Raw genomic sequence first — 72,089 nt, forward strand, 5'->3', positions numbered from 1 at the left:
GGTGTTTCGTAGGAAACGATACGGCGCAGCAGTGGACTGGTGGAGCCTGGGGATCGTGGTGTCTAGGATGGCAGCAGGACGATCCCCATTTTACAACGGCCCCGTCAAGCAAATGGCTTTCAAAGCTATCATCAACGACAAGCCAAAATTTCCATCTTGGCTTGATGCTGACGTGAAACATCTCATCAAGAAGCTGCTGCGCAAAGACCCTCAGACACGCCTGGGTGTGAGCGGGAACATCCGACAGCATCCATTCTTTACCACCATCGGCTGGGAGGAACTGGAGGAAAGGAGAGCAGTGCCACCATTTACACCATTCAGGCCTGTTCTGGAGAACCATCATCTGCAGTGGCCGGAGCATACAGTCCTTCACCCCGTGGCCGGATTTACGTACGTGTCACCAAGTTGGGCCCGGTAAGTATCTCCTCCTCTGGGGATAACTCCCATCAGGTGTTCTCACATTGTGGTAATTGTCATCATCCATCTTGTAATTTTTCACTTTCCGGTAATGACTTTATGTCTCTCTTTTTCTTAGGTGGATGAAAAGATCTGGACTGTGAAAGAATCCATGACCATCTGGTGAGTGACCGCTGTCCACACAAGACACCTATTATATCAGTACATTGTATCTGATGTTACATAGCGGAATGGTTCATTATAAAGACCATTCCCATAATAACAGAAGATGCAGTAGACAGAAGATTTCATGTCTTCCCCTTATGTCTTGCAGGATGAGCCCGTGCCAACTGCCCAGAACTCCATGCCTCCTGACCCGTACCTCGTCTCTGCTGCTGTAGGTCACCTCGGCTGCCCGTCAACATCAACTCTCTCTATACCATCTTCATGCCGGACCACTGCCATTGTTTTGCTGCTCCAGACTCTTGATTTGGCCTCCTCCAATCCTGGGCTGGCATCTGACATCCCTCCAGCCCGAAGATCTTCTACCCCAGGAGCGGCCTGTGCTAAGTTTCCATCTGGTGAGTTCAGGAACAATAGTCCTGGGGAAGGAGAATGTACGGAGCGACCATTATCCCTGAACTCACCTTAGCACAGGCCTGGTAAGTACCGCACCCATCACACATCACATCACCCACACTACATGGTCAGTATAGAACCTACACTACATGATAGGCACATACACAAAGTAATTTATTTTCAGGACATAGTTCGGCTTTTGATCCTGGGATTTAATCTGATCGCCATATTTGGGGTCAGGAAGGAATTTTCCCCCCTAATATGAGGACAATTGGCCCATTCCTCATAGGGGTTTTTCGCCTTCCTCTGGATCTACACGGCCTTAAATAGGTTTAGTATCATAAATTAATAAGTAGATTCACACACTGGTAGCGTAACAAAAAAAGTTATAAAAAAGAAAATTTTCTTTGTTCAAAAGAAAAATTAATTCCTACAAATATAAATGATAGTTAGTCCAAGTAACTAAAAATTATTTGTATTTTTTTTGTATATTAAACTTACATTACGCAGGTTAGGTACATTACACAGGTCACGTACATTACATAGGTTAGGTACATTACACAGGTCAGGTACATTACACAGGTGGGTTTCATCCTTTGATCCTGGGATTCGTTCTGATCGCCATATTTGGGGTCAGGAAGGAATTTTCCCCCCTGATATGAGGACAATTGGCTTATTCCTCACAGGTGGTTTTCGCCTTCCTCTGGATCAACACGGCCCATACATACATTTAGGGTGATAGGTTAATAAGTAGGTACACACCTTGAGAGCATAAGAAATAAGGTATAAAAATACAATAATTTTAATTGAAATTTTTTTTGTATTTGAGACATAATCAAATCCAAACCTACAAAAATAATTGATATAGCTTGTTTTTTATTTGCACTTACATTACATTACGTGTCAGCCCCTGATCCTGGATTTTATTCTGACCGCTATACTTTATTTGGGGTCAGGAAGGAATTTTTTGCCTTTTCTCTGGGTCAACGTGGCCTTAGTCTGATTGTTATAGTCACAAATTAATAGTGTAATATAGAGATAAAAATAAATAGTAAGTTGTATTTTATATAATTTATAACTGACACACAGATATAGAAATAAAAACTCATTAGAAAAAATTAAATTAAATTCTATAAAACTTTTAACAAATTAACTTTAGTTGGTGAAGAATCAGCCCTTGATCCTGGGATTTATTCTGACCGCCATTCTTTATTTGGGGTCAGGAAGGAATTTTCCCCCCTGATATGAGGACAATTGGCTGATTCCTCACAGGGGGTTTTCGCCTTCCTCCGGATCAACAAGGCCCATAAATAGGATTATTCTGAGAGATGAATAATTTACACATATATATAATACTATAATATATAATAACCCATCTATAAATAAAATCTTCTCTTTACCCCCTATATCGTTGTGCTTGTCTTTATTCCATTGCTCGTCCATGTAGTCATTATTATACAGCCCCCTATGTCTGAAGGTCCCATACACATTAGAATGAATATGGTCGAACCCCCGATATCATGACTGTCCTGTGGTGATAAATCAGCTGATTGCTCTGATTCCTGGGAGTGTCGGGTCTGGAGCAGGAGATGCTGTTGCCTTTCTCCATTCGGCTAATAAATGAGAACACTGAGCCGGTTTCTTCTCTAATTCCCATAGGAAAGACTGGGTTTCGTAAACCAGACATTAATTGTACTGGTCATTTAATAGAGGAGAGGGTTTGTTGCAGTGTGTCAGAGCAGCTGGGAACTATTCAGCTTACAGAGCATAGCCTGTTCTGGATACATTGGATGCGGCACAGTGGGGTATAGAGGATCTGCTACAACGCTGCCCCCTGAAGTCAGGACCCCCCCCCACTCCAAGTAATCAGATCCTCCAGAGAACATTCACATAGCTCCCAACCATCCCATATTCAGCGGGACTGTCCCACTTCTATACTCCCCTCTCCGAGGTTTTCATCACTCTGTTGCTGCTCCTCCTCCTCGGGGCAGGGCCGCTTATCTCTGCTCAGTGCATAAATTTAATTATATATTCACTTCCGCTCCCTGCTGTGATCTGGTCTCGCCAGGACTTGAACTCGCATCTCAGTGCTTGCAGGCTGCTGCTCTACCAATGCGCCACAGCCCACAATGATGAGGATAGGAGAATTTGGTAATCTTGACCACTATTGCAGGCAGTGAACCAGAAGCAGAGTATACATGGCCATAGAGATACATTGTGTATAACTGTATTTTTATGGTTCCTGTATACTGAGGTGAAGAAAGCACTTGTGGTCCCGGGGCTCTGGTGCGGTTGTTGTGTCATGTGACACCAGCGCCCAAGTCTCCACCGACGTATGGATTGAACATGAAGAGGAATTGAGAGATCACCTGCCGCCTGGACTCTCTCTTCATGTTCAGTTCTTACATAGGTGGAGACAGTGACCCCAGCGATGATTGGGCGCCGGCGTCACAACAACTGCACCAGAGTCCCAGGACCAGGAGTGCTGACACGGAGCAGGCACAGGAGGGGAGTATAGGCTTTTTCATTTTATCAGCGCCAAACATTTAGTTCAAGAAGGGGTTTTTCTAGTAGTGCCCAACCCCTTTAAGCTGCTGAGCCACCAGCTCTAGTGATGTAAAAGGGAGACTTTTGTTATTGTGTAGTATGGTGAGGACATCTGCAGAAAACAAAAAACACAGTATGTATGCAGTGTGTGAACACGGCCTTACAGATACAAGAAAGCCGGATGTCGTATAGTGAAGCTACATAAAGATGAGAAAGTTCTGGCGGCTCCGACTGTGAATGAGGAACAAAAAATAATCCACAGGTCCCAACTAGAGATGAGCAGGACGCACAGATGACGGCGTGCTGCCCGGACTAATCAAAAGCCGCCGGGGACGCTGGAAGGTAAGAGCTTCACGGCCTCCTGTTCAGCCGCCAGGTAGCCCTGAACTGGACACTGGACCAGAGACCCAGGAATCCATCCAGTCATCTCTAGTCCCAACTGTCCCGGATATAGAGGACAGCCCCAGATTTGGGTCTACACCCTGCAGTTTTGAGCGTCTGCTGAATGTCATCCACTACCACCGCCCCTCTGACAACTCCTCTTGTCAGGGGAGAAAGAAATGGTAAATGAGCGTGGATTGGGGTGTGGCCAAAATTTGCTGCAACGCGCGCTGCATGATCTGTCCCTTTTTCTGTCCCTCAAAAGTTGGGAGGTATGTATTCATGAGGAAGGGGAATCACCTGCCTATTAGTTCTTCGACCCTTAGTAAAAAATTTAAATAATTCTGGACACCCCATTTAAGCCTACCCAGTCTTTTTTGTGTGCCCCCCAAAAAATAATGCCCCTAATGAAGCCCCTTAGTGTTCACACCAAATGTAATAGCTCTTTTATGGCTTCAATGAAGTATAACACCCCAAAGATACTAATGGCCCCCTACAGACTGTATGATGCCTCCACAGTGATCTCCACGCAATGATGCCCCCACATGAGGATTCCCCTAGCGCCCCGACAAAATTATACCTGCTCCACAGTGTAATGCCCCCATAGTCCACCACCGCACTTTATAATTCCCTCAGTGACCACACACATATAATGCCTCATGTGCCCCCACACAATGATACCCCCCACACAGTATAAGACCCCCACACAATGAGACCTACCACACAGTATAAGGCCGCCACAGTCCCCACACACATTATGATGTCACCTACACTTTATGTCCTCAAGGCCCCTCAAATAATGATGCCCCTACAGTCCTACCCCACACAATATAATGCCCCTCATTCCCCCACCAATCTATTACCAGCGCAGGAGTCTTGATGAAATGAGGCCATTAGGCCTCCTGCTCCAAACCTCAGGCGACAGAGGTAAAGATGCAGGTACAATTGAAATCCGGACATGCACCCTTCTTCAGGACTGCCCTACAATCATAGGACTGTCCAGAGAGAAACCGGATGATTGGAGGCATGCATTTTGGAGTCATGTAGCAGGAAAGACACTCAAAAAATACATCTGCAATGATCAGCTCTATAGACTGAACGGTTAAATATGGTTGTGACGCGCCCCCTGGGCCAGTGCTGTTTGGGGAATACCCGGAGCCGGATCAGATGGGGGTTGTAGTCTCCGAGTGGCGGCGACCCGGTCCGTGCCCAGGGTGTCAAACTCAGTGTGTGGCAGTCTTTACAGATGTTATTAGTTGTTCTTAGTGTCGACTACGCCACCCGTTGAATTGCGGTCAAAAGGCCGCCGCTGCAGCAGGGTCCGCTGAGGCTGGTGGTATGTGTGCAGCTGTGGTAGTATAACCCCCAACGGGAGGGGTATAGCCTAAGGGGGTCAGATGTGGAGGATGGTGGTTGTAGAGGTGCAGTGTGGATGGTAAGAAGACTCAGAGTCGGGCTGTGCAGTTCAGGGTTTTTACTTACTGCTGTTCTTTTGGTCACTCTGGCCTTGAGTGACCGCCCGAGCCGCGCTGCGTCCACCAGGTCCTGGACTCGGCCAACCCCCAAGCAATTCTGGAGCGTGGTCCTGAGCTCTCTTTCTGACTCTCCTTTCTACTGGCCGTTCCCACCAGGGGTCCACTTATGTCCGGCTCCCTCGGGTCTCCTGTTGGTTGAACCTTCTTTGGCTTCCCTGACCCTATGCTCGGTGTGCCTTCCTAGTGGACTTGGTGAGGGTCGTGGCAGATCCTGCCCACGACCTCCGGTTCCTGGCTAAGGTGTGTTTTGCCTCTGCCAGCTTGGGATCCGGTACCCCTGCGTGCCAACCCTTCACCCTGCTGTTCTGATTCTGGGTTCTTGGGGTTCCTTCTTCTTCCCCTCTGGGTCCTTCTCTTCTCCTCTCTCTCTTCTTTCTGCAGGCTCTCCTGGACTTCTCTACAAAAGACCAACTCTCTACAAAAGACTGACCCTGATCTAAGATGGTGCCCACCTTATATACTCCCTCTATGTGTGAGCTCAGGTGACCAGCACCCAATGAGCTCCTAGCCTTACCCAGACTGCTCCCCCTATCTGCCCCTACACTACTGGGATGTTCCACCCCCCTCCCACTCCAGCCAGGGACACACACTGTCGTACCTGCACATATACACTGGTGGGAGTACCGTCGATCTGTCCCCCGGAAATGGGATGTATGTAGTGTATGCAGCCTACTGAGCTCAGTTCCACACTCCATCCTTACCCGGGAGTGGAATACCACACCTCTGGCTTGAGGTGTAATACCCCTGTAGCAGCCGAATCCTCAGGGTGCTACATTCCCCCCTGGTAAATCACAGCACGTCCTCGGGCTGTAAGAGAATAAAACATCCAAAAACATACAATTTTTTTTTTTTTTTTTTTTCATGAAACATCAACATATAAAACATATCAAACATTATATATACATTAGCAGCAATTCACACTTTGTCCCAACGGGGAACATATTTTAAATCAGCAACAGTTCTGATACCCCGACGGGTAACTATATACAGTCTCTCTCTACCGTACTTTAATGACGGCGTCCTCCTGCTCCTTCTTTGTATTCTTCAGACCCGTCCGGGTCCTCTTGCTCCTCCTCACACCGCAGCTCCTCCTCCGTCAGCCGGTGTACATGGAGGGCGTAGGGTCCTTTGGCACACTTGTGCCGGGTGAACGTGACCTCGTCCCCTACATATAGGTCACGACCTCTGTGTCCCTCCGGCAGATGGCTTTCTACGTCTCTGCGGGTGACAAAGACGTCGCCGGGGGTGTGATGGTCTCTTATGAAGCCCCACCCATGCTGCAGGTTGAACTTAATCACAGTCCCGGTGGTACGGGGACCATGAGCTGCACGGGGGTTCCTCCTGGTCCTGCTCTTCTGCCCTGCGCTCTGTTCCTGCAGCCGCTGCTCACGGACCCGCCTCTCTCTCCGTTCTTGCTCGAAGACTGCCAATTGTTGGCGGCAGCACTCCACTCGCTCCGCTGCGGCTGCCCGTGTTTCTTGAGTGAACCCCATGAGGTCTCCTCCGGTGGGGTCCCACTCGAACTGCGCCTCTTCCAGCGGGAGCGGGGTTCTCCTGACGGGCTTCGGAGCCGGAATCAGGGGCTCGCACAGGGGCCTTGCTCTTTGGAGTTCCAGTTGGTAGTACTCCTGGGGCCATATAAAAGGCTCCCCATCCGGGCACGTATGCTGGGCAAATAGATCTTCACCCAGGTGCGGCACTCGAGATGTTGAGGGCGCGGTGATGGTAGCGGCGCCCGGGTTGACCAGGCCTTGCGACCAGGCTTGGGGTACCTTAAAGGAAAAGGGCACCGTAAGGACTGCGGCGCCCGGGGTTACTCGGCCCTGCAACCAGGCCGGTGGCTCCGCGGAGGTAGGGGGCGCTGTTGGAATTGCGGCGCCCGGGGGCACTGGGCCTTGCGACCAGGCCGGTGGTATTTCCTGCTTTGCCGCGCTCAGGGTTGAGGCGCGTGACGTCACAGGGGTCGCGGCCGCGGCTTCTACTTGAGGCCTAGTCTGGAGCGGTGACGATGCAGCGACGGGCACGGCAGGGGGAATTTCGGGCTCTGCGACGGGGAGCTGGGGCAGGCTCACGGTTTCTCGGGTCGGGGTAGTGACGTCCCCATTACCTGCCTCCGTCCGTTCCGCTCCCTTCTCGGCGCCGTCTCCGGCCTTCACTCCTCCTGCACCATCCTCAGAGGCGGTCTGTCTCCTCGTCTCGGGTGGCGTGCTCCGCTGATGGGTTCCGGTCTGCTGGGCCATCTCTCGACTCCACTCCGCCAGCGTGTCTCGCTGCACCTGGGCCATCCTCCGTGCGAGGCCCTCCAGCACGGTCCGTGCACACTCCCGGTCTCGGGGGAGCTGTGCCAGGATCTCCACCAGACCTAGTGGGGTGGTTGCTTGCAGCAGGCTCCTGACCACAGGGTCGGTGCTGCCTGACTCTCCTTCCATCTCCGGGTCTGCTTTCTCCATACTCCTCTCCAGACTTCTTGTCTCTGGGTGCGCTCTCTCCAATCTGCTCCAGGCTGCACCCATCTTCGCTCTTTTGTTCTGTCTCCTCCCTCTTTGGGGATGGTCCCGGGGCAACTTGGTGATTGTCAGCTCCAGGAGCAGTTCCTTCACGCTGATGGACACTTCCAGCATCACAGTCCCTGTTGGTGGGGGCGGTTTCCGCTTTTGGCGCCATTCCTCGACCTGGCCCACGATGGGAGGTGGCCTCTTGCCACCCTCTGGCACGCCCATAATGGCGTCCGCTCTTCCAAGGCGGGAAATCTTCTGGAAATGGCGGGAAAAAGCTGCAAATGGCGGACAACCGGCGGGAAACGACCTGTGATGGGGTCCGATGGCGGGGACCCTCCGGAACCGGCGGGAGACTTCTTTTTGAGGTAAAGGTGAACTTTTCTTCAGGCACGCAGTACCCGGTTGTTGCGGGCACGAAATCCTGCCGACTACGCCAAAGTTGACGCGCCCCCTGGGCCAGTGCTGTTTGGGGAATACCCGGAGCCGGATCAGATGGGGGTTGTAGTCTCCGAGTGGCGGCGACCCGGTCCGTGCCCAGGGTGTCAAACTCAGTGTGTGGCAGTCTTTACAGATGTTATTAGTTGTTCTTAGTGTCGACTACGCCACCCGTTGAATTGCGGTCAAAAGGCCGCCGCTGCAGCAGGGTCCGCTGAGGCTGGTGGTATGTGTGCAGCTGTGGTAGTATAACCCCCAACGGGAGGGGTATAGCCTCAGGGGGTCAGATGTGGAGGATGGTGGTTGTAGAGGTGCAGTGTGGATGGTAAGAAGACTCAGAGTCGGGCTGTGCAGTTCAGGGTTTTTACTTACTGCTGTTCTTTTGGTCACTCTGGCCTTGAGTGACCGCCCGAGCCGCGCTGCGTCCACTAGGTCCTGGACTCGGCCAACCCCCAAGCAATTCTGGAGCGTGGTCCTGAGCTCTCTTTCTGACTCTCCTTTCTACTGGCCGTTCCCACCAGGGGTCCACTTATGTCCGGCTCCCTCGGGTCTCCTGTTGGTTGAACCTTCTTTGGCTTCCCTGACCCTATGCTCGGTGTGCCTTCCTAGTGGACTTGGTGAGGGTCGTGGCAGATCCTGCCCACGACCTCCGGTTCCTGGCTAAGGTGTGTTTTGCCTCTGCCAGCTTGGGATCCGGTACCCCTGCGTGCCAACCCTTCACCCTGCTGTTCTGATTCTGGGTTCTTGGGGTTCCTTCTTCTTCCCCTCTGGGTCCTTCTCTTCTCCTCTCTCTCTTCTTTCTGCAGGCTCTCCTGGACTTCTCTACAAAAGACCAACTCTCTACAAAAGACTGACCCTGATCTAAGATGGTGCCCACCTTATATACTCCCTCTATGTGTGAGCTCAGGTGACCAGCACCCAATGAGCTCCTAGCCTTACCCAGACTGCTCCCCCTATCTGCCCCTACACTACTGGGATGTTCCACCCCCCTCCCACTCCAGCCAGGGACACACACTGTCGTACCTGCACATATACACTGGTGGGAGTACCGTCGATCTGTCCCCCGGAAATGGGATGTATGTAGTGTATGCAGCCTACTGAGCTCAGTTCCACACTCCATCCTTACCCGGGAGTGGAATACCACACCTCTGGCTTGAGGTGTAATACCCCTGTAGCAGCCGAATCCTCAGGGTGCTACAGTTGCACATTTTAGGTATTGGTGATTACACTGAAAGAGCAGGTTACTATGAGGCCTCCATCCTCCCGTCTTGTGAGGAACACATGGGTCAAGTGGCAGAAGTAGTTCTTCATAGCAGGCAAGTGAGGACCTACAGCAAGCGTGACCTATACTAGATAAGTCCGAGTGTGGCCAGACCTGAGGGTCAAAATGAAGACCGGCCGGGCTGGGACACATTATCGAAAAAAAACTATTATTCACATAGAGCAGGATCTCAGATACTTGAAAACCAAAAAACAAACTAAATCTCTAAAATGTAACTTTTATTAATATTTTAAAAGCATGCGGACTCACAACAAGACATGTAAAATATCCCCGTGTGGATTGGTCACATTGCATAAGGGTATCTACATATATATTTAGGTAGTTTAGATTAAAGATGTCCTTAATAATCCTTGTCAGTCACACTACCCTATTGCAAAATATGTATTATCTAATAATATAACGCCCTCGATAAATATATATACTCCCGAATACCCTAAAGAACAAACTACCAGTAGTACAAATATAAAGAGAATAAAGCCATAAAACAATAATATACAGTATATACCACCATAATAAGCGATTTAAATATAAAAAGAAACACGGTGTCTCAAAAAATCACACATGATTGGTTCCAAAGGACAAACGTGGGGTCAGATGAAGCTACAGAAGGTCAACTGTGCATTGAGTCCTTTAGAGACTCCAACCAATATATCCAACATGTTCCTCATTGCAGTATTTTCTTGTCCCAATCTCCCTTTCTATCTGGTGGTTTGATAACTTCTATGACACAAAATGAAATACATCCCACATCACCACCATGTTCAAGATTTACATGCCATGGCACTGCCGAAAAACCATACAGTCCAGCTAGTACTAGTACAGACGGGACTTGATATTATGGGCACTTATTTTAACCTTTTCTAGATGTCATGGTAGCCTCTTCTAAAAAGAACTAATTTGGGTTGAGATGCAAACGATCTCCAGATCTGCCATTATTGGTTCAAAATAAATAATACGATGCATCGGAGATAAGAAAATAACACACAGCCAGTGTCTGTCAGTGTACAATTCATGTCTGCCCTCAAATCTCAAGCAACAAGTATTTTATTACACCCCCAGGAGAAAGGGGAATGACTAATACATTACCTAAGAAAGTATTTTAATTGGGAATAACAAAGTCGTAAATTATGGATCCTGCAGAAGTCCTTGAACTGGCTCCTTCCAATTAACTATACTTTTTAAAACTAAGTGTCATACTAGGTATCGAAAGAACCCAGCACATGCCGATGGGAAAAGGGGGAAAGCCCAGTAACTAGGGAAAGGGAGAGTGGAGACCCCTAAGAAGATCTAACAACACTCTGACTCCCCTATCGTCTCTAAATAGGTTCCGCACCCATCGCCGAGCAGGATACCTTAGCCCTGGCTGACCCTAGAGCTACGTCCTAGCTAGGGAGGGGGAAGGGTGAGCACTAGTCAGCGCCAATGCAACTAAAGACAAACAAGGGAAACAGACAAGGGGATACACTTAGCTTTGAGAAGACACCAGAGAGATCACGACCACAATCCACAAAGAAACTCCAAGGAGAATCTAGCTGACCAGACCTGAACAGAGAAACTGAGTGCATTTAAAGATCCAGCATGGGTGCATCAATTAGCAGCAGAAGATGGAGATCACAACTGGGTCCTAGAGAGGGAAAAATGGTGAAAGGATCAAGAAGGTGTCTGCAAGGCCAAGTGTAGCGACCTTCTACGGCCGGATCCAGAATGACTGTCTGTGAGACCTGACACACTAGTGACACAAACAAGGAAAACTTTAACACAAAGACACCTCTATATCAGAGACAATGCCCTATGTTATTGCTTTTATCAACACTTATAAAGCTAATACTAAAATACAAAATGATCAAAGATATATAGGTAGATTTAATTGTCTAACTAATAATCAAAGCAAAGTATAAATATTTACCATAAGATAGTGATGGTCCAATTAGAGATGTAATATTATTCCGGTGGTTTCTGACTCTCAGAAAAATATTTGCCGGGCCCCAGTCCAGTGTCTATTTTGGTAGTCCATGGCCACCAAAGTACAGCCGTCCAAAACTCCACACACCTACCAAAATCCCTGGCTGTGATATTTGATTAGCCAGTCCTGTGAGCTTCAACGATGACGTATAATCGAATGAAGAGCCTGGGATTCTGCACCGCAGGTTTAGTAGTGTCTGGTCTTGGTATTGCAGCTCCATTCACCTGTATATGTCAAAGCCACAAGAACAGTCACTAATGATACAATGACGCTCAACAGGTGCACTGAGTTAGGCCTGCCCAAAATAGCATTGATAGCATAGATAGGTCATCAATTTTAAAGAATGGGATTATGAACAATCCAATATGGTTGCCTGTCCTGTACCTTGCAATATTCTTTCTACTTCCCAGGCAGGGGCTTATATAGAAACTATAGCAGAAGTCCTATTCGGGCTCTCCATAAACAAAAAAAATTATAATAACAATAATAATATTCGGTAGGGTCACAGAAGAGCAGATCTCACAACTTTGTAGGACTTACAAAGTCATTTTCCCCCTATTGAAACCCATAGATTCCCCATTCATTGCCCCCATAAAGTATGATGCCAACAAAAGTGTCCCCAGACACAGTATGATACCCCCATGGTGAATTCCTCCACATGTGCAGTATAATGACCCTACTACACCCCACCTCAACTCCACCGGCAAAGTATGGTGATCCCAACACAGTATAATGCCCCAACTGTGACCCCCACACAGCTCTCCGTGCACTATGATGGGCCTACAAACAGTATAATGGCCCGCAGTAGCGATCCAAACAGTATAATGGCCCCCTCACCTCTCTACACAGTATTATGATGGCCCCAACACAGCCCTTCACACTGTATAGTGGCTCCCACTAGCCCTGAAAACAGTATAATGGCCACAAAAACACAGCCAGGCAGAATAATGACGCCCATAAAGCCCTCCACAAAGTATGATGGACCCCACACAAACCTTCAAGCTGTACAATTGACTGCATATGATATAATGGCCCCACATAACCCTCCATATAGTATAATATCCTCCACATAGCCCTCCAAATAGTATAATAGCCCCCACATAGTAGAATGGCTCTCACATAGTCCTTCACTTATTATAATGTCCCCCACATAGTCCTTCATACAGAATAATGGTCCCCACATAGTCCTCCATACAGTATATTGGGCCCACATAGTCCTCCATACAGTATAATGGCCCCACATAGTCCTCCATACAGAATAATGGTCCCCACATAGTCCTCCATACAGTATAATGGTCCCACATAGTCCATCATACAGAATAATGGTCCCCACATAGTCCTCCATACAGTATAATGGGCCCTACATAGTCCTCCATACAGTATAATGGGCCCCACATAGTCCTTCATACAGTATAATGGCCCCACATAGTCCTCCATACATTATAATGGGCCCACATGGTCCTCCATACAGAATAATGGCCCCACATAGTCCTCCATACAGAATAATGGTCCCCACATAGTCCTCCATACAGCATGATGGGCCCCACATAGTCCTCCATACAGTATAATGGCCCCACATAGTCCTCCATACAGTATAATGGGCCCATATAGTCCTCCATACAGTATAATGGGCCCCACATAGTCCTCCATATAGTATAATGGCCCCACATAGTCCTCCATACAGTATAATAGGCCCACATAGTCCTCCATACAGTATAATGGCCCCACATAGTCCTCCATACAGAATAATAGTCCCCACATAGTCCTCCATACAGTATAATGGCCCCACATAGTCCTGCATACAGTATAGTGGGCCTACATAGTCCTCCATACAGTATAATGGCCCTACATAGTCCTCCATACAGAATAATAGTCCCCACATAGTCCTCCATACAGTATGATGGGCCCCACATAGTCCTCCATACAGTATAATGGGCCCACATAGTCCTCCATACAGTATAATGGCCCCACATAGTCCTCCATACAGAATAATAGTCCCCACATAGTCCTCCACACAGTATGATGGGCCCCACATAGTCCTCCATACAGTATAATGGGCCCACATAGTCCTCCATACAGTATAATGAGCCCCACATAGTCATCCATGCAGTATAATGGGCCCACATAGTACTCCATACAGTATGATGGGCCCCACATAGTCCTCCATACAGTATAATGGGCCCCACATAGTCCTCCATACAGTATGATGAGCCCCACATAGTCCTCCATACAGTATAATGGGCCCCACATAGTCCTCCACACAGTATAATGGGCCCACATAGTCCTCCATACAGTATAATGAGCCCCACATAGTCATCCATACAGTATAATGGGCCCATATAGTCCTCCATAGAGTATGATGGGCCCCACATAGTCCTCCATACAGTATAATGGGCCCCACATAGTTCTCCATACAGTATGATGAGCCCCACATAGTCCTCCATACAGTATAATGGGCCACACATAGTCCTCCATACAGTATAATGGGCCCACATAGTCCTCCATACAGTATAATGAGCCCCACATAGTCCTCCATACAGTATAATGAGCCCCACATAGTCCTCCATGCAGTATAATGGGTCCCACATAGTCCTCCATACAGTATAATGGGCCCCACATAGTCCTCCATAGAGTATAATGAGCCCACATAGTCCTCCATACAGTATAATGGGCCCACAGAGTCCTCCATACAGTATAATGGGCCCACATAGTCCTCCATACAGCATAATGGGCCTCACATAATCCTCTACAGTATAATGGCCCCACACAGTCCTCCATACAGTATAATGGACCCAAATAGTCCTCCATACAGAATAATGGGCCCCACAAAGTCCTCCATACAGTATAATGGGCCCACATAGTCCTCCATACAGTATAATGGGCCCCACATAGTCCTCCATACAGTATAATGGGCCCCACATAGTCCTCCATACAGTATGATGGGCCCCACATAGTCCTCCATACAGTATAATGGTCCCCACATAGTCCTCCATACAGTATGATGAGCCCCACATAGTCCTCCATATAGTATAATGGGCCCCACATAGTCCTCCATACAGTATGATGGGCCCCACATAGTCCTCCATACAGTATGATGGGCCCCACATAGTCCTCTATAGAGTATAATGGTCCCCACATAGTCCTCCATACAGTATAATGAGCCCCACATAGTCCTCCATACAGTTTAATGGGCCCCACATCGTCCTCCATACAGTATAATGGGCCCCACATAGCCCTCCATACAGTATAATTGGCCCACATAGTCCTCCATACAGTATAATGGGCCGACATAGTCCTCCATACAGTATAATGGGTCCACATTGTCCTCCATACAGTATAATGGGCCCCACATAGTCCTCCATATAGTATAATGGCCCCACATAGTCCTCCATACAGTATAATGGGCCCACATAGTCCTCCATACAGTATAATGGGCCCCACATAGTCCTCAATACAGTATAATGGGCCCCACATAGTCCTCCAAACAGTAAAACGGGCCTCATAGTCCTCTATACAGTATAATGGGCCCCACATAGTTCTCCATACAGTATAATGGGCCCACATAGTCCTACATACAGTATAATGAGCCCCACATAGTCTTCCATACAGTATAATGAGCCCCACATAGTCCTCCATACAGTATAATGGGCCCACATAGTCCTTCATACAGTATAATGAGCCCACATAGTCCTCCATACAGTATAATGGGCCCCACATAGTCCTCCATACAGTGTAATGGGCCCCACATAATCCTCCATACAGTATAATGGCCCCACAAAGTCCACCATACAGTATAATGGGCCCACATAGTTCTCCATACAGTACAATGGGCCCACATAGTCCTCCATACAGTTTAATGGGCCCACATAGTCCTCCATACAGTATAATGGGCCCCACATAGTCCTCCATACAGTATAATTAGCCCCACATAGTCCTCCATATAGTATGATGGGCCACACATAGTCCTCCATACAGTATAATGGTCCCCACATAGTCCTCCATACAGTATGATGGGCCCCACATAGTCCTCCATACAGTATAATGGTCCCCACATAGTCCTCCATACAGTATGATGAGCCCCACAATAGTCCTCCATATAGTATAATGGGCCCCACATAGTCCTCCATACAGTATAATGGGCCCCACATAGTCCTCCAAACAGTATGATGGGCCCCCACATAGTCCTCCATACAGTATAATGGTCCCCACATAGTCCTCAATACAGTATAATGAGCCCAACATAGTCCTCCATACAGTATAATGGGACCACTTAGTCCTCCATACAGTATAATGAGCCCCACATAGTCCTCCATAAAGAATAATGGGCCCACATAGTCCTTCATACAGTATAATGAGCCCCACATAATCCTCCATACAGTGTAATGGGCCCCACATAGTCCTCCATACAGTATAATGAGCCCCACATAGTCCTCCATACAGAATAATGGGCCCACATAGTCATCCATACAGTATAATGAGCCCACATAGTGCTCCATACAGTATAATGAGCCCCACATAGTCCTCCATACAGTATATTGGGCCCCACATAGTCCTCCATACAGTATAATGGGCCCACATAGTCCTCCATACAGTATAATGGGACCACTTAGTCCTCCATACAGTACAATGAGCCCCACATAGTCCTCCATAAAGAATAATGGGCCCACATAGTCCTTCATACAGTATAATGAGCCCCACATAATCCTCCATACAGTGTAATGGGCCCCACATAGTCCTCCATACAGTATAATGAGCCCCACATAGTCCTCCATACAGAATAATGGGCCCACATAGTCCTCCATACAGTATAATGAGCCCACATAGTGCTCCATACAGTATAATGAGCCCCACATAGTCCTCCATACAGTATATTGGGCCCCACATAGTCCTCCATACAGTATAATGGGCCCACATAGTCCTCCATACAGTATAATGGGCCCCACATAGTCCTCCATACAGTATAATGGGCCTACATAGTCCTCCATACAGTATAATGGGCCCCACATAGTCCTCCATACAGTATAATGGGCCCCACATAGTCCTCCATACAGTATAATGGGCCCCACATAGTCCTCCATACAGTATGATGGGCCCCACATAGTCCTCCATACAGTATAATGGTCCCCACATAGTCCTCCATACAGTATAGTGAGCCCCACATAGTCCTCCATACCTTATAATGGGCCCCACATAGTCCTCCATACAGTATCATGGGTCCCACATAGTCCTCCATACAGTATAATGAGCCCACATAGTCCTCCATACAGTGTAATGGGCACACATAGTCCTCCATACAGTATAATGGGCCTACATAGTTCTACATACAGTATAATGACCCCACATAGTCCTCCATACAGTATAATGGACCCACATAGTCCTCCATACAGTATAATGGGCCCACATAGTCCTCCATACAGTATAATGGGCCCCACATAGTCCTCCATATAGTATAATGGGCCCCACATAGTCCTCCATACAGTATAATGGGCCCCACATAGTCCTCCATACAGTATAATGGCCAACAGAGTCCTCCATACAGTATAATGAGCCCACATAGTCCTCCATACAATATAATGAGCCCCACATAGTCCTCCATACAGTATAATGGGCCCCACATAGTCCTCCATACAGTAAAATGGCCTCACATAGTCCTCCATACAGTATAATGGGCCCCACATAGTCCTCCATACAGTATAATGGGCCCCACATACTCCTCCATACAGTATAATGGGCCCACATAGTCCTCCATACAGCATAATGGGCCCACATAGTCCTCCATACAGTATAATGAGCCCACATAGTCCTCAATACAGTATACTGGGCCCCACATAGTCCTTCATACAGTATAATGGCCTCACATAGTCCTCCATACAGTATAATGGGCCCCACATAGTCCTCCATACAGTATAATGAGCCCCACATAGTCCTCCATACAGTATATTGGGCCTCACATAGTCCTCCATACAGTATAATGGGCCCACATAGTCCTCCATGCAGTATAATGGGCCTCATAGTCCTCTATACAGTATAATGTGCCCCACATAGTCCTCCATACAGTATAATGAGCCCCACATAGTCCTCCGTACAGTATAATGGGCCCCTCATAGTCCTCCATACAGTATAATGGGCCCCACATAGTCCTCCATACAGTATAATGGGCCTCATAGTCCTCTATACAATATAATGGGCCCCACATAGTTCTCCACACAGTATAATGGGCCCACATAGTCCTCCATACAGTATAATGAGCCCCACATAGTCCTCCATACAGTATAATGGGCCCACATAGTCCTCCATACAGTATAATGAGCCCACAATTTTCCTCCATACAGTATAATGAGCCCCACATAGTCCTCCATACAGTATAATGGGCCCACATAGTCCTCCATACAGTATAATGAGCCCACATAGTCCTCCATACAGTATAATGGGCCCAACATAGTCCTCCATACAGTATAATGGGCCCCAAATAATCCTCCATACAGTATAATGGCCCCACATAGTCCTCCATACAGTATAATGGGCCCACATAGTCCTCCATACAGTATAATGGGCTCACATAGTCCTCCATACAGTATAATGGGCCCACATAGTCCTCCATACAGTATAATGGGCCCCACATAGTCCTCCATACAGAATAATGGGCCCACATAGTCCTCCATACAGTATAATGGGCCCCACATAGTCCTCCATACAGTATAATGGTCCCCACATAGTCCTCCATACAGTATAATGAGCCCACATAGTCCTCCATACAGAATAATGGGCCCACATAGTCCTCCATACAGTATAATGGGCCCCACATAGTCCTCCATACAGTATAATGGTCCCCACATAGTCCTCCATACAGTATAATGAGCCCCACATAGTCCTCCATAGAGTATAATGGGCCCACATAGTCCTCCATACAGTATAATGGGCCCACATAGTCCTCCATACAGTATAATGAGCCCCACATAGTCCTCCATAAAGAATAATGGGCCCACATAGTCCTCCATACAGTATAATGGGCCCCACATAGTCCTCCATACAGTATAATGGGCCCACATAGTCCTCCATACAGTATAATGGGCCCCACATAGTCCTCTACACAGTTTAATGAGCCCCACATAGTTCTCCATACAGTATAATGAGCCCACATAGTCCTCCATACAGAATAATGGGCCCACATAGTCCTCCATACAGTATAATGAGCCCACATAGTGCTCCGTACAGTATAATGGGCCCCACATAGTCGTCCATACAGTATAATGAGCCCCAAGTAGTCCTCCATACAGTATATTGGGCCCCACATAGTCCTCCTTACAGTATAGTGGGCCCACATAGTCCTCCATACAGTAAAATGGGCCCCACATAGTCCTCCATACAGTATAATGGGCCCACAAAGTCCTCCATACAGTATAATGGGCCCCACATAGTCCTCCATACAGTATAATGGCCCCACATACTCCTCCATACAGTATAATGAGCCCACATAGTCCTCCGTACAGTATAATGGCCCTATATAGTCATCCATACAGTATAATGGGCCCCACATAGTCCTCCATACAGTATAATCAGCCCACATAGTCCTCGATACAGTATAATGGGCCCCACATAGTCCTCCATACAGTATAATGGCCCCACATAGTCCTCCATATAGTATAATGGGCCCACATAGTCCTCCAAATATATTTATTGCATTTGTTTCTTGCACTCAATGCACACAAGGGCCGGGCCTTCCTTCCTGTGAGCTGGGTATTAGGTTTATGTAGCTTCCTATCCCTGTGTCCATAGTCGGCCCCGCTCCTGCTCGGCCCTCATTCACATTGAGGTCTTTTTTTTAATACCAGAGATTAGAACTGTTCTGATTGGGTACTTTTATGTGTGCCCACCTTGTCGTGGTGGGATGGCTTTTATGCTTCTTTTTTTATCAAAAATGGTGTGAACTATTGCTTTTACTTACAGCATGGTATAGGCTCATTTCGTTTATGTTAGGTTTTGCCTTATGACCAGTGTGAACGTGCGCCTACACGCTGCATGTATACCAACTCCAGCTCATTGCTTTAGGTTGGCTGCAGCGCCACAGACTAGACGGTCCCTCTCTCTTGGCGGCAGAGGAGCGAGTTACCACTGCGCCGCTATTAGGCCTTAGGTCTGGGTTCACACTACGCTTATTGCGCATGTCAGGGGCTCCATTAGAATCCACTTCAGTAAGAGGGATGTTACCAGACTCATCGTCAGAAAGCATCTGCTCTAGCAGGTCTGCGGGCTGAGCCCGGAAAATAAGCCCCGCCCTCTGACATGTAGAAGACTACAATTCCCGGCAGTCATAGCGTGCCGCACTTCCGCTTCCGCTCGCAGGTCAGAGGGAAAGGTGGCGGTGTTCTCCAGTCAGTGTCAGTCAAGGAGACTCCTGGGATTCGCAGGTGCTGGGCATTATGGTGCTGACAGGTGTGGGCTCGTGCAGGGCCGGGCAATGACGGTCGGGTGAGAGGGCTCCGTGACGTCATGTCATTGCCCCGTCCACACTGGCAGCAGCCGGGACTCGCTCATCCCAATAGCATTTTTTTTTGTACTATGTTTATTGGCTGTGAATTATAACACTACTATGATATATATACATATATATATATATATATATATATATATATATATATATATATATATATATATATAGTTAAAAAGAATATATCTGTATATGCAAAATTTCTACTATATAATCGGCTTATCCCGTCTGTCCGTCCAGGAAATCCCGCATCGCAGATTGGTCCGGCCGCGGCCAATCAGCGACACGGGATTTCAGAACAAGATGGCGGCCGTTAGCGGCTCATCTGCCGCATGGAGGTCAGCGGCGATCTCCTGGCTTAGCGCCGGTCATCTCCCGGCTACTCGCAGCAGAAGTACCCCGACCGGCAGCCTCGCTCCCCGGTCCTCCCTTCACACTTGCCGTCGGGAGATTAGCGGGCCCTAGCCGCTGATCTCCCGACGGTAGCCGCATGGAGGTCAGCGGCAATCTCCTGGCTTAGCGCCGGTCATCTCCCGGCGGCTCGCAGCGGAAGTACCCGCACAGGCAGCGCCGCTCCCCGGTCCTCACTAACACGGTTCGCTATTTGCGGCTGCAGCCAAGGGGTCTCCTGTTTCGCGTTCCACGGTGAGTGATGGGCTGTGGGCGGGGTTATCCCCCATCCTGTCACACCCGACATCCACCGCACGCGCATTCATTGACAGAGCGAGCGGTGGATGCTGGGTGTGACACGATGGGGGATAACCCCGCCCACAGACCATCATTCACCGTGGTACGCGGAACAGTAGACCCCTGGCTGCAACCGCAAATAGTCGTGATGTAAGCGGAAGCAGGAGCCAGCTGCAGGCGGGGGAATTACGTGCTGGCTGTGCGTGGTCAGCGATGTTGTCACAAGCAGTATTGACAACATGACATAATTGCAAAATTCATTAGGGGCCCCGGGGGGATACTTTGGGGGGTTAATTTAAAGTAGTGCACAACCCATTTAAACACTGCTTCGCTGATTAGTCGCGCTCGGTCGGCCGCATACATATTCTAGAATACCCGATGCTTTAGAATCGGGCCACCATCTAGTATATATATATTATACAAAAAGAACAAGGAAAAGTGATTTTATGTGTGTACAAAGTTATTTTTTAATCCTATATATTTACATTTATTTTTCTTATGTGTGTAATATATATACACATATATACATAATAATACACGCATATATATAATATATATATTATACATATATCTAGAAAAATAATACACACACTTGTATATATAGATAATATACCCACATATAAATAATACACACATATATATATATAGATATATGTGTATTATTTATATGTATGTGTGTGTATGTATTTATATATATATATATATATATATATATATATATATATTACACACGCACACATTATATAAGATTATTATTTCTCAACCATATATTTTCTGATATCTATCTATCTGTATATATATATATATATATATATATATATATACATACAGTTATGTGAAAAAGTTTGGGCACCCCTATTAATCTTAAGCTTAATGTTTTCTAAAAATTGGTGTTTTTGCAACAGCTATTTCAGTTTGATATATCTAATAACTGTTGGACACAGTAATGTTTCTGCCTTGAAATGAGGTTTATTGTACTAACAGAAAATGTGCAATCTGCATTCAAACAAAATTTGACAGGTGCATAAGTATGGGCACCCTTATCATTTTCTTGTTTTAAATACTCCTACCTACTTTTTACTGACTTACTAAAGCACTTTTTTTGGTTTTGTAACCTCATTGAGCTTTGAACTTCATAGCCAGGTGTATGCAATCATGAGAAAAGCTACTTAAAGTGGCCACTTGCAAGTTGTTCTCCTGTTTGAATCTCCTCTGAAGAGTGGCATCATGGGCTCCTCAAAACAACTGTCAAATGATCTGAAAACAAACATTATTCAACATAGTTGTTCAGGGGAAGGATACAAAAAGCTGTCTCAGAGATTTAACCTGTCAGTTTCCACTGTGAGGAGCATAGTAAGGAAATGGAAGAACACAGGGACAGTTCTTGTTAAGGCCAGAAGTGGCAGGCCAAGAAAAACATCAGAGAGGCAGAGAAGAATGGTGAGATCAGTCAAGGACAATCCTCAGACCACCTCCAGAGAGCTGCAGCATCAACTTGCTGCAGATGGTGTCACTGTGCATCGGTCAACTATATAACGCACTTTGCAGAAGGAGAAGCTGTATGGGAGAGTGATGCGAAAGAAGCTGCTTCTGCAAGCACGCCACAAACAGAGTCGGCTGAGGTATGCAAAAGCACATTTGGAGAAGCCAATTTATTTTTGGAAGAAGGTCCTGTGGACTGATGAAACCAAGATTGAGTTGTTTGGTCATACAAAAAGGCGTTATGCATGGCGGCAAAAAAACACAGCATTCCAAGAAAAACACTTGCTACCCACAGTAAAATTTGGTGGAGGTTCCATCATGCTTTGGGGCTGTGTGGCCAATGCCGGCACCGGGAATCTTGTTAAAGTTGAGGGAGGCATGGATTCCACTCAGTATCAGCAGATTCTTGACAATAATGTTAAAGAATCAGTGATAAAGTTGAAGTTACGCAGGGGATAGATCTTTCAGCAAGACAATGATCCAAAACACAGCTCCAAATCTACTCAGGCATTCATGCAGAGGAACAATTACAATGTTCTGGAATGGCCATCCCAGTCCCCAGACCTGAATATCATTGAACATCTGTGGGATCATTTGAAGAGGGCTGTCCATGCTCGGCGACCATCAAACTTAACTGAACTGGAATTGTTTTGTAAAGAGGAATGGTCAAAAATACCTTCATCCAGGATCTCATTAAAAGCTACAGGAAGTGACTAGAGGCTGTTATTTTTGCAAAAGGAGGATCTACTAAATATTAATGTCACTTTCTGGTGAGGTGCCCATACTTATGCACCTGTCAAATTTTGTTTGAATGCAGATTGCACATTTTCTGTTAGTACAATAAACCTCATTTCAAGGCATAAACATTACTGTGTCCAACAGTTATTACATATATCAAACTGAAATAGCTGTTGCAAAAACACCAATTTTTAGAAAACATTAAGCTTAAGATTAATAGGGGTGCTCAAACTTTTTCATATAACTGTATATATATATATATATATATATATATATATATATATATATATATATATATAAATAAATAATCAGAAAATATATGGTTGAGAAATAATAATCATATGTGTAAATAATAATCATATGTGTAAATATATATATATATACAGTACAGACCAAAAGTTTGGACACACCTTCTCATTTAAAGATTTTTCTGTATTTTCATGACTATGAAAATTGTACATTCACACTGAAGGCATCAAAACTATGAATAAACACATGTGGAATTATATACTTAACAAAAAAGTGTGAAACAACTGAAAATATTTTTTGCTTTGATGACTGCTTTGCACGCTCTTGGCATTCTCTTGATGAGCTTCAAGAGGTAGTCACCGGAAATGGTCTTCCAACAATCTTGAAGGAGTTCCCAGAGATGCTTAGCACTTGTTGGCACTTTTGCCTTCACTCTGCGGTCCAGCTCACCCCAAACCATCTCGATTGGGTTCAGGTCTGGTGACTGTGGAGGCCAGGTCATCTGGCGTAGCACCCCATCACTCTCCTTCTTAGTCAAATAGCCCTTACACAGCCTGGAGGTGTGTTTGGGGTCATTGTCCTGTTGAAAAAGAAATGATGGTCCAACTAAACGCAAACCGGATGGAATAGCATGCTGCTGCAAGATGCTGTGGTAGCCATGCTGGATCAGTATGCCTTCAATTTTGAATAAATCCCCAACAGTGTCACTAGCAAAGCACCCCCACACCATCACACCTCCTCCTCCATGCTTCATGGTGGGAACCAGGCATGTAGAGTCTATCCGTTCACCTTTTCTGCATCACACAAAGACACGGTGGTTGGAACGAAAGATCTCAAATTTGGACTTATCAGACCAAAGCACAGATTTCCACTGGTCTAATGTCCATTCCTTGTGTTCTTTAGCCCAAACAAGTCTCTTCTGCTTGTTGCCTGTCCTTAGCAGTGGTTTCCTAGCAGCTATTTTACCATGAAGGCCTGCTGCACAAAGTCTCCTCTTAACAGTTGTTGTAGAGATGTGTCTGCTGCTAGAACTCTGTGTGGCATTGACCTGGTCTCTAATCTGAGCTGCTGCTAACCTGAGATTTCTGAGGCTGTTGACTCGGATAAACTTATCCTCAGAAGCAGAGGTGACTCTTGGTCTTCCTTTCCTGGGGTGGTCCTCATGTGAGCCAGTTTCTTTGTAGTGCTTGATGGTTTTTGCAACTTCACTTGGGGACACTTTCAAAGTTTGCCCAATTTTTCGCACTGACTGACCTTCATTTCTTAAAGTAATGATAGCCACTCGTTTTTCTTTACTTAGCTGCTTTTTTCTTGCCATAATACAAATTCTAACAGTCTATTCAGTAGGACTATCAGCTGTGTATCCCCCAGACTTCTGCACAACACAACTGATGGTCCCAACCCCATTTATAAGGCAAGAAATCCCACTTATTAAACCTGACAGAGCACACCTGTGAAGTGAAAACCATTTCCGGTGACTACCTCTTGAAGCTCATCAAGAGAATGCCAAGAGTGTGCAAAGCAGTCATCAAAGCAAAAGGTGGCTACTTTGAAGAACCTAGAATATAAGACATATTTTCAGTTGTTTCACACTTTTTTGTTAAGTATATAATTCCACATGTGTTAATTCATAGTTTTGATGCCTTCAGTGTGAATGTACAATTTTTTCTGTCACCCATGACGGCACAACGAGAGAGGGGATCCGCCCTTCAAGGACAGGAAACCTTCAAGATAAAAAGGGCGGCGCCTCTCCCCGCTTCAGTGGTTTCCTGTCCTTGATGGGGGACCTTTCTTCTCGTCGGCAAGACTCTCAGGGGGGCAATGTCTCTGTTGGGATCCCTCACCTCCTGCATCCCCGCAGTACCCTGGGCCCAATATCATTCAAGAGAGTTCCAATGGGACGTACTAAGAAACTAAGTGATCCTGAGGGGACATCTAGAAAGCAGGCTAATTCTCCGCCAGAATGTGATTCAGTCTCGGTATTGGTGGTTGGAGACAAGCATGTTCCAGACAGGCGTTTCTTGGGTTCCCCAATTCACCAGGGTGATTACTACAGACGCCAGCCCCAGGGGGTGGGGGGCGCACTTGGACAACCACCCGATACAGGGGACTTAGTCACAGGAGGAGAGTCTGGAGTACTCCAATTTGTGGGAGTTACGGGCGGTAGAGAAAGCACTGATCAGCTTCTTGCCCCTATTAGGAGGTCATCGCGTGAAGATTCTGTCCGACAACCAGGTTGCGGTGGCTTATGTGAACCACCAGAGGGGAACCCGTTCAAGGTCACTAATGCAGGTTGCGGGGAGAATATTTTCGCTGGTGGAGGGAAAAGTTCTCTCGTTAAGGGCCCTTCATATCACAGGAGAGGACAACATGAAGGCAGACTTTCTAAGTCGCAGGCCATTTTTGCAGGGAGAATGGGCTTTAAATCTCTCGATCTTCCGCCAGCTAGTGGCCATGTGGGGGTCTCCAGAGGTCGACCTGTTTGCAACCCGTCAGAACAGCAAGGCAAAGAAGTTCTGCTCACTGAATCCCTTAGAGAACCCGCTAGTAGTAGACGCCTTCCAGTGCAGGTGGGATTTCAGTCTGGCCTATGCCTTTCCCCCAACGTACCTAATTCCAGCGGTGTTGAGAAAAATTCGGGAGGATCAGGCTCGAGTGGTCCTCATAGCCCCCTTCTGGCCCAAGAGGCCGTGGTTTTTCTGGCTAAGAAGCATGTCCATCACGAACCCCTGGATTCTTCCAGAGATTCCCGACCTTCTTGCTCAAGGGCCTATATTCCATCCTCAGGTGAAAGAATTGCACTTATCGGCCTGGAACTTGAGAGGTCGTTGCTAGAGGGTCGGGGTTTTTCATCAAATCTAGTCACTACTCTTCTAAAGAGTAGGAAGCCAGTCACTACTAAGACCTACAGTAGAGTCTGGAAGAAGTTTTTGTCATCATCTCAGGGAGTTTCCCTGGGGGGGGGGGTCCCATTACAGCCATTTTAGAATTTCTTCAAAAGGGGCTAGAAAAGGGTCTAGCAGTGAGCACCTTAAAGATCCAAATCTCTGCCTTGGGAGCCTTATACAGTTATAATCAGGCCGGTAACAAGTGGATTTCCAGGTTCGTGAGGGCATGTAGTAGAGCCAAATCCAGTCCCTACAGTAAGAGTCCCTTCTTGGGATTTAAACTTGGTGCTAAACGCATTAACAGGTTCTCCCTTTGAGCCCCTTAGCTCAGGGTCCATACAACTACGTACCCTAAAAACAATACTTCTGGTGGCCTTAACATCAGCACGGAGGGTTAGTGAGTTACAGGCTTTGTCGGCAGATCCACCTTTTACCCTAGTACTAGACGATAGGGTAGTTTTGAGACCAGACCCTGCTTTCCTCCCTAAAGTGGTTTCTAGGTTTCATATGTCTCAGGAGATAGCCCTACCATCCTTCTGTCCAGAACCCAAAAATAGCAAGGAGGAAAGGTTTCATACCTTGGATGTCAGGAGATGCCTTATACATTATTTAGCATTCACAAGCTCATGGAGGAAGGATAGGTCTCTCTTTATCTCCTTCCAGGGCTCCCGAAAGGGATTGAGGGTCTCAAAAGGCACTCTGTCAAGGTGGATCCGGGAAGCCATTGTGAGGGCCTACATGGGGTCAGGCAGAGATCCCCCTGACAATTTGAAAGCCCACTCTACTCGGGGCATGGCTGCTTCCTGGGCAGAAAGGACGGACGTGCCCATTGAGCAAATATGTAAGGCGGCCACATGGTCATCTCCGTCCACTTTCTATAACCACTATAGACTTGACCTTTCTGCCTCCTCTGATCTCACGTTTGGGAGAAGGGTTCTGCAGGCTGTGGTCCCTCCCTCACATACTTAGTTCTCTGTAATTCCCTCGTTGTGCCGTCATGGGTGACAGAAAAACACGTATATTACTTACCGGTAATGTGTTTTTTCGGAACCCATGACGGCACCTTTATATTACCTCCATGTCACTGTGGTGTACACCTTCCGGTGGGTGGGTGTTGAGTGTTCACATGGGTGAAATTCGTTATAGTTATTAAAATTATGTGCTCTAACCGGAGAGTCCTCTCATGCTCTGTAATCCACTGAAGCGGGGAGAGGCGCCGCCCTTTTTATCTTGAAGGTTTCCTGTCCTTGAAGGGCGGATCCCCTCTCTCGCTGTGCCGTCATGGGTTCCGAAAAAACACATTACCGGTAAGTAATATACGTGTTTCATAGTCATGAAAATACAGAAAAATCTTTAAATGAGAAGGTGTGTCCAAACTATACAGGAAAAATATACCGGTATGTGGTTAAAAAAATAATTTAGTTTTGTGTTGCGTCCGCCACTTGTTCGCTTTAAGTTGGTTTGTTTTTTTGTTTTTGGGGGATAAGAGAGGTGATTTAAACTTTTTTTTTTTAATTTTGAAGGGAACCTGTCACCATGAAGATGCAGTCTAATCTGCGGGCAGCATGTTATAGAGCAGGAGGGGCTGAGCAGATGGATATATAGTTTTGTGAGGAAATATTCACTTTAAGCCGTGTTTTCATCATTTAATCTTCGGCTCTTTCTGGGGTTTTGGTCCAGTGGACGACTGTCCTGTCGGTGAGCGACAGCCTTCCATATATGAATGCATACAGAGGTAGCTGTCAGTCACTGATAGGACCGTCCACTGGACCAAATCCTGTCAGAGGGAATCGATCACTCATCTCAAGTGTGAGGGCCGTCATAGAGATGGATTGGGCATGTTGAATTTTGGTGCCTCATCCTTTTACAAGCTATAGGCTGTAAATTGCTTCATCATCATATTTTTTTCTTTGTTTTGTTTCTTAAAGAAGTGGGAGCGTTCCTCAAAAATGCCTGGAATAAAGAACCAGTTGTAACTGTGCCCGTCGGGATTTTGGGTAAGATCTCCTAGCATAGAATTAAAAAGGCTGAGTGTATAGGGACTTGCTCTAGATAGCCCAGGTACGGCCCAAACAGTGCTGACAGTGTCTAAGGTCTCATCCCACCCACAAAGGACTGGTACTCGCACATATGGACTATGGACGTGCAGGGCTCTGAAATATAAATCCATCAACACCTTTATGTCTTCTATCTGTTGCTGCATTCCTGAGAAATCAGAATTCAAATGCAAATGAAGCTTTAAGTGTTCTGGGCGTGACATAGCACTCCGAGGTTGTTTTCCCATCCAGCACCAGAACCTTTAGATTGATTGATGGCTTACTGTTTGATATCACACAGACAGCTGTCAGTCAAGATAAGGGGGCTTATGCTGGGGGGGGGGGACAACCTCTAGAGGCTGTGCTCTGTCACACTCTGAGCACTTAAAGACTCATTTTCATATGAATGAAAAAACTAGTTATTTGGGAATGCAGCAACAGATAGAAGATATAAAGGTGTCAATGGATTTACATTTCAAAGACCTGCATGCTCATGTATACAGTTTGGAGGGGGTGGGAGGTTCATCTTACTGACAGATTCCCTTTAAGGGTTTTTTAAATGTCGTATTGCTAAGATATCACTGGTGGGGCTGACCTCTGTGAGCGTCCCTGGCTTTTCTACCATAGATTACCAACAATAGCAATGATAACCTATTCTCTTGATTTAAAGGTTTTTTTTCCACTTATGGGGCCAATTTCTTTTATTTTTTTTTACCTAAATTCATGTATTTAAGGTTAAGTCATTTTGGATTTGATTAAAAATTTTCCACTGTCCTCCTTACAGGCTCTTTGTTTTCACCACACTTTGATCTCTGCTACACTTTGTGTTGATAAATCAGCTCAGAAACACACTGCCTGCAGACCATCATAGTGAGTTCACCGACAGATTCTCAGTTAACTCTTTCTGCAGCCTGTCAGACAGTGCAGTCCAGAGGCAAATGGTGCAAAATGTTGAAGGCAACCCAATTGCATAAATGATTATTCGCTCCAATAATATGCATTTAATATAAAAAAAATTGGTCCCCAAAGGTAGATGGTTCCTTTTAATTTCAGATATGGGGGTTTGTCAGAGCTCCAGCATTTCCCATACTGCCCTTGTACATGAGTGTGCCGTGTTCTGATCAGACAATAATTTGTCACCTTTCTCGTTGCAGCCGCTATTGCTCCTTTCATCAGTCCTTATACAAAATACGCCGCCATTTACAACAAAGCTGTACCCTACAGTTACCCAGGTGAGAGAGGTTTCATGTCTCTGACTGATGGACCATATTAAAGGCACAAGCACCCAAGAATGGGAGTGTACGTCTATGGGCAAGAACCTTTGCTAGCTCCTGAAAAAAATGTAAAAAAAATTCTGGAAAATACGGTATTTTCTCACTTTTCTTTATATTTAAAGCAGGTCAGCTCAGAAAATACCGGAAGAAGTGTAGGTCGTAGACAGCTGAATAAAATGACACCTTGATATCTGCGATCCGATGTGTTATTCAAGAGAAACCCACTTTTTTTCTTAATATGTAAATGAGCTGTTAAGATCTATGGGAGGGACATAGCTCTCCCTGAGAATCTGCCTCCAGAGCTTAGTTTACCAGCATGAGACATGTAATGACTGACAGTCTGATCTCCTGATCTACATGTCTCACACTGGTAACCCCCCTTTCATTTACAATAATCTCAGGAGGCAGATTCTCATGGAGATCTATGTCCGGCCCCTAGATCTTAACAGCTCATTTACATATAAAGAATAATGTGTATTTTCCCTTCACCCTATGACAGCACACATGAGAGAGAGGATCCGCCCTTCAAGGACAGGAAACCATCTGAAATAAAAGGGCGGCACCTCTCCCCCGCTTCAGTTGGTTTCCTGTCTTTGATGGGAATCCTCATGAAGTAATCAGGCGGCTGTTAGGCTGAAGAAAAACTTACCCAGACCTGTCCCGGGGCTGGAAGAGCGGGCAGTTTTGTCCGTGGCGCCGGCCTTCAGGTGCTGGTAGAGCCGTCCGCAGGTTCCCCGGGAACCTGTCGCATGTACTGGCGCAGGCGGTGCAGAGGTCCTGGGCTTCCGTACACCGCTGCGCCTCCCTCCCCCGGCTGTCCACGTGACCGCGGTCATGTGCCTCTGATGTCATAGTGCGGGGCACGCTGGATAGGGGGTGCCCGATGACGTCGGGGGCGGCGCCGAAGGAAAACATGGCGGTGTCCTGTGTAATGCCGGCCGGCGTCGCAAAAAACGCTGGCGGCGTTTGCGAGGAGAACGGCACCTGGGGAAGGGGCCTAATTACCGGAAGGGAGACCGCAGGGACCAGGAGGTGGCTGACTTCGCCCGACTCCCTATAAAGAGGAGCACCTGGGGTCAGAACACCGCTCGTCATAATGTCTGACATGGAGCAACAGCAGCTGTCGCCTTGGCCACAGTTGCTACCACCTTCATCGCCACCTCTGTCTGCTGGCCGGTCTAGAGGGTCCAGCGGAAGGAGCAGCGGTCGTCTGAGTCAGAGGGGTAAAGCTTCTCAGGACTCCACGGTCTCCAGGAGGGATACGTCGCGTATCCTGAAAAAGCCTTCAAGTCCGGTATCCGCAGTGGCGGGGTGAGTGATCTTCGTGAATGTCATTAGATATTTTGCTAATGGGCTCCTACTGTGTGTTTCAATCACCAGGAGGAACCCAGGAAAGTAACCGCAAAGAGGCGGAACAGAGAATGTGCCATATGCAAATGCCCGCTAGCAATAGACTGGCAGGAGGAGCTCTGCTCGGACTGCATTAAAAAAACTATTTGTGAGGGCACCCCGGATTTTGCAGCCAGCCTCAGATCGGTTATCAGATCGGAGGTCGAGAGCTCACTTAAAACTATTTTGAAAAAAAGAAGGAAAATCATATCTGATCCTTCTTCTGACTCTGACTCCTCTGGATTATCGGATAGACAGTATCATAGTGGGGCCTCATCCTCATCCTCTTCCTCTTTGGACAGCGATAGAGGGGGGAGACCATGCTTCCCTATAGAAGACACAGACAAATTGGTAAAGGCCGTCAGAACCACTATGGGGTTAACGGAAGATATATCCGTTAAGTCCCTAGAAGATATCATGTTTGCAGGGTTAGAAGAAAAGAAAAAACGCACCTTCCCGGTGAACGCTAAGGTCCAGGCACTTATCAATAGAGAATGGAGGAAACCTGAAAAAGTAGGAGCCTTGCCTTCATCCTCAAAGAGAAAGTATCCCTTTGACCTAAAGGACTCTGAGAACTGGGACAAGGTGCCAAAAATTGACGCTGCAGTGTCTAGATCATCAAAAAGATCGGCACTCCCTCTTGAAGACTCTCGGGTACCTAGAGACCCCTTAGACAAGAAGGCAGATACCTTTTTAAAACATGCCTGGGAATCCGCAGCAGGAGGTCTAAAGCCGGCCATTGCAGGAACATGTACCGCTCGTTCCCTTATGGTATGGTTACAACAGGTGGAAGATCAGCTGAAGAATAAAAAGACCTCAAGGGAAAAAATTCTAGCCAGCCTCCCCATGTTCCATGGTGCAGCTGCCTTCCTAGCAGATACCTCTGCTGACTCAGTAAAACTGGCAGCCAGGTCGGCTGGATTATTAAACGCGGCTAGACGAGCTCTGTGGCTCAAGGGATGTCCTGGGGACTTACAATCAAAGTCTAGACTGTGTTCTATCCCCTGTGACGGCCTATTTCTCTTTGGCAAAAAATTGGACGATGTCCTTGAGAAAGCAAGTGACAGGAAAGGAAGGTTCCCTGGGTTTTTGGCGGATGCCAGAAAGACCTATTTTCGGAGGGGGAAATTTAGTAGAGGTCGCCCCCTGGGAGAAAAAAGAAAGTGGGATTTTAAGAACAAAAAAGAGTCCGGATATATGTTTGGGGGTCCCTCCGCTGCCTCCAAAAAGCCTCCACAATGACGCCAGGCCACAAGTTGGAGGGAGACTTTCTCTTTTTTTCTCATGCCTGGGAAAACATTTCCTCCAGTCCCTGGTCCTCAACATAGTAAGAGATGGACTAAGGATTCAACTCCTTCAGCAGCCATACCGCTCGTTTGTGATCACTCCGGTAAGAAAATCCCTAGACGAACAACTGGCCCTAGAATCAGAGATCTTGAACCTGTTGAACAAGCAAGTGCTATGCGAGGTTCCGGTCAGTCTAAAAGGAAGGGGATTTTATCCCCCTCTCTTTTTAATAAAAAAAACGGATGGTTCATTCAGAACTATTATAAATCTAAAGGGCCTCAACCGGTTTGTAAGCAACCATACTTTCAAAATGGAGACAATAAACTCAACAATAAAGCTTCTTTTTCACAATTGCTTTACGGCAGTGATAGATCTCAAAGACGCGTACCATCACGTCCCAATTCACCCAGGTCATCAAAAGTATCTAAGGGTTGCTCTTTACATTCAAGGAAGTCTCAGACACTTCCAGTTCCAAGCTCTTCCCTTCGGGTTGTCGATTGCTCCAAGGGTATTCACCAAGCTGATAGCCGAGGTAACAGCCTTTCTCTGCATTCAGAATACAGTTATAATACCATATCTGGACGACTTCCTTATAGTGGGGAATTCAGAGAGCCACTGTATTTCACTACTGAATCAAGTCATGGCTGTCTTGCAGAATTTAGGCTGGATGATCAATGCCCAAAAATCAAGGCTAGAGCCCGCAAGGATCCAGGCCTTTCTGGGGTTTACCCTAAACTCAGAGAGTCAGACTTGTCTTCTACCCAACAGCAAAATAGACAAAGTCACAAATTTGGTGTCAGCAGCCATACACACCCCAGACATGTCCTTAAGGAAGGCTATGTCCCTGCTAGGTACCCTAACATCTTGCATTCCGGCAGTCAAGTGGGCCCAATTTCACACAAGAAACCTTCAGTGGGAAATCTTGTCAGCACAAAGATTGTTAAAAGGGTATTTAGAAGGAAAGGTACATCTCTCCTTGCGAACCAGGGATGCCCTCTTGTGGTGGACAGACAGGTCAAATTTATCTCGGTGGGGGGGGGTCCAGTGGGACACACCAGTACAGGACATCGTCATGACCGATGCAAGCAACTCAGGGTGGGGCGCACACCTAGAAAATCACATGATTCAAGGCCCTTGGTCATTCCTAGAGGAAAAGGGGTCATCAAATCTAAAGGAGTTATGGGCGGTGAGAAACGCTTTAGAAGGCTTCCTCCCTTTACTCCAGGGTCACCATGTTCGGGTTATGTCGGATAACAGAACCACTGTGGCCTACATAAACCACCAGGGGGGAACAAGATCTTATTCTCTTCTGGAAGCAGTAGGCAGGCTCTTTCAAATAGCGGAGAAAAATCTTTTACCTCTCACAGCGCTACACATACGAGGAATAGACAACGCAAAAGCAGACTTCCTAAGCCGCAACAAGTTGAGACAAGGGGAATGGGCCCTGAATCCCAGAGTATTCCATCAGATAGTACAGCTGTGAGGTCTACTAGAGAGAGATTTGTTCACCGACAAAAACAACAGGAAAGTGGAGAAATTCTGCTCACTAGACCCAAGGGGAAACCCTTTGGCAATAGATGCTCTCCAGATTCCTTGGAGCTTCAAGTTGGCCAATGCATTCCCGCCAATAGCTATGATACCTCTGGTGGTGAGGAAGATCAGGAAGGATCAAGCGAGAGTGATTCTCATAGCCCCCTTCTGGCCAAAGAGACCATGGTTCCCCTTTTGAGGATGATGTCACAATCAGACCCATGGATCCTACCAGAGACCCCGGACCTTCAAGCTCAGGGACCAATATTCCATTCTCAAGTGAAGGGTTTCCACCTAGCAGCATGGAATTTGAGAGGGCAATATTGACGGGCAAAGGGTTTTCATCAGGTTTAGTGTCTACTCTTTTAAAAAGTAGAAAGCCCATAACCACCAAAATCTATGGTAGAACATGGAGAAAATTTTTGCACTTTCTAGGAAAGCCATTAAGCCAAAAACCTCCAATTAAATCCATCCTGGAGTTCTTACAGAAGGGGTTTGAGTTAGGTCTAGCTACCAGTACACTTAAGGTCCAGGTTTCTGCCTTGGGTGCGCTATATAACCATAACTTTGCAGCCAATAAATGGATTACAAGGTTCATTAAATCCTGCGGTAGATCTAGGCCAATCTCAATACCCAAAGTTCCTCCATGGAACCTAAATTTAGTACTTGACGCACTAACTATGGAACCCTTTGAACCAGTTCAGGAGTTGTCCGCAAAATACATAACTCTCAAAACAATTATTTTGGTAGCCTTAACATCGGCCCGTAGGGTAAGTGATTTACAGGCTCTATCCATACATCCTCCATATACGCAAATATTTGAGGATAGAATAGTATTGAGGCCTGATCCAGCCTACCTTCCTAAGGTTGCGCTCAGGTTTCATAGATCTCAGGAAATTGTTCTGCCCTCCTTTTATAACAGCTCAAAGAACCCAGGGGAGCAAAAGTTTCATAACCTTGATGTTAGAAGTGCTCTATTACAATACATAAAGGCAACTAGCCAGTGAAGGCGTAGCCAATCCCTGTTTGTAGCCTTCCAGGGGAGTAGGAAGGGGTATGGGGTGACAAAAGCAACTATAGCCAAATGGATTAGGGAGGCCATTTGCTTAGCCTACTCTACAAGTAGCACCCCGATCCCGGACAGCATCAAAGCTCAATCCACCAGGGCCGTGGCTACCTCCTGGGCAGAGAAGGCAGAGGTATCGATATATCAAATCTGTAAGGCCACTACATGGTCATCACCATCTACCTTTTTCAAACACTACCGTTTGGATCTATCCTGCCTATCTGACTTAACCTTTGATAGAAGGGTGCTACAATCGGTGGTCCCTCCCTAAGGTGTTTTTCTCCAAAATTCTCTCAGGTGTGCTGTCATAGGGTGAAGGGAAAGCACCAAGGTTACTTACCGGTAGCCGGTTTTTCCAGAACCCATGACAGCACCCGTATATTCCCCCCCCTTCTCTCTCACCATATGGGTGTGCACGTGTGTTGGGTGTCATTTGATGTGGTGTTGGATTTGTGTTTAACTCTTTTTTATGGAGGTCCTCTCAATGCTCTGTAACCAACTGAAGCGGGGGAGAGGTGCCGCCCTTTTATTTCAGATGGTTTCCTGTCCTTGAAGGGCGGATCCTCTCTCTCAGGTGTGCTGTCATGGGTTCTGGAAAAACCGGCTACCGGTAAGTAACCTTGGTGTTTCTCTGGAATAATACATCGGATCACAGATATCAAGGTATCATTTTATTCAGCTTCCTATGACTTACATGGCCATATAGATGCCCAGATCCTACTGACAGATGCCCTTTAATGTGCTGCACGTATCATACACCATACAAGATGAGATTCCCTCCTTGCAGGCTGGGATACAGTAAGATTCCAACGTACTTAATTGTTTCATTAATGTGTTTTTCTATCAGTTCCTGTTCGGGATGACGGGAACATGCCAGATATCCCCAGCCATCCCTGCGACAAAGTTGGGCCTAACTTGGATTGGCTGAAGAACCTGTAATTGTGAAGACCCCGTCTGTGTCTCCTTAGCAACCTTCTATGGACTTGTTAGGTCTGATGGTCACACATTGCACCGCGTCAGACAGGAATGCCGAAATAGGAGTAAATTATTCTTCTGGAAGAGCGATGTGTAAAGGAAAAAAATCCACTCCGATCTAGACGGCTCACTAGTGAATCAGCTAGAATGGAGTTACTAAAATGAGGTCTTCAAAAAATCCACTCCAATACAATGTTGCAAATTATGAGGACTCTCTCGGCTGCGCTCTGTTATGTTTCTCCCTGCGAAGCTCCGCTCACTCTTTGAAAAACTTGATTCCAGTCACCTCAGCACCAAACTGTACAGATTGGAGGCTACAAGGAACATCCTCAAAATACCCACTCCGATCTAGATGGCTGTCTAGTGAATCAGCTAGATATTGAACTCCACAACACAAGTTTTGGGAAAACCCGCTAATAAAAAAAAAATGCATCTGGATTTATATGCGTTTGCAATCTTCTGACTTTGTCAATTAAGTTTTATTAAAGGCGTATTCACATGTTGCAATTTTTCCATAGGGAAAAAAAAAAAATCGCTGCATTTTATAGGACCAGCAAAGTGAATGAGTTTCCTGAAATCGTATTTTTCTTTCTATTTGCGCCTTTTTTAAAGTCTATTTTATATGTCCATTTTTTTTTATTTATTTACTTTATTTATTTATTAATTGATTTATTTATTTCCCATTGTCGGCACAGGTTGGAGGTCTCAGATGTTTTTGCTTAAATGTATCCATCTCCCACCACAGAGGGATTTTTTTTTAATGTCCATCTGTAATTTTTCGCTGAAATGTTGCAACCTGTGGCTTTTTACACTAAAAAATAGCAAGAAAAAAAAATAGAGTATTTTTTATTCTGGGCAAAAGTCCTGAACACGTGCGCAAAAGAAAATAGGTGACCATAAAACCCAAAAAATAAATAAGTGACTTAAAAATATACAAATGATGAAACTGGGACTTTAGTTTTTTTTTCTTTTTTTGTGATTTTTTTATTTTATTTATTTTTATAAATCATAATGTGACAAAAAAAGTATTTTTAATTTATTTGTTGTTCCGTTCATTTCCCATATTTGGTCCATGCAGACCCTCGGTCCACGAAAAAAGAGAATAGCCCCATAAAATGTGCGTCAGTCGGGATAATGCACAACAAGGTGACAAACACCAATGTGTGAATGCGGCTTAATGGTGTGAGAGAGTCTCCGGCAAATCGTCACCTTCTGTCTATATACAAAGCCCGTTTCCATTACCTAGATATTACCACCAGGTAATATTACATTGCACTCTGTATCAGACCGTACAACCATCTTGCTGGGTTGCAATACCATACACCGCCAACAGACAAGAGTGGCGCTGTTTCTAGAAAAAAAGAAAAAAACACTTTTTTTTTTAATTTTGATCAAACATTTAAGCATCAGAAGTTAATTAACTTTTAGAAACTGTTTTTTATGTTTGTGAAAGTTTTCATTAGTCAATAACAAATAACTTCAGGATCCAAGGGATTTTTTTTTAACAGTAAATGAATCCTTCTCTATATATGTAACTCAAGGCTGTTGGGGAACTATTACACCCATCATGCCATGATGCGGCCATTTCTTGGAGTTGTAGACCTCCGATCCAGATGTTGATTGAGGTCAGATTGGAGGTTGTTGAGGACAGATTGCTGACTGTTTCCCTCATCAGATTCACGTGATGGCTTGGTAAGGTTTTGCTCTGTGTAATCCTCCAGTTCCTCTTCGTTGTTGCACATGACTTGTACACGACTTCCAGGAGGCGTCTTCTCTCCTTGAGAAAGATCAGAAAGGAGCCGTCGTGTTCTCCTGGAATCACCAAACCCAGACTTCTCCATCAGACGTTGATAGAGAAGTGTGATCCGTCACTGGACAGATCACGTCTCCTCCAGAGTCCAGTGGTGATGGCTTTACACCACTCCAGCCGACACTCTGCATTGTGCTTGGTGATATACGGCTGCATGAAGCTTCCGGCAGGGGCGCAGTGTTTGTGCTCATATTAATACCAGAGGAGGTCTGGACTCTTATTACAGGACCGCGCTGGTATCAGTGAGCTCTTTTCCTTCCTTAATTCCAAAAACCAAAAATGGCCAATCAAGATCATTGCATTTTGGAAGTCAAAAAAAGAAGGGGGGGACACTGAGCCCCTTTATTTTTCCAGGACAGGGGGTTTTTGTGGTGAAGGTGTGGACAACAGCAGCTGATGCACTGAGTCTTAAAGCGAGGCAATGCTCCCTGGGGATAAAAAAGGTATACACCAAAAAGCAAAAATACTGCCACTGGTTGGAGACGGGTGCACTGTAAGTGAATGTAGTATAAAGTACAGCTAGAGCCTTCTCAAAAAAGATTGAAGCACCATTTATAGGCGGCTGCTTCAGTATTGCTGGCATGTTTCTCTTCACAATCTAGTGGTGTCTGCAGTACCCCCTAAGATCCAAATTAAAGCCTTGCCCTGTACTGACGAGAATGCCAAAACAGCTGATGGGTTTCTCTTCATTTTGGAAGAGTTCTAGTTTTGGCTTATAGGTACTTTGTATCACCACTCTTTTCTTAAAGGGTAATTCGTCAGTAGGTTTTGCTATGTAATCTGAGAGCATTATGAGGGTGGAGAGACCCTGATTCCAGCGATGTGTCACTTACTAGGCTGTGTTTTGCCTTTTCATTAAAATCAGTGATTTATCAGCAGGAGATTATCACTACAGGACGAGGTGTCTCGTGCCTTCTGGTCCAACCATGCCTCCATCACTGATTGTCTGCGATGCTGTTCTCTTTGATTGGCAGCAGCAGTTACATGGCACCACACTGTCAATCAGTGGCCACTGACTGGCTGCAGCCTTTACTATTTTGTTCGATTTTACGGAATATTGATGCGCTGCAGCTGATCAGCAACGGCTCATTGGCTGCAGTGGTCACTTGACACTACTGGTAGCAGCAGCGCTGACAATGCTGGAGTGGTGCGGCTGCGGGAGGCGAGTGTATAATGATTTTACCTTCTATGGGGCCCTGAATTGATGAAGTTTTTCAAACTTTTGAAATCCGTCCACAAATAGTTAACGCTGTTGCTCCTGTATTGTATGGCAGTGCGTGACGGAGGCGACTTGAGAGCGTTCACCCCCCAGGTCTGCAGGGATTGGCTGGGAGCCGCGGCCTCCCCTGTGTACATGGCTTCCTATACATCACAATGGCCGGGAGCGGACAAAGGTTCCTTTCTTGTTAGTCAGTGCAGGCTACATTTTAACAGGATCCTCGTGCCTCCAGGAGCCCGGCGTCATCTTGTAACCCTTTGTCTGAAGTTGATCTGCAGCTTCAAAGCTAAAAAAAAATAAATCTTCAGTTCTTTAAGGCAAATATATCATGAATATGCTTGTCCCAGTGCAGCCACAATGAAGATTTTTTTTGTTAGATTACCCTTAAAGGGAATCTGTCAGCAGGTTTTACTATGTAATCTGAGGACAGCATCATATAGGAGCAGAGACCCTGATTCCGGTGATGTCACTTACTGAGCTGCTTGGTGCAGTTTTGATAGAATCCCTGTTTTCTCTGCTGTAGATCTCGGAATGCTGAGCCGTATATAACCCCGCCCACACCCCTGATTGGCTGCTTCCTGTGTACACTGTCAGCAAACTGCCAATCAGTGGTGGAGTTACAAATTAACTGGACTGCTGTGCAAGTGATAAAACAGATTGAATTGAAACTACAGCAAACAGCCTAATAAGTGACACATCGCTGGAACCAGACTCTCTGCCCCTACATCATGCTGCTCTGATTCCCTTTAAAGAGTAACTTAAATACAATTTTTTTTTTTTTCATTTATTTTGTCCAGCATGGCTTTTTTTTACAGGAATGAGGATAAATTCCCTAATAAAGTGATTTAAAAAGTTTTATAACTTTTCCTACTGAAAAAATAAACTTTTTCTAACTCTGCATATATGCTGACTTTTACCGTGGTCACAATCTTGCTCCCTGGTCCATGTTTTTTCTCCCCGGTATCATTGATAAGTCCCCATGATCTGTACACGCTGTGTCTTCCTCCTCGGCCTTGTCCTCTCATTATTTGGGGTCACTCCCCCGCAGTCCGGTGGGTCATCACCCCCAAGAACATCAGAATGAAGGAGTTGAAAATCTGTTTGTACTTCATGGTATTTCATCACTGACCTTCACAGTCTGGTGGATTTTCGGTGATTGCAGAGTGTAAGAGACCTAAAGATAAGACCGAGCCGCGCGTGTCCCCCATATCACTGGAGGCTGTAATCCACAATCTATCTGTCCCACATGATGGCTCCACGTATCTAGGAGCTGTAATACTGTCAAGTACATGGTGCGTCACTTGCTCAGCCTGTTCATTTTAAGAGCATTAAGCCTACTTACAGGCACAATTAGTATATACTAATATATGACTAATTTTCAAAAAAATGGTCATTTCAAACTATACCACTGGAGGGAGCCGATGTTCACTAGTAGTTAAAGTTTATAGTGAAAATCAAGAGTAAGCTCCATATGTTAGCAGCGTATGCATAGGCCAGTATCCTAAGTAATTCCAAATGGTATTAGCGTCTATACATATAAAGCTCGTGTAGCGTCGGCGTCCCTGCCTCCTACTAGGCAGGGACGCTGTTCCCCTCACCTCTCCGCTCCATGCCCGGCGTCCTCCTCCCGCTCTGCTGGCAGCGCGCCTTAGTGCTTAGGGCGCGCGCGAGCGCGCTCCCCCTCTCTTAAAGGGGCCGCGCGCGCCGTCCTAAGGAGTCCCCGGCCAATGGCCGGAGGACCTCACCATATATAAGGCACCTCCTCCAAAATGGAGGTGCCCGAGCAATGTTGTTGCAAAGCCTTCACTCTGCTTCAGCCCTCAGGTCCCGTTACCAGTTACCTGCCAGTCACCTGCCAGATTCTTGCTTGATACCTGCCTGATATCCGCTTACCTGCTTGCAAGCCTGCGGTCCGACGGTCTGCCTTCCGGCACCTGTCAGTCTGTCTATGGACCAGCCTGCCTGCTCACCTGGGAGCGCTCACCTGCTACCTGCCTGCTAGCCTACCTGGAGGCTCTGCCGTCACTTGCCGTGACCACCTGCCAGTCCAGAGACTCTTGCCCGCTCACCTGGGAGCGCTCACCTGCTACCTGCCTGCTAGCCTACCTGGAGACTCTGCCGTCACTTGCCGTGACCACCTGCCAGTCCAGAGACTTTTGCCCACTCACCTGGGAGCGCTCACCTGCTACCTGCCTGCTAGCCTACCTGGAGGCTCTGCCGTCACTTGCCGTGACCACCTGCCAGTCCAGAGACTCTTGCCCGCTCACCTGGGAGCGCTCACCTGCTACCTGCCTGCTAGCCTACCTGGAGGCTCTGCCGTCACTTGCCGTGACCACCTGCCAGTCCAGAGACTCTTTCCTGCTCACCTGGGAGCGCTCACCTGCCACCTGCCTGCTAGCCTACCTGGAGGCTCTGCTGTCACTTGCCGTGACCACCTGCCAGTCCAGAGACTCTTGCCGGCTCACCTGGGAGCGCTCACCTGCTACCTGCCTGCTAGCCTACCTGGAGGCTCTGCCGTCACTTGCTGTGACTACCTGCCCTTCTACCCAGAGACTGTCCCTGTCACTTGCCGTGACTACCTGCCCGTCTTCCCTGGGAGCCACCTGCTTCCTTACAAGGACCGCCCCCTTGTATAGTTGCTCAGAGGTTCCGCCTACCAGACCCGTTACAGCTTGCTCGGGCCATGGAACCCAGTGGCACCCAAGCTCCCTCGCTCTCGGACCTATGTCATGAACTGTCCCGTCAGAGGTCCCAACAAGAGTCCATCCTGAGTCATCTGCGGAATGTCAACTCTCGCCTGGACACTCTGACTGCTCCACCAGCAACCACCGCTAGTGTCATGACTCGCAGCCTGGCAGCGCCGCTGCCCACCAATACCATGGCATCCTGCCCCGGACCCCGGCTTTCTGCACCTCCTCGCTTCGGAGGCGACCCCGCTCAAGCTCGGGGCTTCATAAACCAGTGCACCCTGCACTTTGAACTCCTGTCCCACCAGTTTATCTCCGACCGGGCCAAAGTAGCCTTCATCATGTCCCATCTCACGGGAGAGGCACTGGCTTGGCTAAATCCTCTATGGGAGAGAGGAGACCCCCTGGTGTCCAACCTGCCAGCCTTTCTCACGGCTTTCTGGAAAGTCTTCGACGAACCCGGACGGAAGACCTCATCCGCATCATCTCTGCTACGCCTCCATCAAGGAAATCTCACCGTGGGCCAATACGCCATATGGTTCCGTACCCTTGCTTCGGAGCTGGCCTGGGATAACGACGCCCTGGTGTCTGTCTTTTGGGAGGGTCTGTCCGGCCGTATTAAAGATGAACTCGCCGGTCGGGACATACCTACCACTCTCGACAACTTAATAACTCTTCCCACCCGGATTGACATCCGGTTCCAGGAACGCGCCAAAGAGGTCACACGTGAGAGGAGGTTTCCACGTCTAGCCCCTACCTTTCAGAAACCTGTCACTTCTCCCGCTACTCCCCAGGAGCACTCACCCGAACCTATGCAGGTCGACCAGACCAAGATGGTCAAAACCCGTCAAGAGTTACGCCGTGCCGAGGGGAGCTGCTTCTACTGTGGCAGTAAGGAGCACCGTATCCGTTCCTGCCCGGAGAGGTCGGGAAACGCCTGTGTCTAGGATCGTTCAGAGAGGTCATCCTAGACAAGAGTAAACCCTCTCCATCTCTGTTGCTGTCGGTCTCTGCGGGGAGAACCGTTATTTTGAACTAGCCCAACTTGACTCTGGAGCTGCCGGAAATCTCATTTCTCAGTCTCTGGTAGAGAAATACCGCATTCCCACCAAACCTCTAGCTGTACCCTTATCTGTCGCTGCCGTGGATGGGGGCCTCTTACCACATCCCATCCAACTCATCACCGAATCCATAACCCTGCAGGTGGGAATGCTGCACTCTGAGAGCATCTTCTTTCACGTTCTGCCTGGACTCTCTCACGCCCTCTTACTAGGCCTACCTTGGCTTCAGAGACATGCACCCGTGCTTGATTGGCAGACCGGAGAAGTCCTTCGCTGGGGACAGGACTGCCATAAGACTTGTTTAGTTCCCGTCCATCCTGTCCGTCCTTCTCCTACTCCAGCCAATCTACCTGGTCTTCCGGCTCCTTATTGGTCGTATGCGGACGTCTTTAATAAAAAGGAGGCAGAGACATTACCCCCTCATAGACCATACGACTGCCCAATCGACCTGATGCCCGGCGCTACTCCTCCCCGTGGGCGCATTTACCCTTTGTCCGCTGCTGAGACCCGATCCATGTCAGAATATATTGAGGAGAATCTGGCCCGGGGATTCATCCGGAAATCTACTTCCCCGGCGGGAGCAGGCTTCTTCTTCGTCAAAAAGAAGGACGGCTCACTCCGTCCCTGTATAGACTATAGAGGCCTTAACCAGATCACGGTGAAGAATAAATACCCCCTTCCGCTCATTCCGGAATTATTTGACCGTCTGAAGGGGGCTAGAATCTTCACCAAGCTGGACCTCCGTGGGGCGTATAACCTGGTCCGTATCCGTCAGGGGGATGAATGGAAGACGGCATTCAACACCCGGGATGGCCACTATGAATACCTGGTAATGCCCTTCGGTCTCTGTAACGCTCCCGCCGTCTTTCAAGAGTTGGTCAATGACATCTTCCGGGACCTTCTCTACTCCTGCGTAGTGGTGTACCTGGACGACATCTTGGTCTTCTCTCCGGATCTCCCCACACACCGGAGGGATGTTTGTCAGGTTCTGCTCAGGCTCAGGCAGAACCACCTCTACGCTAAATATGAGAAGTGCCTCTTTGAGCAGACCTCGCTTCCGTTTTTGGGCTACATAATTTCTCAGACCGGCCTACGAATGGATCCTGAGAAACTGTCTGCCATCGAGAAGTGGCCTCGACCAGAGGGGTTGAAGGCTATTCAGCGGTTCCTGGGCTTCGCCAACTACTACCGCCTCTTCATACCGCACTTCTCTTCCCGGACTGCCCCTATCTCTGCGCTCACCCGCAAGGGCACTAATCCCAGAGAATGGCCGCCCGAAGCAGAGGAAGCCTTTCTTTCCTTAAAACAGGCTTTCTCTTCCGCCCCGGTGCTGCATCGCCCGGACGGCAACAAGCAATTCTTCCTGGAAGTTGACGCCTCCTCCTCTGGAGCCGGAGCGGTACTTACCCAAAAATCATCTTCCGGGAGAATGGTAACTTGCGGCTTCTTCTCCAAACTCTTCTCCTCTTCAGAGCGCAACTATTCTATAGGAGACCGAGAGTTATGGGCCATTAAGCTGGCATTGGAGGAGTGGCGTTACCTGCTCGAGGGGGCTCTTCACCCGGTAATAATTTACACGGACCACAAGAACTTGGCTTACCTCCAGAGTGCCCAGAGACTTAACCCGCGCCAAGCCCGGTGGTCCTTGTTTTTTGCTCGCTTTGATTTTGTTCTTAATTTTCGCCCGGCTGACAAAAACATCAAAGCTGACGCCTTGTCCCGATCCTTCCTGGTGTCTGATCTTGAGGAGGAACCTAAACACATCATCAATCCCGCCAGAGTAATGCAGGTGGCCCCCGTGAGTCTAAATCGTCTCCCTCCCGGTAAGACGTTCGTAACGGTACCTGATCGGGAGAAGATCCTACACTGGGGTCACTCGTCTAAGCTTGCTGGCCACGCCGGTCAGAAAAAGACCCTACCGGTGGCCTACCCTGCACAAGGACGTAATAGACTTTGTTTCTGCTTGTGTGTCCTGCGCCCGCAACAAGGTTCCGAGACACCTGCCAGCCGGTCGCCTCCTTCCTCTTCCAGTACCTGCTGCCCCCTGGCAGCATATAGCTATGGACTTCATAACAGATCTTCCTGTCTCTGCCGGTTGTACGGTCATTTGGGTGGTCGCTGACCGCTTTTCCAAAATGGCTCATTTCATTCCCCTGCCAAGCCTCCCATCTGCACCCGAGCTGGCTAAAGACTTTATCCACCACATCTTCTGTCTCCATGGCCTGCCCCTCCACATCGTGTCGGATCGTGGGGTTCAGTTCACCTCACGCTTCTGGAGAGCCACATGCAAGCTGCTAGACGTCACCCTGGACTTCTCCTCCCCATACCACCCACAGTCCAATGGTCAAGTGGAGCGGATCAATCAGATCCTGACCAGTTACCTCCGGCACTTCGTTAATGCCCACCATTCAGACTGGGTGGATCTCCTGCCATGGGCCGAATTCTCTTACAATAATCACGAGAGCGAATCTTCCTCCAAATCCCCGTTTTTTGTAGTCTTCGGTCAGCATCCTCGGATCCCATTTCCCGTCTCCACCTCGGTGGACAATCCGGCTGCGGAATCTCTCGTTAGCAAATTTTCCTCCATTTGGGAGAGTACCCGATCCGCACTCCTTCAGTCGTCCGAGCGGATGAAAAAACACGCTGACAAAAAACGCCTGGATCCTCCACAATTCCGTCCTGGAGACAAAGTCTGGCTCTCGTCCAAGTATGTCCAGCTCAAGATTCCTTCCTACAAGTTAGGGCCTCGGTTCATCGGCCCACTGGAAGTTATCAAACAAATCAACCCAGTGGCCTATAAATTGAAACTCCCGGCCAACTTGCGGATCCCTAACTCCTTCCATGTATCTCTCCTCAAACCCGTGGTACTTAACTCTTTTTCCAAGTCTACAGGTACGCCTCCTGCTCCGGTTTCCGCTGAAAACGAGTTTGAGGTAGAGAACATTCTGGCCACCAAAAGGGTAAGAGGAAAAAACTTTTTTCTGGTAGATTGGAAGGGGTTTGGTCCTGAGGAGAGAACTTGGGAGCCCCGGGAGAACATCCATGCCCCTCTCATCCTTGATAAATTTCTGTCTGGCCTAAAAAAGGGGGGGCCTAAAGGGGGGGGTACTGTAGCGTCGGCGTCCCTGCCTCCTGCTAGGCAGGGACGCTGTTCCCCTCACCTCTCCGCTCCGTGCCCGGCGTCCTCCTCCCGCTCTGCTGGCAGCGCGCGCTGCTTCCTGGCCACTGTGCTTAGGGCGCGCGCGCGCTCCCCCTCTCTTAAAGGGGCCCCGCGCGCCGTCCTAAGGAGTCCCCGGCCAATGGCCGGAGGACCTCACCATATATAAGGCACCTCCTCCAAAATGGAGGTGCCCGAGCAATGTTGTTGCAAAGCCTTCACTCTGCTTCAGCCCTCAGGTCCCGTTACCAGTTACCTGCCAGTCACCTGCCAGATTCTTGCTTGATACCTGCCTGATATCCGCTTACCTGCTTGCAAGCCTGCGGTCCGACGGTCTGCCTTCAGACACCTGTCAGTCTGTCTATGGACCAGCCTGCCCGCTCACCTGGGAGCGCTCACCTGCTACCTGCCTGCTAGACTACCTGGAGACTCTGCCGTCACTTGCCGTGACCACCTGCCAGTCCAGAGACTCTTGCCCGCTCACCTGGGAGCACTCACCTGCTACCTGCCTGCTAGCCTACCTGGAGGCTCTGCCGTCACTTGCCGTGACCACCTGCCAGTCCAGAGACTCTTGCCCGCTCACCTGGGAGCTCTCACCTGCTACCTGCCTGCTAGCCTACCTGGAGGCTCTGCCGTCACTTGCCGTGACCACCTGCCAGTCCAGAGACTCTTGCCCGCTCACCTGGGAGCGCTCACCTGCTACCTGCCTGCTAGCCTACCTGGAGGCTCTGCCGTCACTTGCCGTGACCACCTGCCAGTCCAGAGACTCTTGCCCGCTCACCTGGGAGCGCTCACCTGCTACCTGCCTGCTAGCCTACCTGGAGGCTCTGCCGTCACTTGCTGTGACAACCTGCCCTTCTACCCAGAGACTGTCCCTGTCACTTGCCGTGACTACCTGCCCTTCTACCCAGAGACTGTCCTTGTCACTTGCCGTGACTACCTGCCCGTCTTCCCTGGGAGCCACCCGCTTCCTTACAAGGACCACCCCCTTGTATAGTTGCTCAGAGGTTCCGCCTACCAGACCCGTTACAGCTCGCAAGTCCATAATAGCATCATTCAAAATAAATGGGAGGATACCCATCCCCCTGGAAGAGGCATCGTGTGAAACGCGCGTTGGGGCCATTATTTTCAAACTCAGGTCGTACCTGCTGCTCCCTATTTCACTATAAGCACTTTATATTCTTTGCGACTATATTGGATGTGTAATCCTGTGCACTATACCTTGTCTAATGTCATTGATTTAAATGCATTTGCACATAGCACTTTATATATTTATTTAGTATCTTGCACTTTGATGTACCTATCCCCCATTTATTTTGAATGATGCTATTGTGGACCTGCGAGCTTTATATGTATAGACGCTAATACCATTTGGAGTTACTTAGGATACTGGTCTATGCATATGCTGCTAACATATGGAGCTTACTCTTGATTTTCACTATGAATTATAATACTTGTGAACATGGGCTCCCTCCAGTGGTACAGTTTGATATGACCAGTTTTTTTGGGAAAAAAATTCTGCTAGTTATTTTCCTTTTTTAAAAATGTTTTTTTATTTTTGTTAATAAAGATTATTTTTATGCTACTGGTTGTTTGCTTCCATTAAATTTGTAGGTTGTTGTTGATTTTTAGAGCAACTGCAATTCTTCACTTTGCTTGTGGTGGCGCTGCAGGAAAAGTGAACACTTGCCGTGGGGTTCACTTGTGGATTACTGATTTTTGAGACGACTTTTACAATACAAGGAGATTTTAAACCAAACAATCCCTCTCTGGTCATTTCTAAGCGTGGTTTCCATCAAAAGGCGGGCAATAAACGCTTTTTGTCATCATGATAAATGGCTAAAAAATGTCAAAGTCCTCTTGATAACGGGCAACTTTGCTATATACCCTTGGATTTTTAATTCTATAGTTAATGGCTCATTGTCTGAATTTATGATTTTATTTTTATCTTTTTATACTTATGGTTTTATTTGTTTTTTTCCCTCTCTAGGCCTGGCTTGACAGTCACGAACGAAGCTTTGGTCATTTTATCGGTGGCAAATGGATAAAACCGAATGGAAGGCAGACGTACGCTACTAAGAATCCAGCAACGGGTGAGTGGTCACTTTCAGAATAATATAATGAAATCTACACGTAACCTGATCGTCCTGAACTGCAAAGTGTAAATGAGGCTTAAGTTTATGATAATGGCAATACCGCCTTTGACCACTAGATGCTGCCATTATACATCTATAATCTTCAGCACATGTAATCTTTCAGTGGACATTGGATTTATCAGGTCCTGGGAAAGCTGGGTGACAGCTGATATGGTCACCTCAATGGCTTCTCTTCCAAATAGATTTAACCTAGAAACGGCCCATATTGTCATGGCACTTCCAAATAATTGCAAAAACCTATAAAGGAATGGAAACAAATGCCACCCAAAATCAACATACACAGTATTTTATTAATCAAAACCAAGATGTATAAAACATACTTAAAACAAGGGGAAACCAAGCAGGATTAATCACATCCACTGGCAGTACCAAACTGATCCACATGGAGGAGCCAAAGCACTATTTGTGTATAGTTATAGCAGCACAGATTAATTCATTTTCTATTAACAACTCCTATTAAAGTTTGCATGTATAAGCTGCCCTAAGACGTATTTCACGGAGAACAAGTCCAGTAAGAGTGGGGAAAAATTCCTGCAAAGAAATGGTATGCAACCAATGATTCAATAATGAGCATAAATTACAATAATTACATTTTTAGAACTACAAGTAGAAGGATAGAAAAGTGCTTAACATCGTGTGATAATTACACAGTGGAGTACCCAGACTGCACATATATTGAGGACATAGCAATGTACTTAAGCGGAAAACAATCCTGCTAGACACAAATAAGGTCTGAGCAATATATACTGTAAATTCATAAGAATAGGTCGCGAGACCAATAGCTTTAAGAAAAACGTGCTGAATATAGTGCAGAAAGGTACTGGGCAGGGTAGAAATTAAAACAGATTAATACATAGCTGTATAGTGCAGAGAGTAAGAGATACTACCTGAAGATGTGGTATAGGCCCTGACGCGCGTTTTGCAATTTAGCTTATTCCAGGGGGTTAAATATAGTGGCAGGGGGAGATGTGGTCTTTGTATAGTTGTGCAAGTTCAGTCGTGGCAGCGGTTTGAATGCGGGCGGCATTCCCGCCGGCAAACCAGAAGTAGCGTCACGGCCGGTCAGCGTCACACTCACACATAGGTAACACAGGATCCACCATTCACAGTAGAGGATGTCACAGCTCACCTCCTCATGTACAATGACTGATAACACCTCTATATACAGTAGATAACACAGGATCCACCATTCACAATAGGTGATGTCACAGCTCACCTCCTCCTCCTGTACAATGACTGATAACACCTCTATATACAGTAGATAACACAGGATCCACCATTCACAATAGGTGATGTCACAGCTCACCTCCTCCTCCTGTACAATGGTTGCCAGAGTGAAAATTTGCAAGACTTTAATATAGATAATAATATGTAAAAAAAAAAAAACATAAAAACCTGGCACTTAATTAACAGGTCCCATTCCCATGAAGTCGTCTTTTCTCCATTGATTCTTGACCCTGGTAAGTCACGACGTCCATCCCGGGGCCGTGTGTCCAGTAATCAGCGACATTGTGAGTGGGGAGGGATTAGGGACGCTGCGGGTTTATTCCAAGGTTAATCTGTGAGCAGCTGTACTGGAGAAGATGTAGGACACTGTAGGACACTGCATCGAGGAGGGGAAATCCTGGCCTGGCACAGCGCCCCCTATACAACATACTGGGAATTGTGCTCAGTGGGACATGTATTTCCGGTCCACGTACAGAACGTGATCATGTGATATTATTGGTGTATTGCATGGCCAATCTACAACACATGCAGAGTACATTGATGTTCTCCTTCAGCCCCATGTTAAAAGGTTGAGGAGTTACCTTCGTGACTCCAGCCACCTCATCAACCTTACTAAGGACATCCAATGGGAAGAATCATTTGTATTTTTAAGCCTTGATGTTACATCCATTTACACCAATATTGATTGGGAAATTGGTTTATTATGTGTTGAACATATGATCTCCAAAGACACCGGCCTGTCGTCCTTCCACAAATCATTTATTCTATCTGTGTTATCTTTCATCCTTAATAACAATTATTTCACTTTCCTCCAACACACTTACCATCAGATCAAAGGGACCGCGATGGGGTCAAAGGTCGCACCTACGTTCCCTAATATTTTCATGGGCATATTTGAACTGGTGTTCATCTATGGGGGTCCATTTTGGGAAGGCATTATATTTTACAAAAGATACATTGACGACTTAATTTTCATTCTTAATAAGGACATCGCAGAACCCTCAGCCCTTGCCAGTTTTCTAAATAACAACTGCTGGGGTATTTCCTTCAATTCCGATACAAATAACACCAGTATTCATTTTCTGGATCTGACCTTATTTATAGAGAACGATAGGATTTGCTCCAAGACTTATTTTAAACAAGTGGATGCGAATAGTTCCATCCACTACAGCAGTGGCCACTACCAGAAATGGCTGCATAATATTCCTTTTAATCAATTTCAGAGGATCAGAAGGAATTGCACTTCTGAAAATGATTTTTCAGAGCAATCAGGTATGCTGAAACAGAAAGTTCTACAACAGGGCTATCCCAAAAATGTTGTTGGCGAATCATGTGAAAGGGTAAGGGATACCTGTAGCCAGAATTCACTTCTATTAAAATCTAATTCAGATAAAATGTCCTATGAGCGCTGTGTAAAATTCATCACTACATAGAATTTTCAGCATAAATCATTTAGAGATATTCTGCAGAAGAATTGGCATATTCTGTTAAATGATCCGATACTCAAGAAGATTATCCCAGAAAAACCCTCCATTGTGTATAGGAGAGCCCCCACTCTAAGGAACATTTGAGCCCCCCGTAGGATACACACCCTTTCTACTCTAGATTGTAGCAAGATCAATAATAAGAATAAAACCATCACCAGATGTGGCAAAAAGAACGGCATGTGCTGCATGAATATCACTCATGGAGCCGACACTTCTGCATCCACATCAAGCAATGAACGCTCCACAATAAATAGTAATATGTCCTGTGACACTGATTCTGTCATATATCTGATTGAATGCACATGTCCCAAGCAATATGGCGGCAGAACTATGCAACCCTTTCATAAAAGACGAAATTCTCATAGGCATAATGTCGCTACAGGTTTTTTTAAAACATGGTTTATCACGACATATGGCAATCCATCACAATAAAGACTTTGGGTGTCTTAAAATCCTGCCCATAGAGCATATTCCATGCACCACTCCCAATAGAATTCAGGGTCTCAATAGAAAGAGATATACTGGATAGATCAACTAAATACTTGGAAACCTTGGGGTCTCAATGAAACATCAGAGGCTTTTATTTGAAAGCACTGACAAATATAATTGTCCTCTACATGGTCAGGAACATGTGTCTTGGCTTGTTCTTGATCCACTGTCCCGATCCAGGGTTTCACGGAGTTCAGTTTCCTTTCTTCTTATGATCATTGCGTTCTGTTCCCAGTAGTCTGCACCATTCCCTAGGACACTTTCAGTGCTCATCATACCACCTAGTGGACATTAATGCGCACGACTATTCTCTAGTACTACACCGATAATACGGACACACTCCTAAAGAAATTATTCATGTTGCCGATACGATCACATATTCTATTATAAGAAGAATTAAAATTATTTTGTTTAGTAAGTAGGTATAAGTTAGATATATCGTCTAATATCCGTTTATTACCTCCTATCAGAACAAGATCAATCACAATATCCATGAGCACCCGTGGCTTAGAGGGTTGTACCATGATTAAGATCTAAACATGATCCATTTGATTGCAGTACACCAGGTTCAATTCCTGCTTCAGGAATTATACATATATATTTATTTATTATATTTTTTTTACATTGAACTATATCGGTTTTTAATTAATTTTTAATCATGCTAGCAATATTTTATTCCCGATGCATATATACATTGATGGATACGCAAATTTCTGCCTTTTTATTGATTGTATTTTTCTGCCTTAACGGCCACATTGTTTTGGCGGCAGTTTTTTTTCCCATTTTTTGTATATATATGTCCACTCCTTGCTATACCGGACACAAGCTATTCACTGATGAAGTGGACAGGACGTCCAGGAAACGCCTCTTATTTTAGCTTCTAAATAAATGGCTTCTTAACCAACCACTGGGTATTGCATCACTTCGAGTGACCCGGAGGAGCGCGGAATCATGGGCACTTTCTTGCATCCACAACTTCTGGTACATTCCCTTTTCGGCATATGATTTTCTATATGTTCTCAGCCTGATATCCCTCCTAACTGATGTCTACTGCTTCCACAGCACGAAGACTTGCTGAGCCTTAGAAAGAAATGATTGCGCTCTTGGACCCAACCCCTGCAGTACTTGTCCATGGGGGCGCCAAATAACATGGTGAAAAAAGTGACAGAAGCTGAGGAACACACCAGGATTCTTCAAGGAGGAATAGACAGGATCTCTGGAGAGTAAGCAGCATTATTATCACACACATCCTCTCTTCCTTCACGTAGGTCATGAATTTAGGCTATATGGTACGAGTATAAACCAAAGCGGAACTGACTGAGTAAACCGTAGAGTTGCTGAGAAGTGGCAATAAGTGCAACAATAAATTCTCTTTAAATGGAATCTGTCAACAGGTTTTTATGTAATCCGAGAGCAGCATGACGTAGGGGCAGACATTCTGATTCCAGCGATATGTCACTTGTTGGTCTGCATGCTGTCATTTTGATACTATCACTGTTGCTTGTATTAGAGCAGGTTGACAAGAAAGCACAAGGCCCCTAGTCCTGTAGTGATAATCTCCTGCTGATAAAACACTTATTGTATCGAAACAGCTAAACACAGACTATTAAGTGACACATCGCTGGAATCAGGGTCTCAGCACCTACATCATATTGCTGACAGATTCCCTTTTTAGAAAGAATGTCCATCCACAATATTTTTCCTTTTAGGAAGATATTGAGTTTGCTTGTGACTGGTGGTAATGCTGTAATAGGCACAACGTTTGGATAATTGTAGTATTAGATTGTACGTTTACTCCAACCAAATTCTACACCCGCATTCACCCATTGTTTATTGCTGATGCTGACTGATCTAGAACACGTTTACCCCCAGTGGTTTGGACCAATCGATGTAACGGCGCCACAGGGCGATTCCTACATGTTCCCCGTCTACCACTTGCTTCACTGTTTCCGCAGAGATTCCCACAAGATTGACAGCTACTTGAAGATCCTGCGATGTCGCCTGATACACGCCAACTGCTAGGGACGGGAGCATTGTACATTATATGCCAGCATTTATCTCTGGTGCCTCAAAGTGGACATTTTAGATTGGTAGACAAATAAAAAAACAACTAATTGAGAGTTTGTGTTCCAACCTGTTTTTTTAGAAAATGAGAGCAACATTATTAATATTTCTCACATATTGTCATTTCATATACAGTATATAGGTAGCAGGTAAGGAATAGAGGATCACGGCAACTGCCAGGAGGACAACTCCGTATATAATATTATGGCATATTGCCAGGATATAATATTGTGATTGGCGATGGTCTGACCACCGATCCTTAGAATGAAGGAATGGGGAACCTATCAGCTTTTTTTTTTCCTGCACAGCTGTGCTTCCAACCACCCACCCACAGTGCAAAAAAAACAAACCCTAAAAAAACACAATGGGTTCAACCGTACTCAAATTGTTAACTGGGAGCAACGATGAGTGTGAAGGATATAATATTTTGATTGGAGATGATCCACCCTCTGGTTCCACCACCGATCCTTAGAATGAAGGAATGGGGAACCTATTGGCTTTTTTTCCTGCACAGTTGTGCTCCCACCCATTGCGCAAAAATACCCTACAAAAAAAATACCCTAAAAAAATGCACGTACTCAAATTGTTAATTGGGAGCAATGATGAGTGTGAGGGGATATAATATCTTGATTAGCGATGGTCCGACATCTGGTTCCGTTACCGATCCCAAGAATGAAGGAATTGAGAACCTATAAGCTTTCTTTTTCCTGCACAGCTGTGCTCTCAACCACCCACCCATAGTGCAAAAAAACCCAATAGATCCAACTGTATTCAAATTGTTAAATTGGGAGCGTGAAAAAAATAATGCATCCACTTCTTTCTAAATTAGGCTGTCAGACCCCCAAGAATGACATCCTAGTAATATGCCATGACTTATACCTCTTTAAATGTATGCAAAGAATAAACCTAGATATCCAGGTATACGTTCTATTGATTGATTTCTATAAGGGCCTATTTACACATGGAAATGTGTATCTGCTACGTACATGAATGATCGGCTGCAGCCCTTCCACTTGGCCAGTCAATGGATCCGCAAACCACAACAAGTAATTCAAGGAAATGGAAAAGTAAAAAAAATTCTAGTAACATTGCATAGCGTACCGGCGATTGCGCTATTTAACTTGCCATCAGTGATTGACGGCATATAAATGGTTAAACAGCAGTGATTCACGCTCCGCTCTGGCCGCTGCTGTTACAGCAAGATGTTGGCTGTGTAGGATGGGGGCGCTGCTCCTGAGCCCACCCGAAACAGCAATCCAATGGACGGTTTCACACACCACATTATCCAGTGGTGTTTAATTTGCTTTTCTATTTAGGAAACAAAACCGTTTTAATAAAGTTTTCCTTCTCTGGTATCTAGGAGCCATTTCAGCTATTTGTAAAGGGAATCTGTCAGCAGGTTTTTCTTGGCTATTCTGAGAGCAGCATGATGGGGTGAGCGCCACACTAGGAGTAGGACAATATATACCAGGTATGAATGAATCCAATACAACATTATTGTTACTTGGGAATTAACCTACTTGGATATAATACATCCCTTGATATATGTATATACCAAAAGGTCATTATCTTGGGAATGCCTATATTGGCTTTTATTATTTAGGATTATATCCTTTTACTATGTGACCTAGGATATACTATCAGTATGCATTAGCACAATTGGAGCTACTACTATCCAGCCCTGATGTCTCTGCAATTCAAATATTTACATTATACCTCCTCACTATTATATGGTATTACTATATATATATATATATATATATATATATGTGTGTGTGCTCTTTTCTTTTGCCGCCATGTACCCAAATTGTTATAATAAAGGTCTTTAACACATTGACCCCTTGTCGGATGTACTATATATTGGTTGTTGTTGAGAGCAGCATGATGTACAGACAAAGACCCTGATTCTAGGGACGTCTCACTTACAGGGCTGCTTGTTGTAGTTTTGATAAAAATCACACTTTTATCAGCAGAAGATTATCACTAGAGGACTAGTAAACCTGCTGCCAGGTAGTCCAACCACGCCCCCCACCACTGATTGGCAGTTTATATACAGTGTACACAGAAAGCTGCCAATCAGTGGTGTGGGTGGGGTTATTATACAGAGCTCAGCATTCAGAGATCTGCATGAGAAAAAAAAATGTAATTTTATTAAAATAACACCAAGCAGTCCAGTAAGTGATACATCGTTGGAATCAGGGCCTCGGATTATGCTGCTCTCAAATGGGGTAGCAAAAACCTGCTGACATATTCCATTTAAAGGGGCAGCTGCTACTAAATCCAGACATGGTGCAAAATTTAAATTCTGCTGCAGATTTACTGCTGTAGATTTTTAATTCCTAAAAATCCCTGTAGATTCAGAGGATCTCAACCTTTTCAATGCAAATTATTTTCAAGACTTATTCACAGATATTATGAAATATTACAGTAGAAATAAAAAAAAAAAAAAGAGCACAATACCTAAACTCCCTCCTTGGGAAAAATATACAGCAAGTATAAGAAAGACAAAAATTTATTCTGGAGTCATATTGAAGTCTAAATAGAATTGTAACCATACAATGTAAACAGCAGCAAATGTAAGTAGGATCCACTGGATCTATATAAGAGGAACGTTTTCCAAAGCTGATCTTCTGAGCCCACCGCTATGCTGGCTGGACCGGCATTGTGATAGTCAGCACGTTTTACTGCAGCTCATAGAACCAATGATAAGACGCAGAGCAGTGCGAGGCTTGTGACTCGCTATACACAAAATATACGACATGTTTGATGAATGGCATAAAGGAAAGCCGATGCATTCAGATGTCTCTGGGCAACTATATGTTGTGATAGGATGCTGCCCCTCACCCTGACAGGAACTTATCTATCTGCTCACTCATCATGACAGGTTTACAGCATGTTGACTCATGGGCGTGATCAGTCAGTCAATCGATGACATAGATGCAAATTCTTGATTCCGACAGGTAGGTCAGAGATGTCCGTCTCAAACAGTTTACCTTCACCCATCTAGGATGGATGGCTGCTAACATAGTTGGCCATTATGTCCATACGCAATTATTATCCCCTAATTGCGATGTACAGTACCAATTTATAGTGTGGTACCGTGTTAGCCAGAAAATTTGATGTAAATACTTTTATGCCCAAAAATGGCAAAAGTATTCTCGGAGTGATACCTTTATTGGCTAACCAGAAAAAAATATATGTATACAAGCTTTCAGAGCACAGAGGCGCCTTCTTCAGGCAATATTACAAATGAATTCATAACATTTGTAATCCTGCCTGAAGAAGGAGCATGTGTGCTCTGTAAGTTTACATATATATATATGTAAACTTACAGAGCACACATGCTCCTTCTTCAGGCAGGATTACAAATGTTATGAATTCATTTGTAATATTGCCTGAAGAAGGCGCCTCTGTGCTCTGAAAGCTTGTATACATATATTTTTTTCTGGTTAGCCAATAAAGGTATCACTCCGAGAATACTTTTGCTATTTTTAGGCATAAAAGTATTCACATAGAATTATCCCCTAATTAAAACAATTTATTTTTGCTAAATAAATGTATACATTTTTTTAAATTTTATTTTATACATTTTCTCAGAGAACCTCTTTAAGAAGGAGATTTCAGAATGGGCTATAAGACATGTCCAACTTTGCTTTATTGACTCACCTTACTGTCCTTGTTGAACTGAGCTCCACTTTGTTCTTGGATGATATTGTAAGGAATGAAGACGTCTAGATGATACAAATCGGGACGTCCGACTAAGACTATTCTGTCTTCACCCAAGTCCAACACGAGATCTAGCAGAAGACTGTAAAGAGAAGACCAGCGTGGTAACAACGCTTATGTCGCTGAATGCTTCTGTACGGGAAAGAAAGTTGTAACCAACAAGTGCACAAAAATCTAAACTTTTATCTTGATACGTGGCCAACTAGAAGTTACTGTGTAGCTCCAGACGTCTCATACATTAAATCTGACACGTGGAGGAACTGCTCACAGAAAAGGCTTCAAATATTTTTTAGGATTCACACTGGATTAAAAGGGGTTGTCCACCACTTTAATACTAATGGAATATCCTTAGGTAAGGTCATCAATATTAAAGTGCCAGACAACCCCTTTAAGTGAGGCATAATGAATGGTACCAGAATTTCAGATAATGTAGCCTTCATTAGGCAGAAGGCCCAGTCGGTTATATGAAGAAATCTGGGGTCCCCAAAAGCAAACCCAGTAATCACCAGATTCCCGTGTGGTGACTACTTAATCTGCTTTTTGGGAAGACCAGAACTGACCCCTATATTTAACCAAGTGGGTCCCCTTAAGCTACATTATCCTGTCTGATGAAGGATACAGCTGAAACATTCTTAATCTTCATTATGCCTCATTTAAAGCAATGTGAATCATGGACATGAGAAAAATCAAATTAAAAAATAAATACATTTAAAGCATTTTCTGTGCGATTCCTCCAAATGTCGCATTAATATAGAAAAAATAAAGAGCAGCGTGTTCTACACTATCGCAACAAGCCTCTTTCATCATTTATATCATCATTATAACATCATTTATATGCACCAGCACCATGGAATCAATGGTACTATATAATTAAATAATATATATGTAGCACCCCGAGGACTCGGCTGCTACAGGGGTATTGCACCTCAACCCAGAGGTGTGGTATTCCACTCCCGGGTAAGGATGGAGTGTGGGACTGAGCTTAGTAGGCTGCATGCACTACATACATCCCATTTCCGGGGGACAGAACTACGGTACTCCCACCAGATATATGTGCAGGTACGACAGCGTCTGTCCCTGGCTGGAGTGGGAGGGGGGGGGGTGGAACATCCCAGTAGTGTAGGGGCAGATAGGGGGAGTAGTCTGGGTAAGGCTAGGAGCTCATTGGGTGCTGGTCACCTGAGCTCACACATAGAGGGAGTATATATGGTGGGCACCATCTTAGATCAGGGTCTTTTGTAGAGCCAGAGGAGCAGAGCAGAGGAGCTCAGCCAAGAGGGCTGACAGGGAGCTGTGGATCCGGCTGGGCCCAGCTCCAGAGCAAAGCCTGCAGAGAGAGAGAGGAGTGAGAAGGACCCAGAGAAGGAAACAAGAAGGAACCCCAAGATCCCAGAATAAAGACAGAAGGGTGAAGAGTTGGCGAACAAGGGTACCGGAACCCAAGCTGGCAGAGGCCAAAGCACACCTTAGCCAGGAACCGGAGGTCGTGGTCAAGATTTTCCACGACCCTCACCAAATCCACCAGAATGGCACACCGAGCATAGGGTCAGGGAAGCCAGAGAAGGTTCAACCACCAAGAGACCCGAGGGAGCCGGACACAGGTGGATCCCTGGTGGGAACGGCCAGAGAGAGAGGGTCAGAAGGGAGCTCAGGACCACGCTCCGGAGATGCCTAGGGGTTGGCCGAGTCCAGGACCTGGTGGACGCAGCACGGCTCGGGTGGTCACTCATGGCCAGAGTGACCAAAAGAACATCAGTAAGTAAAAACCCTGAACTGCACCTCCCGACTCTGAGTCTCCTTTCTACACCACAACAACCCCCATCATCCACACCTGCTGTCCTGAGGCCATACCCCTCCCGTTGGGGGTTATACCATCACTGCTGCACATATACCACCGGCCTCAGCGGACTGCTCTGCAGCGGCGGCTTCAAAGCCGCACTCAACGGGTGGCGTAGTCGACAATCAAAGTAACATCTACTGCTTTAGACTGCCACTTAGTTTGACACCCTGGGCACGGACCGGGTCACCGCCACGGACTACTACCCCCATCCAGATCCGGCTCCGGGTATCCCAAGAAAACATGGCCCAGGGGGCGCGTCATATACATCTTCCCACCAGCTTGTTTTCCCTCTATCTCCTCTCTGGATCTATGAAGCCAGAACTGTCAAAGAAGAGGTGATGGTGGAGATGGAGGGGAAACAAGCAGGGGGGGGGGGGAAGGCTTATATAAATGACTGGTCCTGCCGTGAACCACCGGGCGTCTGTGCTTGGTTTGAACAGTCGTTCTCTGCTGACAGAGTCATTTACAGAGATCTTCTTTCCCATTCCAACAGCTTGCAAACAACCCACCATGGTATGAAAAAAAAATTATATCATCATCATCCAACAAATGTGTCACAGCTGTCAGCAATTGGCTACTGTGGACACATCAAAGCTGTGATGATAAAAGTTGGCAGAGGAGGACTGGTAGCACGAGGTTGGCACAGACTTTTAATAAGGGAAGACTATTGGAAATCACATGAAATGCAAAAAGATCACAATCCTAAACCACATCTGAGGGTCTCACCACTTTAGGTAAAGAGATTTCAGCCACCAGAAAACTTGGGTGTCCTACAGGAGGTTCCGCCACAATCATGTAATCTGGTTTCACGGGTGAACTGATAAAAAAAGGAAGGAAGCAGTATATTAAAGGGTACACCATCAATTTATGATCTGTTGGGGTCAATCTCTAATATAATAAAGTGGCACTGATGCTTGTAATGAGGAACAGCCCCTTTCACAGTCATTCCCTGCACATTGGCATCATGGCCTCCACTGTGCAGCGGAACGACAGCATAGATCCAGAAAAGTGAATGGGCTTAGCTGCAGTTCTCCTGCACAGCGAATATCCGGGTAGCTGCCCCACACCAGCATATCCTTTAAAAAGGGCAGCGGGGTTACTTCCAGGCTGCAGCCCCCTTATTCTTGGAGTCCAAGAAGTTGGATATCCTATATCTTTTGTAAGATGGGATTCTAAAAAAAGTAAATACATGCATTAAACCTCAAAGTAACCCAAACCTTTCAACTTCTGAGATGAGGGACTTGCTGGGAGGGTCTGTAGGAAAAAAATAAAGAACATAAATGCATAATAGTTAAAACAAACAAAAAAAAAAACAATGTCCACATTATTCTTGCACCATAACAAGCAATTCTGCAACTTCCCCCATCTGTTGGGTATAACCTATCACCAGGAGGAGTGGCGCTTGTCATACATTGTGTCCCTAGGGGAAATGTGGTATTATAAGACATCCAATCAATTGAATGGCCGACCATGTACTGCATGGATGAGCGAGGAACATCAGAGAAGAAGCCGCCGATGCTCAACAGCAGCCTACTCTGTCGTCTTTTACAGACTGTATGCCTTAGACTTGTACCTTAGAGTTGGGACTTACCCCATTGTGTCCATTTCCTGAATCATCGGTTTTGATTTGGTTCTGATACTATGTTCAAAAATGGATCCCAGGAACTTCCGATTTTTCAGCATTTTCCACTCTGAAGGGAGACCATAGATGATTAACAGGGTCGGACTGGAACTGAAACTCAGCCCTGGCATGTGAGAGCACGCAGGCCCGCCCGACGCGCGTTGAGTGTGAAATATTTTCGTGAATGATTTGGGTATATGTCACAATAAAAATTGCTGCAAACTGCACTTTATCATCGATAGACAAAAACTGACATAATGTAAAATATAAACTTCCCTCCAGGAAAATGTTAATTTCTTTCAACTGGAGGGACGGATATATTTGTAATATAGAGCTCCAAGTTCCCAAAAATGCTATGTTTGATAGTACCAGGAAAAGCAGGAAAAGTGAATCCTTCCAGATTTGAAGCAGTTTCATGTCTATTCTTTCAGTATTTTTGCAGGGTTTCTAAAGAACGGGAAAAAAAATCTCAAAAAACGCAATATCAAAGGAATTTTCCTGCCCAGCGACATGTTTTTTGTGCAGAAATGTTCTTCACTTTCTTTTTTGTTTATATTTTGTGTTCTACACGAGTGGCCAAAATTGAGGCAACACCTTCAGTTTTTCACCAATATTTAATGGACGTTTTCACTGACCTACTTGTACACACGCCCTCTTCTGTGATATGTATTCTATGTTCGTTTATAGTGACCTGGGTGTGATTTAAGACAGATATTGTGCGATTAAAATACGGTTTTTATATTTTAAAGCCAGTTTGTCATCAAAAGGTAAGCAATTACATGTTTCTGTTCTCAAAGTGTGTAAGCGGTTTCAAGAGACTGGTTCGATAAAGAATAAACCAGGTAGAGAAAAGAAGAAGGCTACAACTCCTCAGACTGATAGAAGAATTGTTAGAATCGCCCTAAATAACAGGAAATAAACTGCTGTTAACATCAATAAGGAGCTTGTCAGCACCGGAGTGACAGTGTCCGATCGGACGGTTCGACGACGACTGGTAAACGCGGAGTTAAGAGCCAGAATACCAGGTAAAAAGCAATTTTTGATTGCCTCACGGTGTGAGAAACGTCTGCAGTGGGCCAAAGAACATTGTAAATGGACCATTGAACAATGGAGAAATGTTATATGGAGCGATGAGACACGACTATCCATCTTTGGCAGCGACGGTGTCTGCTACGTTCGACAACAACCTGGAGAGGACTGTTTGCCAGAGGGTACAGTACCCACCATGAAGCATCCTCTGAGTGTTATGGTAGGGGGCTGCATGTCCAGAGATGCAGGTGGTAGGCTGCAGGTAATTGAAGGAACAGTTAATGCTGAAAAGGACATCAAGGAAGTCCTTCAGCCTAAACTCATTCCTTCGGCACATGATGTATTTAGTGAAGGGACACCGTTTATTTTTCAGCAAGATGGAGCCACATGCCATACAGCTAAAAAAGGTCTCTCTTGGTTCAAGGACAAAAACGTCCAGCTATTGAATTGGCCAGGAAACAGCCCAGATCTCAATCCTATTGAGAATCTCTGGGCTCGCCTCAAAAGAGAGGTGTCAAAACAGCGGGCTTCACACAAGCAGGAACTCATTGCAGCCATCATCAAATCATGGCTTCATATCATCACACCATCTGATTTACACAAACTGGTAGATAGCATGCCAAGTAGATGCCAGGCAGTCATCAAGGCCAAGGGCTGTCCAACTGAGTAATAACATTTAGTGTTAGATATGAAAATAGGACAAATAAATGGCTTTTCTCCCACAGTCATCTGAGTGACAATAGTGTCCAATTTGTTGACAAATGAACAAATTATTTGTATTGGCAAAATGCTAAAAATTTATAAACCTTGGGGGTGTTGCCTCAATTTTGGCCACTAGTGTATAGCGTTCCTCAGTATATTTATATGTTGCGCCCCATCACCTTTTTCATCTCTCCTTACAAGTATGCCTTGTATCTTAGCTAAAACATGGTAGTAAGTAGCATATTAGACCCTTTTATAATGGGTAGTGTAGAATCGCTGCATATTTCAGGGTTATGCGCTCCTGAGGACTCATTAGTGCTGCCCTCCTCAGGCGAAACCTGGTTGTGGCCTCGTATAATATGGGGCTAGCCGGTCTCACCTACCAGTTTGGGTCACAAACCCTTTTTCGTTTGCTTTGATGTTTTACTCATTGTTTATTAAGTTTACACCCCAAATCTCTCCTAATCCTGGAGATCAAACCTATGAAATCAATTTATGAATGATCATAACACCTCTATGAAGGGTAATCATCTCCTTCATAAATATACATTTATATGTATAAATACATATGTGGTCAATGCATAGTACTGGCATATGACTTCTCACTTTCCAGGACCTTACAAAGCACCAGGAACATTGATAACAAGTGGAGGTGAGGAGATTCTGGCAACTTAATAGGAAAGGATTCTTTACAGATAGAGCAGTCAGACTGTGGAATGCCAATCACAAGATATAGTAATGGCAGATAGTATAACAGCATTTATAGAAGGGCCGAACACATTTTTAAAAAAACATGACATTGTGGGTTATAAATAATCTAAAAAAAAATTTATAACTTTGGAGATAGACCTAAGACATTAAAGTTCAAACTTTTTCAACCTATGTAACTATGCAAGTATGCAGAATGCACATTAGGAAAATGCTTGAAATGCAATTCCCTATAATATTATTTTACAAGTAATTTCCTCGCAATTTTCTGCTTTGTAAAATGCTAGTTATAAGCCCAATCTATGGATCTAAAAAGTGCAAAACACTCCTGAAACACTTGTAGGTATGTTCTATAATCTGTATTTCTTATGGTGCCTAAGGGAAGCCATAATGATAAGACTCTTGCTTGGTAACAAGTGCAGTTATTTGCCTCCATAATGAAAGTGAATTACCAGTGATGAAAGGGTTAATACTTGGACCCTGCATCAGTAATGGCCCTTGTAGTAACCATGACAACTATTGTGAGGGCATAAACAAGTGTCATAAAGAAGATTCCATAAAAGAATGCCGCGCTGCCACGATCAGCGCCATTACTGATGATGCGCCTGAGGACCTTGAGCTTGACCACCCCACGTAATGTGCCAATGTTGGTGTAATTTGGAGGTTCTAGCAGGGAAAGGGGTTGTCTTCTTAGACACCCCGGGGGTTAAGGGAAGGTAACAGAGGGGGGGGGTCCCCAAAACAGGATCGCCTTCTGTTACCATGTACAAAGAGCTGCTCTTCTTTGGGAGTTCATGGATGGATCCTTGACTTTAATGGGTGATAAATTGGGAGGGGGAGGGGATACTCATCCTATTAGGGTTTATCCATAATGAGCAACCCCTTTAACCAAGTACCCAACTTCTTGAGAGACGGAGCTGGATCTGTAAGGGAGAAGTGGTAGATCCACCTGGGAAATCAGATCAACTAAATTCATTCCAGCAATAAATGTGGTGACAGATATCGCAGCCAGATCTCTCCCACATCCAGTTTATCACAATTATAGTCTATATTTGTTATGTCGTTCTCTGTAAATATGTACAAATTCTAAAACTCCGTCATATATCAGCACTAACTCTCTAAGCGCAAGGGAAGCGCAGCCCTCCAGCCATGGTTCTCTAGAGGTTTCCTCCACAGGGGGTTTTCCTCTCCTGAGCGCTGGAGGGTGACACTTCGTGAGTCGAGGGTTGTGCCATTTTCGGTGTCTTGTAAATTTAAATAAAGTTGAGAACGTTTGACACCTAATTGCAATGCTTTGTGTATTTATTTTGTATGTGTCTGATTCATTTTGTTTGGGATTTGGGGTCCATCAAACATCACTGAGTCATACGTCTGGACATCTGCCGCCAGCAGTTTTGCCCCAGGGGTTGCCCCTGCTCTGGGGAGTTTGATGGAGCAGAGAAGACAAGAATTACAGCACTCATCCTCAGAATAAGGACTTCTATTACAGTACTACAAGCAGCTTCCTCGCCTCATTCACACAGTGAGTATTTTTGGCACTAATTTACATCAGTATTTGTAAGCTGAAAACCAGAGGGGAACAAACACAGTGAAAAATAGTAACTGAAACACTTTCACCTCTTCTGTTTTGGATCCATTCCTGGCATCTGCTAACAAATACTGAGGCAAAATATCGCCATGGAAGTGCCCTAAATTCTTACTGACTGATTTGACTGTTTGAGTTGCAGTCAAGCAACAGAGGTTGCAAACGTTAAAGGAGTTTTCTGGTATCAAAAACCCCTGTCCCCCTTGCCATTTTTCTCTATCCTGAACCTGTGCTGCCTGCCTCGATCTCAGACTGTCTGAACTAGTCCTTGTCTTCGCTCTCCTGTGTCTGGTACCCTGGTACCTCCGGAATGCTGCTGTAGTCCCGGTGACTGCCCTGAAGTGGTACCTGGCGTCTACCGGCGGCCCAGTCTATCCTCACCACCAGAGGTTCTAGTGGAGACCCAGTAGACACCTAGTCACAATCCTCCCGTGGGGCAGTGGGTCCATATCCACAAGAATTACACCCACATAGCAAATGTAGTACCAATATTCAAGAAAGGGATAACATCTGAGCCTGGAATTTATAGGCCGGTAAGTTTAACTTGTACTGTGGGCAACATCTTTGTGGGTTTTCTAAGAGATACTAACCTGGAGCACCTCAATAAGAATAACCTATACATATGATTATGAGGGATCTGTCCTGCAAACTAATCTGAAAAGATTCTATGGGAGGTAAGTTCTAGGTTGGACCAGGGAAACTTAGTGGATGTTGTCTATCTGGACTTTTCAAAGGCATTTGATACGGTGCCATACAACAGGTTGGTACATAAAAATTTTCAATATATTATATGGTAATCTTGCTCCACGAAAGAACAAGTCCTTGTGTGGTCGATGGAAAAAATCAAGGAAAATATCAGTGATGCGGTCGTTACCTCTTAACAGCTCCATTTCGTACTTGTTCTCTAGTCCCTCCATGGCCACGGTGATAAAAAATTCCCTGAAAAGCTCATTATTCTAATAAAAAAAAATGCAAAGTAAGGAGCTGACACAAAGGAGAGCAGACAGCTCGTATGTCAGAATAAGCAATTGCAGTTACCTTAATTTTCTCAAAGGTGCCATTAATCACTAGGTCGTACGCCGTGCAGCCGCCTCCACCTGTAGGACAAAGTGCACAAGGACTTAGATACTTTGCGGTGCCGACTCAATCCATTGACCTTAGTAGGGCTGCTATGAATAAGTGGTATAAGTTCTTAAAGGGGAATCCAAGTAGTGGACAATCCCTTTAAGTCCCAAATCTAAACCAAAAAAGTTCAAAAGTCAACAACAAGATGTCAAACTGAAGTGGACCTACCAGAACCTGTGGAGATGGCACCTTCGACCATTGAGGATTAGTAAGTTGTAATACTTGCTATTTTAACCCCTTTAAAGGGTATCTCAGGACTACCCCTTTAAAAAGAGACGCGCTGTATTAAAAAAAAAAAAAAAAAAAAAGTAGTATTATCAACTTCAACATGGGGCTCTCCAAGGCTCATGGGGACTCGATAGCCGGAGGGATCATCGGATTCCAGTATGCTGACTAACTCCTGCTCCGTCAGGTCCGGGGGCGCTGGGATCTGGTTCGACTTGCAGATGTTAAAGATTTTGGTATTTTTGGATGTGCGAGTTTTAATGCAGAAACCTAACACCGAAATAAAAACAAAAAGTGAACAAAAACAATAAAATCGGCAAAAGCCAAGCAGCATTTACATGTAATCAACTGCTTAAGAAAAAACAATGTGACCCCCACATTGGTTGCATCATGTGACCGCTGTAGTCATTAAGACCCCACCTTCATCAGCATCTGTTCATACAGCGCTTCCATGTTTGTGTTCATTTCTGCAGACAGCAGCGACTTGTCAGACGCCATTTTTTCAGTCAAAGATGTTTTCTTTGTCATTTGTAACTTTCTCCCTCCATAGTCTATATGCACCATCTATATGGATCACCTACATATGGTTAATCAATATGAGGATACTACGAGCAACAATTAAATTGGACCAAGAAAATAGATTTTCGTACTGACAGAATCGTGTTGCAATTATAGGAAAATGTTACTGCTTACTCTAACACATTTTTGCATTATTAAGTAGTTGCGTTACTATACTTGTCTTAATGCATTGCTGTGTTGTTCTCTTTGGCGAGCACGTGGGTGCTGTGCCTCCCCTTGCCTCTGCGTCATGCACGGCATCTGTCTGGTGTCTGCGCATGTTGGGGGGCCATGGCAACGAGTCCTGGTTCCCTGTCATGCGTGGTTCACCTTGATGGCCGTGCGTGACGTATCTGGCTCGGGCGGTTCAGCGTGCATACGCTGATGGTCCAGGAGATGATTAGGGCCTGCGGTCACGTGACTGGAACGGACCAAAGTTTATTTAAACAGACATGGAAGGTCCTATTAAGCAATCCCCCCCGAGGAATCCTTAGGATATACCACGCGAAACACGCATTGGGGTCCTTGTTTATTCTGGTGCTGATCTAATATGGGTAAGAGTGCAATATAATTCTTTAGCTTTTTTTCATAGGGCACTATAGGCCATATGACACGTGGTACATATCCATAGTGATGAAATATGCCATAATTTTGTACCAGTGCATAAATGACTTGAATACTAGCACTTTTTGCACTTTATCCCAATAGATATTTAACATCTATTATTATGTTGTATATGTGTCACCCAGTTTGGTTGTCTGTGTGTCGTCCTTTTTAATCATGTATGTCTTTTCTGTATATTGTTTACAATAAAGTTTTTTGATTCTTTGCCATATACTCTGTATTTGGTTAGTTTTTGCTATATAACAGCAGAAACAAGTCCGGGGGCGCCTCCCGCCAGGGAAAATATAGAAATAGTCCTTGGATGAGTTCAATGGATCCAGCAGATGAGGGACACAACACAGTCCCACGTGGCAGCTTCTATCAATCCACACATGCCACGAGGATCTGGCCGCAGCCTGAGACCCTCCAGCATCGGGAGGCCCCACGCAACTGACTGGGCCAAACATGAGTCTATTGTTCTGTCTACTGGGATCAGCCCCTGGATGGGGGAAGGGGTCACACCCTCTAGATGCAACAAGAGATGTTGACCTAGGCCTGATAACATTACAGTCCATGAACACAGTGGAGGGACACGCTGTTAGGCTGTGTGCCCACGATGCGTTTAAGCACCGGCAAAAACGCTGCAGAAATGCTTAAACGCATGGTAGAAGGCCTGCCATGTTCCCTAATGATAATCCGTGCTGTGCAGATGCTGCGGATTATCATTCCGGAAAAATACGCAGCATGTCCATTAGTTTTGCGGACATGCAGCGTAATTGCCATAATTGACTTGCATTGAAACGCATATTATCCGTGTCAGCACATTTGCACACACGGATAATATGCATTTCTATGTGCGGATGGCACCCGGGTGTGGAGGACAGGAGACTCTCCTCCGGACCTGGGTACCATAGAACCTGTGAAAAAAAGAATAAAATAAAAAATAAATATTATACTTACCTTCTGATGGCCCCCGCTCTCCTTGTCTTCACTTGCCGGCAGCGTGCTGTGGACTGAAGGACCTGCGCTGACGTCCTTTAGTCATGTGACAGCAGGTCCTTCAGTGTACCGCGAGCTGCGGACAAAAACGCAGCACTACCAATTATTTTGCGCAAGCGCTGCGTTTTCGCCGCCAGTGACTTGCATTAGAAAGCATGCATTCCGCTTCACTAGATAATCACATGCGGAATACAAGCGTTCAATGTGCGGATGGTACCCAGGTCTAGAGGAGAGAAGACTCTCCTCCGGACCCGGGTACCATAGACACTGAAAAAAAAAATAACATTTATTTTTTATTTTATATTTACCTTCTGGCGGCCCCCGCTGCGCTCGTCCTCCCATGCCGGCAGATCGCGATGGACTGAAGGACCTGCGCTGACGTCATAGTCATGTGACAGGTCACACGACACTGACGTCGGCAGGTCCTTCAGTGTACCACGATCTGCCGGCAGCCAGAACGGAGCAAAGCAAGACACCGGGGGCCATCAGAGGGTAAGTATAGATTTTTTTTTTTATTTTTAAATTTTTAACCATTCTTTTACGGTCACACTATATAAATCCATGTCGGTTGCATGGATTTATATAGTGTGACCAAGTTGTCAAGCACTTTCCAAGTGATGCTAAAATCGCTTGGAAAGCGCTTGTCAACCCGCATGCGGAAATGCAAATGAACGCTTCACATCCGCATGTCCCTGGCAGGAAAACGCATGTACACTCCGCATGTGCAATACGCATGTACAATCCGCATGCGGAAACTGAGCATTTCTGCATCGTGGGCACATAGCCTTACACTAAAGCAGGTTACATTACATAGAGTACATGAACACAGGCTGGGGAGGGACACACTGTTACTGTCATATTGGATAAAATATAAGTTGCTGAGGTTAGGACCACCAGGGACCCCAATGTTACTTAGGAAAGACTATGTCCATGTTTGATAAAATAATTTTCACGTATGCTTAGCACAGGTCTGTCCGTCCATTTATGGATTCTGTATGGGACTAATAAAAATAGGCCATCACAGCACTCGGCTATGTCATTTATGTACATAAATGCATACAAAATATTAACTACTCGAGCTAAATTGCTGCATTGTCACCTTAAAGAACTATGCACCTGATTAATGTCTTGATGAGAGGGCGGAGGTGAAGGACGCAGCTCCTGATTCATTAAGAGACATATTCATCAGAAGCGTCTGATGACTGGACAGCGCCTCCATGCTATGCCACTTACTGGAGGAGAATTTGTAGCGACCACCGCTGCTCATGATGAAGTTGCCAAACAGCAGTCATCACAACCCTGCCCACTTACCGATAAAAATGCCATTAGAAAGGAAAAAGTTGCAACATTTTTACATAGTCTTCAGTTGCATCCAAATTATACGATTGAGCATTTTATGACAGAATTCTGGAGTAAAAACTATGATGAATAGGGTCCTATGGGTTTTGTTCTGTTTAAGCTGAGTTGATGCAGGTCTGTGCTATGACGTCAATTCAAGTTAAACCCTTTTACCTACAGGTGCATCTCACTAAATTAGAATATCATCAAAAAGTTACTTTGTCAGTTCTTCAATACAAAAAGTGAAACTCATATATAGAGTCATTACACACAGTGATCTATTTCAAGTGTTTATTTTTGTTAATGTTGATTATGGCTTACAGCCAATGAAAACACGACAGTCATTATCTCAGTAAATTAGAATACTTTTATAACAGCTTGAAAAATTATTTTAAAACCGAAATGTTATCCTACTGAAATGTACGGTCAGTAAATGCCCTCAATACTTGGTCGGGCTCCTTGTGCATCAATTACTGCATCAATGTGGCATGGAGGCGATCAGCCTGTGGCCCTGCTGAGGTGTTATGGAAGCCCAGGTGGCTTTGATAGCAGCCTTCAGCTCGTCTGCATTGTTGGCTCTGGTCTCTCATCTTCCTCTTGACAATACCCCATACATTCTCTTCTCTATAATAGATTCTCTATAATAGATTCTCTATGGGGTTAAGGTCAGGCGAGTTTGCTGCCAATCAAGCACAGTGATACTGTTGTGTGTAAACCAGGTACGGGTACTTTTGACCGTGTGGACAGGGGCCAAGTCCTGCTGGAGAATGACATTTCCAACTCCAAAAAGCTTGTCGGCAGAGGGAAGCATGAAGTGCTGTAAAATGTCCTGGTAGACGGCTGCGCTGACTTTGGTCTTGATAAAACACAGTGGACCTACACCAGCAGATGACATGGCTCCCCACTCTTTCCACTCTTCCTCCAGACTCTGAGACCTTGTGGAGTGTGTCAATGACTGCCTTCTGGACATTTGTCAAGTCACCAGTCTTCTCCATGATTGTGGAGCCTACTGAAACAGACTAAGGGACCTTGTTAAAGGCTTAGGAAGCCTTTGCAGGTGTATTTTGTTAATTATTCTAATTTACTGAGATAATGACTTTTGTGTTTTCATTGGCTATAAGCCATAATCATCAACATTAACAGAAATAAACACTTGAAATAGATGACTCTGTCTGTAATGACTCTATACGAGTTTCACTTTTTGTATTGAAGAACTGAAATCAATTAACTTTTTGATGATATTCTAATTTAGTGAGATGCACCTGTATTTTTAGAATTATCACACCAGTACACCTGTTTTCTCATTTGCAAGATTTAAGTTAACCTTGTATGATATCATTTGTGAATGTCCTTATACTTTCAAGCAGAACCTAGAAACCCCACAATGCAATAACCCATCTATCACTATAAGCCCTCCGTTTTCCATGGATATCCATATTATGGACTGTGTATGACGCGCCCCTGGGCCTGTGTCGCGCTGCGCAGGCGAGAGCTTACCCGGAGCCGGATCTGTTGAGGGTTGTAGTCTCGTGGCGGTGACCCGGTCCGTGCCCAGGGAGTCAAACTGGACGGCAGTCTATTGGTAGAAAATGGTTGATGACTACGCCACCCGTTGAGTGCAGCCAGGGGGCTGCTGCTGCAGGGCAGACCGCTGAGGCCGGTGGAAGGATGGTGCAGCGTGATAGTATAACCCCCAACGGGAGGGGTATGGCCTCAGGGCAGCCGACGTGGATGATGGGGGTAGCAGGAACCACTCAGAGACGGTACGGTGGAGTTCAGGGTCTTTACTGGTAACCACGATAGACCCTCCCGGAGTACTTGCTAGCGAACGGGGCCTGGTCAGTCCTTGAGCAGATGGGATCTCCCCTGGCCAGGCGTAGTTGTAGGCCTCCCAAACTGACTGTTCTCTTCTGGCTACCTTGCTAGAAGCTGATGTAAGTAGCCCACGTCCCTGAGTGTACCGTGTGGTGCTCACCCGTATGGCCGGTGACTCGGGGCCTTCTAATGGCTTCCGCTCCACGATGGTGGTGCTGGTCCCACGCGTGTGACCGTGCCTTCGGGCTTCTGGGCCAGAGGACCTGAAATCCCCTGCCTGACGGATTCTGCTGCTGGGTAGGAGTTAGTCCCCACAGCCTCGGACTCCGGGTCCGGTAAAGAATCTTCTTAGTCAGGGCGAGCTCTGCAGCTGCCAGCCCCTGACTCCTTGTAACTCTGCTGTTTCCTATGCTGCTTCTTGTCTCTACTCTCCTTGTCTCTTAACCCTGCTTCAGCCCTGGGTTTATATAGGGGGAAGTCCTTCCCCTCCCAAGACTGGGCAGGAGGTGTGGCATGCACAGGATCCCTGACCAAAGGACCTCCCACCTGCTCTCAGACGTAATATCACTATCACTGTGACAACCAGACCCCTGGGGTGTCACATGTATACGTTTCTTATGCCTGAACTGCGCACCCCTTGGTGAAGACAGTGAGTTTTTTGGGGGTAGCTTATGGTCGGCTCAGGATATGAACACCCCCTGATCTGCTTGAAAATATAACTGAAATAAAATGTTGAGAAAAAATTTAAAATATCACGTTGACCCTTCAAGTCACTGTCTTGTAAATCTTTATCACTTCTCCACAGAATAGGTGATTGGTCTGAAATCACTCGGGGTGTAAAGAGAATCTGTCATCACAGAATAACTAATCAAACCAATCGCAGCCCCTCAGTATATCATGGCACCCTGTATTTTGATTGGCAGCTGTAGCTTTATAGACTCGAGTGGGGGTCTCAAACATTTGGCCACAGAGGCTGCTTGAGGTCCTCAAAAAATCCACTTCAATCCAATGTGGTAAGTTATGAGGACTGTGCTGCTGCGCTCTGTTATGTTTCTCCCTGCGAAGCTCCACTCACTCTTTGAAAAACTGAATTCCAGTCACCTCAGCACCAAACAGTACAGTTTGGAGGCTACATGGAGATCCTCAAAATACC

Source organism: Phyllobates terribilis, unplaced genomic scaffold (genome assembly GCF_046119375.1).
Source record: "Phyllobates terribilis strain yellow unplaced genomic scaffold, ASM4611937v1 Scaffold_15__1_contigs__length_34870131, whole genome shotgun sequence".
Lineage (NCBI taxonomy): Eukaryota > Metazoa > Chordata > Amphibia > Anura > Dendrobatidae > Phyllobates > Phyllobates terribilis.